The 70,590-nt window shown below is 47.3% G+C and overlaps 1 protein-coding gene across 3 annotated transcripts; it reads right to left on the bottom strand.

The window, feature by feature from the left end:
• Window positions 1-15,669: 15,669 nt before the first annotated feature.
• On the bottom strand, window positions 15,670-64,244 carry PDE9A (phosphodiesterase 9A). 3 transcript variants are annotated; one of them, XM_027895312.1, is made up of 18 exons: window positions 64,176-64,244; window positions 51,340-51,410; window positions 49,632-49,709; window positions 48,727-48,770; window positions 41,445-41,499; window positions 40,531-40,601; window positions 36,259-36,343; window positions 31,845-31,926; window positions 29,703-29,777; window positions 26,583-26,669; window positions 23,382-23,486; window positions 22,324-22,406; window positions 21,260-21,416; window positions 20,007-20,120; window positions 19,277-19,381; window positions 17,591-17,719; window positions 17,290-17,385; window positions 15,670-15,912 (listed from the first exon to the last, which is right to left on the bottom strand). In XM_027895312.1, exons 1-18 carry the CDS (start codon window positions 64,242-64,244, stop codon window positions 15,862-15,864), a joined length of 1,557 nt encoding a protein of 518 aa, XP_027751113.1. In that variant the 3' UTR covers window positions 15,670-15,861. The 3 variants fall into 3 exon arrangements, with proteins under 3 accessions (XP_027751113.1, XP_027751920.1, XP_027752732.1); XM_027896119.1 differs by lacking the exons at window positions 48,727-48,770; window positions 49,632-49,709; window positions 51,340-51,410; window positions 64,176-64,244 and adding an exon at window positions 43,151-43,608 and having other exon boundaries at window positions 15,862-15,912; XM_027896931.1 differs by lacking the exons at window positions 40,531-40,601; window positions 48,727-48,770; window positions 49,632-49,709; window positions 51,340-51,410; window positions 64,176-64,244 and adding an exon at window positions 43,151-43,608 and having other exon boundaries at window positions 15,862-15,912.
• Between the last annotated feature and the right edge of the window lie 6,346 nt (window positions 64,245-70,590).

The following is a 70,590-nucleotide window of genomic DNA, read 5'->3' as shown; positions in this document are numbered from 1 at the left end:
GTGTCAAGAGCGGTGTTGTCTGTTCTGGTTAAAAGTCACAATTCTGGCAGAAACTGCCCTGGCAAGAGTAAAATGTGAAGTAGTTTCTGTTACAAGCAGTTACATAAGAATGCATGTCCACAAAGATTATGGTCTAGTGTAGCAATTCATCTCCTCTGTCCAATATCCACATACCAGCGATCTGAAGCATCTAGTTTGGGAATCTCAAAAGCAATTGAGTGCTCTGGATAATGCTGGTAGTTTGCTTAAATCCCGTGCTGATGAGGAGCTAGGATTAAAAACCTTGTAATTCCAGGATGGTATGGGGTGAAAACCCTCTGGATTGTATCGGGAACAGTAAATACAGGGGGTACAACACTGGTGTAGAGTATTTTTCTTGGCCCTCAAGAAGGAATGAGAAATTGCCCTCTGAAGTGCTTGATACTGGATAGGAATGGTGGCTTGGAGACTGAAACCCCTGCTGTAGGATAGTGGTTATAAAGTTAAAGCTTTATAGCTCTTTTATTTATCTATCTTATTTGAGAGCAGCTCTGGGGAAAGCAGCTGGGGAATCAATTAAGGAAACTTTGTGATTTTTTGGGAGAAGGGTTTGCTGTTGTGCAGGTTCAGTACAACCATACCAGAAATGGGCCAGTACTCACACTGTCTGTGAACCAGACAGGACAGGAGGAAACGGTTCTGACTGGATTTTTTGCTAGCAGTGAAAAAGGAATAAATTTTTACCCCTCGTGAAGCCTGCTGATGCGATGCCAACTGCAGCGTTTTCGAACGAATTTGAATCTGCAGCAGGAGTCTGTTCTGGATCACTTGTGCATGTCACCAAGTATGCTGTTTTGGGGGTGGTGGTGTGAGTTAAAGGCAGGGCTTTTTGGTGTCAACAAGCCATTATTTTAATCAAGTGTTCTGAGATCGTGTGGGCTAGTCCCAAGGATTGCTCTGATGCTCTGCCCGGAGCATGGGATAGATGCAGGAATCACAGAGTGGTTTGGGTTGGAAGGGACCCTAAAGATCATCCAGTTCAACCCCCTGGCTTGGGCAGGGAACTTCCCACTTTCCCAGGGCATGGGCACACTTCCAGGGATGCTGGAAGCTGTGAGCATGCAGGGCTGGCACAGCAAGTCACCTCTTCTCCGTGACATTCCTGCTCACCAGAGGTTTTTGCCCAATCCTGCCTTGTGTTTGATGCTGAGTGTTAGGAGTCCATGTGCATAAACAAAACCATTTACTCATAGAGAGGAAAATCTTCTGAGGACAACAGAGGTGACTGTTTTCAGTGGGTTGGTGACAGATCCTATGTGGGGTTTCTGCGTGAACATCAATATTGTTGCACTTCTGAGGGATCAGAGACTGACATGGCAGTTCCTATCCCTGAGTGATGTTTTTCCTCAGCCACTTTCTCAGCACAAGAGTAGACCTTGACAGTGATCCTTACCCTGCCTGCTGTCCTGGAAGGAACCCAAAATTTCTTCCAGTGCTTGAACTCGTGACAGGCCATGGTGTGTGGGAGTGACAGGAGATGTGATATCTGGCAGATGGTTCAGGCCTTTTTGGTCTTTTTTTCCCTGCAAGTTTTCCTTGCCTTTCCTATTTCGTTTCATGTCTCCTCTTCTGCACACAACAGGTCCTGAGCTTCAGTGGTGAGACCATCTGTGTGTCTGGGGATTGCTTTGAAAGGGGTCTGTGAAAAGTGATCAGAGAAAGGGAACTTGCTGGAAGGTCTAAATCCTTCTTTTAGATGTTTTCCAGTGTGCCTTGGTTGGAAAACACCCGCAAATCATTAAAAGGGAGTGAATACCACTGCTGCAGAGGGAGACAACACTCCTCTCCCTGGTATTTGAACTATTTCTTTCTTGTGGTTAAACCTGATGTCACTCACTTGTGTTTATTTTCTGAAGTTGAACCAGAGCCTGTATCTGTGCCTGGCAAAAAGGGGATGGGTCAAGGAGGGTGTAGTTTTATGGCAGAACTGGAAGCTCTCAGACCATTGCAGGGGATATTTGTAGGCTGTGGGAGTTCACCCCACAATGCACTGGAGCTTTTTGTGGTGGTTGTGCGACTCCCCTGCTTCTGTCCTGAGCACTGACAATCCAAGGAGCTTTTAAAAATGCAGGTAGGGAAAAAGCTGAGACAATAATGTGCTTCTTTGCCTCAGCATTTTAAACCAAAACATAGGCTTCCTACTCCCATTGCTGGGATTTCACCAAAACCCCCTTCAGGGACACATTGTTGGACAGAGTGTGACCTTTCATCTGTTGTAACAGAAAGGAATCCTAACCAAATGCAGCCCAGCAGTAATGCTTTAGAACATTCCTTATATTTTTAACAAAACTTTGAAAGCAAATTTATTGTATAAACAAAAAAAAAATCTGTAAACAAAAATGTTCCTTTCTTTGGAGAAAAAAAAAAAAAGTGAATACAATGTAGTTTCTTTTTCTTCGGGCTAATAAAAACTTGCTGCCAGTTTCAATATACTCCAAAATCTGCTTCAGCTTTCTTTGCTGAACTGTTTTGTATAAAGTGCTTTGTGTTTGACACAGCTCACAGCATCAGCAATGTAATTCTTTCAATACTGTATTTTTCCCCCCCTTTCCTTTACCATTAGTAGAGATAATTTACATAGGCAGGAGGTGGATGTTCTGATGTGCATGACCTGAACATCCAGGAGTGGCTGCCCCTCGTTTCCTAATCAATATTACAGCTTGAGTTTCAACAACTTTTGGTAAGTTTATTAGAGCCAGTGCCCATTGGTGTGGGAGTTAATTACTGCTGGTTGGTTGATTCAGCTCCTAATTCGAACAGCACGTTATAACCAATATTATTAACTCCAGAGAATCAGCACCAAGCAAATACAGGTGGAAGCAAATAGGACATGAGCACAGCCATGGAGCCACCCCCTGCTTCTGTTAACAGCAAAACTCGAGCTCTCAAAAGGTTTGTACACTTGTTCACCTGTCTCAGATCTATCACATTTACACCTTCAAGCAGCATATAGTACTTCTGCATGTTGCCCATGGGGATAATAAGAATTTAATAGTCCTATCTGGAATGGAAATTTTGATTTTTTGACTGTCAGACCTAGTCATATTATAAAAGTATATATATATAAATATATAAAGTATATATATAAGAAACCCCACCGCAGAGAGAAAAACCCCAACCATTCGTAGGACACCCAAACTGCTTTCTAACATAAAATAAGGAGATCCTCACCCTGTGTTGTATCTTGTCATCCTTTGGCTTTAACTTCACTTGTTTATGGGAGGAGAACAATACTGCACTCTTGACCTCTGTGGGAGAAGGGGACAACCTAAATCCTGCACAATGGCCAGGGAGCAGCACATGCTTCGTGTTAAAAGGCAAGTACAGTGTAAACAAGTTGCTGTTAATCCTCTCTGAAGTGGCTGCTGGAGGAAGGCAGTCATGAAACACAGTATTCAGTGTGAAAACACAATTAAAGCATCCATTTTGGCATCCCATCTGGGCAGGTTTTCAGGCGTGGAGCTTGATTTACCGCCTTTACAGCTGTGCTGCAACCCACCAGGGCTTTGTGCTTTTAAATAAGAACTGTGTTACTATGTTTTCTCATCAGCACGTTGTCAAGATGGCAGCATCCCACATAAATTCCGGTTAGTTTTCTGCAATGATGGCTGTCTTGGATTCCTCCACTGGATTTTCCCCTTTGTAGCTGCACTATTTCATGTAGCAGTCCTTCCTTTGCTTTCTAAAGGCAGGGTGTGACACACCAGTTACATTAAATTAAAAGTAACATTACTCATCTTTTTTCCCCTGTTTCCTCGCCTGTGGAAGGATTCATGTTGTTATCTATGCGCATTTAGGTTTGCCCAAAGCAATAACTCATCGTCTCGTCTAAGGCAAACAGCAGTCAGCAAGTAAACCAGCCATTAGAAAGTGAAAGCTTCATCTTCAAGGAAATAATGATGGTAATAATTAGTCACTGTCTTTAAGATTTGCACGTACTGCTTTCCTGGAATACTTTGCCAAGAAATTCTGTTTTGTAAACAAGGCAGAACCGTTTTGTGTCAGGCAGCTTCTAGGAAGAACAATGCAAATCAACCAGTACTACTCAGTTTTCCTGAAATCTCTGATCAGAGTCTTGTTTAGAGAGGAAAGCAGCTTCTATCTGCTTGTTTTCATGCAGAGACATAGGGACTTTGGTCATTATGTCATAAGATTGAATGTTAAGCCTTTTCCCTCCCTTGCCACTGCCTTTATTAAAAACAAACAAAAAAATCTCTCCAAAAGCAACCAAACAAAAACCCCACAAAAACCCCTTTATGCTCAGCATAAAGGTTTCAATTTTTTTTTTGTCAAAAGTAGTCATATCAAATCAGGTTCTATCCCTTCTTTACTCTCTGTGGTGCAGCCAGGAGGAAGTTGCAGCCACTCTTTGTTTTGATTTGGTTTTGTGACCCAGAACAGGCACAATCCAGACTAAAAAGAAAAAAAAAAGAGGAAAATCCTTTTGTTTCACCTTGGCAGCTGGAGAGTCCCCTGAACAGCCACAGCACTCAGCTGGTCAGGCACCAGCATGGAAAAGCTGCTGCTGCACTTTCATTTCCTCTAAAGAAAAAAAAAGCAGGGGGTATGGTTAGGAAGACACTGGAAATGGGTTGAATAAATCAAAAAGCAAGAGTTTTTTCACTCTATCTGCTTTTATTTATGCTTGCTGGGAAACCCAGCAGTGTTATCTAGACAGCAGAGGGGAAATCCATGTATGAATCAACACCAGCTGTAATTCTTAGGAGGTTCCCAGTTCAATTCTTGCCCTGTGGCCTCACGTGGGGCTTTGCTGGCACCACGTAGGCGATGCCCTGCCCTGCTCCTTGCCTGCCTGGTGCCACCCTGCCCTGGCACCCAGCTCTCCCCACAGAACTGGCAAGGTTTGGGGATGCAGTCTGTGCCTGGGCCTCTTGCTGCATCCCTTTCTGGGAAGACCTGGCGCAGGGAGAGTTTCTCTCCTCACCTGCCAGGTGTGGGAAGGAGGCTCGTGTGCCTGCTGAGGGCTGCAGGGCTGATCCATCGGGTTAGGTATTTGGATGAAATTCTTTACTGTGGGGGTGGTGAGGCACTGAAAGAGGTTGCCCAAAGAAGCTGAGGGTACCCCATCCCTGGAGGGATTCAAGGCCAGGCTGGAAGGGGCTCTGAGCAACCTGGGAGAGTGGAAGGTGTCCCTGCCCATGGCAGGGGGGTTGGAATGGCATGGTCTTTAAGGTCCCTTCCAACCCAAACCATTCTACGATCTCGACTCCTTTTGTAGTTCTCATCAAGAACCCAGCTCTTCTTACTGGCCTGAAGACAATTAACATGTGCAAAGCCTATTGCTATCAGCCCAGTGAAAAATAACATGTCTTTCAACAAAATTACCCATTTTTTTTTCATACAAATTACGTCAAAGTTGTAAGAGACGAAGAAAATGTTGGGGAATTTCACTCCCTGGTAAGCAGTGAGTAGCACTGCAAGTGTGGCTGACACTTTATTCCTGAGTAGGAGAAATCAGGGGTGAGAAGGTGCTTCACCACTCGGATGTTCAGTCCTTGCTGCCTCCCCGGGGAACGTGGTGGCAGCGAGAGGGCTGCCCACCCACTGCCCTTGCTGATCAGCTTCCCTCTGAAACAGCAGGTTTGTGGGAGTGAGCCTGGCAGGGGCAAACACAAGGAGCTGTGCTGGCAGGCTGGGGGAGCTGGCTGTGCCAGGCTACCACGAGGGCACAGGCAGGAGGAGCTGTGGCTGTGTCTCTAGCTCACTTCTGCCATATTTTTACAAGACTTTTTACGAGGGCACGTGGTGTTAGGGCAAGGGGTAGTGGGTTTGAAGTGAAAGAGGGTAGGGTTGGATTAGGTATTAGGAAGGAATTCTTCCCTGTGAGGGGTGGGGAGGCCCTGGCACAGGTTGCCCAGAGAAGCTGTGGCTGCCCCTGGATCCCTGGAAGTTTCCAAGGCCAGGTTGGTCAGGGCTTGAAGCAACCTGGTCTAGTGGAAGGTGTCCCTGCCCATGGCAGAGGGGTTTTTTAAATGATTTTTAAGGTCCCTTCCAACTCAAACTGTTCTATGATCTTTTCCTGCTCCTGAGCAGGAGGCAGGTGGGCAGATCGTGTCGCTAGGGCTGAGAGCTGATCCCACCCTGGGCACCTCCAAAGCGTGGGAGACTTTTGCAGAAGTAGATGCCAGGAAAGCCAACCTGCACCCAGGCTTTGCTGGCAGTGCCAGCCCGGGCTGGTCCACCCAGTTCACAGCACCTGGCTGTCAGAACCTGCACAGCCACTGCCCACACCCAGTTTACTCTGGGTGGGCTCCCTGTCGGGGCAGAACAAATTCCTCTCCGCACACAGTGTAACCCACAGACCCAGCCCAGTCTGCTCTGGCTGAGTGAGGTCCTTCAAGGCCTCAAACCAAAGGGAATTCAGTCCTAGTGAGCGCTGACTACTCATTTCTATCCCTGGCAGGAGGAAAGGCAGCTCTTCTGGGAATAGACGTGGCTGCACCACCACTACTTTACTCAGCCCTTACTCACATGGGAGGTGGCAAAGTGTGTGTGTGTGACCCTGCAGTGACATTTCTGCCCTACTCCCCAGGCAGCAGTCCCTGATTTCCAGCTCACATGCCCGTGGTGAGTCAAGTACAGCTCCATTTAAAGGAGGAGCCTTCCCTGGAAGGGTAGAGCCAGCCTGGTGTTGCCCCTTTGTGCTTTGCTTTGTGCCTGTGATTTTAATGAGTTCTTTGCACTTAGATAAGCTGAGCACGGTGTTCCCAGCTCGGCTCCTCCACGTGCAATAAAATGACATAATTCATGAGGAAGTCATATCTAAATTATCCTGATTGAAATTCATCAAATCAGCTGAGCATGTGTGCAAGGGTAGTGTGAGGCCCAGCAAGATCAAGGCATGGAAGGGAAAATCTGTCTGGATTTGAGTTTTCAGCCAAGCACCTCTGAGAAGCAAACAGAACACCTCGTAGAGCTACTTATCAGGCTTCTGTCTGGGTGTAAAGGAGCTGCATCAGCCCCTGCACACACTGCCATGAGTAGGATTGGTGCAATCAGCAAATCTTTCCTGAACTGCAGCAGAATACACATGTTCTGTGGCCATCTCTGCCACAAGCCAAGTAAGAAACTTCAGCTAAAAAAAAAAAAAAAAAAAAAAAATCCAAATGGGTTTGCACTGGCAACTTCATTTTGGAGAAATGTAATTAGTGTTTTACTGATTGGGTTCTGCATGCCTGTGACTTTCCTGGCTTCTCCCTCAGATCATCCTGGTGACCAGAAGTGGCACCGGCGCTGTGTTCACACAGAGGTTAATGAGTAGGACCTACAAGAGGAATGAGGGTGGGAGGAGGGGTTTGCTGTCCCTGCAGAATATTCAGCATCATCAGAGCTCTGCCATCATCTGCTGACCCATCCTAGGGTGTGCAGTGACCGCTTGAATTCATTTACGTCCCATTTCGGATTCTGTGCTCAACTCCTCGAGGCAGAAACTGTGCTTTGCTTAACATTTGCAGACTGCCCAGCAATTCGGGGCTACCATGGTATGGCATCTTCTTCCAGCAGAAAGTCAAATGTGGGATTAGCAGTAAAAAGAGCATTAATGACATTGCTCTAACTTCCCCTGGGAAGGGGAGACACCCATTTTCATTTTAATCTTTGCAGGTATCTGTTTCCTGGTGGAACGTGGCTGTCCCTGGACAAAGCTGGGTGAATTTTTAAACTGAGAGGCTTCCAGGGAAATGTCACAGTTTTCTGTACCCACGTGAGAGCCAATATAGAAGATTGGAGCTAGACTGAAGGAGCAGTGATTAGATTTGAAAGATACAGCCTGAGATTTGAGGGCAAGGTTGCAACTGAGCCAAACCTATTTGGGATGATTCGCGTCCTCACTAGGATTGTGATTACTGCAAAACTGCCAGCTGGTAAATCTCAACTTGGTATGGAGGGAGAGAATGCTGGAAAAAATGCATGGTAGTCTCAGTGCTGAGAGGGCAAGTGTTGGCTCCATCTTCAGCTGTTGTGGTTTTAGGGGCTTGCTTGTCTTTCTGGTGGTTGTGCCTGTGGGACCACTCAGAGCTGGGGGGCTGATGCACGTTGCTTATGGAATCATATTCCTGGCAGAGGCATTAGAAGTGATCAGTAGCTTTTGCAGACATGTGATAGTTACAAGGTTTATTGCCAGCACCATGTAATCACTGAGAATAGTGCTATTATCCTCCCCACCCTGCTAACTCCTTGAGGATAAAAAGAAAATCTAAAAATTTTGTGTAATTTTCCTCTTTGATCCTCCCTTGGCAATTCTTTAGCACAATGGCTGTGCAGCTGGGAGTGAGGAGACTGATGTGGGTGTCATGTGAGGGATTTCAGGGGGTTTTGCAAAAAGGATAATGAAACTGCCTTTTTGGTTCAAAGATGGAGAGTCCTTTCAAATGATTAGTCCCCTTCACCTGTGAAAAGACAGGCATCCTTGATATCCTTCCAGGATTTTTTTGAACAGTAAGTACCAGCATGAAAAGAAATGTCAGGCTCCATATGTGTCCCTGTTATTATGCTGCTTTTCCCTGCATAAGATTACATTTAGGTGGGCTAAAAAGGGGCTCTTAATGGAGTAGAGTAGCTAATACTACTCTGAAAAAAAAAAAAAAAAACAAACCAAGAAACTGGAGAAGATAAAACGTTTCAACTTTGGGCAATGTGGGAAGTGGATGGAGCTGACACAAGCTAATGAACCCATATTTTGGCAGGAGAGGGTATAATCATGCCTGATGCAAACACTGCAGCCCATCACAGAGCATGGGATGGTACATACCCTGCTAGGCCTGCGCAGCTGCTGCTCCTGCACCCGGGAACGTGTTAACCGGAATTTTGCCCAGTGAGCCCGGCATGCAAAATTTGTGTGCAAATGTAACTGCCAGACCTGCTTTGTGGATGCTGTGGTGCACCTTGAGAGACACCAGCAGCGTGGAGACATTTGACTCATGTCCAGGTGAACAGTGCTTCTTATTTTGATGCTTGGTAGGAGTGCCTGGAACTTTATTCATACTCAGCTCAGACCAGCAGAGTCCTCAGTTTTATTCTTACCTTCAGAGCACAGGTAAGGGGTGTCAGTGCCCTGTCTCCCTCTGCAGTGTCAGCTCCTACCTCTGCTGCCCTGGGAAGTACACCTTGCATGAGATCCTCAGCAGGGACTCCACTGCCCTTCCTGAGCCTATTACAGAATGGTTTGGGTTGGAAGGGACATTTTAAAGATCATTCCGTTCCAACCCTCCTGCCATGGGCAGGGACACCTCCCACTAGACCAGATTACTCAGAGCCCCATCAAACCTGGCCTTGAACACTTCCAGGGATGGGGCATCCACAGCTTCTCTGGGAAACCTGTTCCAGTGCCTCATCACCCTCACAGTAAAGAATTTCTTCATAATACCTAATCTAAACCTACTCTCTTCCAGTTTTAAGCCATTGCCCCTTGTCCTATCACTTTGTGCCTGGTCTTAGCAGCACTGGCAGAGCAGAAGTGCAGCCTCCAACCTTGGACCCCTTCCCACCTCTAGGAAGTCTGGAGGTGAAGCTGGACCCACAGGATGGGCATTTTGGGGCGCCAGGCTTGCTCTTCCTTTTGCTACAGCTGTCTCCCTGCTGCAGGAGCTAATCCATGGCTATGCTGACAGTCACCTGGCAGCAAGAGTACAGCAACAATTGGGATGATGCAGCAAGGGCAGCATGTCCACACACACCCAGGGCTAAATCAGGCACCTTTATCTCCTTGAATTACCTGTTTACAGAGAAGCTGATTTTCCAGGTAACTAGTTACAGACACCAGCCTGCAACTTCAGAAAGACTTGCACTGCATAAATGCACATTCAGAGGGCAAATTCTGATATAACCTGTGGTGGTGAAACTACCTTTTGCTGAGCTCTGAAGAAGGCAGGGCTCAAAAAAAAACCCCAGGCAAACTTTATCTGGGAAACAGGCTTTGATTTTGACCCCGCTGTATGGAGAGCAAATCCTTCCATGCAGCACAGGCCCAGGATTCAGTTCTTGTTTGAAAGAATGTCCCAGGGGTTGTTACTGACTTTTACAGTCTGCAAACACCATTCTCACTCTGCAAACTTTGAGTTCCTCTTGTAAGTCACGCCATCGAATCCCCCTCCATGTGTCTTTCAAGATGATTATTGTCTCCCTAGTTAATTGTTAACAGCTGGGATGAGAAAAGACCTTTGTCCTAGGGATAAATTCAGAGGTGTTATAAGGTTGTTGCACTGGAAATAATGGACTTAATCTCAGCTTTGAAAAAAGTGAACAGTCTGAGTCAGCCTGCACAGCTCATGTTTGAAAGAAAGAGCTGTACCATACTAACTGGTACAAGCTTTTAATATTAAACTGCTTGTAACCTTTTCAATTTCATTTTGTGCATTTTCGTTCAAAAGATGCCTGTTGAGCCTCAAATCTGTAGAACACATAAGTGAGGCCATATGAATGTCTATAACCCAGTGCAGCTCAAAACTTTGGGCGCCACTAGGTGTTTACAATTGTCTCCTTAATCAAAACAGTTAAATAAGTAAGTAAATAAATAAATAAATAAATAAAGATGTAGGCCTAGGAATGCCTTTTGTGAAGGTGCTGAGCACTGTGCAGCAGTAGGACAGCACCTGAGGCTTCCTGCATGGGTGGAAATGGCAGCCTGAAGCTCAGGCCAGTGAGTGAACCACCACAGAGGGTGAATAAATGAAACACCTGGTAGGATAAAATGAAAGGCTGTAAATACAGGGGAGGTTCCTGTACTTTTTTTGTCCACTACAAACCAGGATCTCCCTGGGTGCAGGCTGCCTTCCAGATGGACACAAAACTTGCTGCTGAAACTCTCTGGCAAAGCATGTCCAGCCTCCACCGGCTCAGGGTGATGCAGCCTTGGCTCATTGACCCTAAAATGAGTGGTGTGTCCTCTTCAAGAAAAGGATCTGGGACAAGTCACTGCTCCTGGAGATCTGCCCTTGGTAACACACACACACATAGCAGGCAGCATGGCCTGCACAGCTCCCCATCCCTCATCCATGTGTTTTCCACCCATCATCCTCCACAAGATCCGAGGGCAGCTGAGGAGGGATCCCAGCCATGGCCACGAGCGGCCAAGGTGTCCCCTGTGGGCTGAAGTCAAATGGGGCAGGTTGAAGGAAAAAAGTGGCAGGAAACACTTTCTGAGAGGGGTGTTACGGGTTTGTTTGTTTTAAGGATAATTCTGCCTGAAATTAATAATGGGGATTTTTCTTTTGAAGGGAAATCTCATTTCATTTAGCTGAGGCTTTTTCAGTAGAGAAGATAAAATTTCAAGCTTTCAAGATTGTACTGATTTTTTTTTCTTTTTTTTTTCTTTTTTTTTTTTTTAATGGGGAAATTTGTTTCTCAAAAAGGAAATCTTTCCGCTTTCCTAGAGAGGTGGTCGATTCCCCAAGCATATTGTTGTTTAAGATGCCCTTAAGGTCGATGCCCTTAACAACATGCTTTAACTTTTGGTCATCCCTGAAGTGGTAGCACGAGCACTGTGGGACAAATTGGCTTCCAGGGGTTAACCAGGGGAGCTGTTAAACTGGGCATGGCTTGGGCACACCAGTCTGAGGAGGGTTTATACATTTTTGTGTTGATTTTCTTGTTGCATTTTTCAGCCTGGAGCGTGTCCCAGCTGTCCTGGGCTGAGAACAAGCTCTCTTAGCATAAAAAGACACAGAGATGCTCCAAGTCCCTGTCAGTTTGGAGCTTTAGGGCAGAGGATCTGCTGGGTCTCTCAGCCAGGCAGTAACTCTGCTTCCACACAGTTTGGAAAACAGAGATATTTTTTTTTCCCCTCAGAGAGGTTATAGCAAATGCTGGCTGTGAGGAGACTGGTTTGCACCTTCCAAACCCTCCTGGTTCTAAGTTTGTCTTGCAACAGAGCCAAGAGTATTGCAAAAATGTGTACAGTTAGCTGTTTTATGTGTGTGCCTGTGCCTGAGTACACCTGTAACTCCTGATTATGAGCCAAAACACTCAGAAAGCTTTTTTTTTGTGCATGTGAGTTTGACTTCTCACCAGCAAACACATCAACTACAACACGATGTCTGACTTGATGATTACAGCTTCTTCATTTGTGAAGATGACTAATAAGTGGGTTTGGCCAGAAGTTTCTATTTTCTGATAATGGTAACTGTTGTTTTTCGCACCACAGGTGCTTTACAGATGCGGGTCTCTGAAAAGAGAGGCAAGCTGTGTTGGCTTGCTCTGGAGGGTATTTGAAGCCAGTATTTCATCAAGGTTTATTACAAAGACTTACTGGTTTCTTGCACTATCACAGCACACACACACAGACCAGGACTCCAATGCTCCAGTTTTCCAGAGTGCGAAGGACGCCTCTGCCTCAGCACTGCCCTGGAGAGCTGAGAGAAAGGGAAGATTGCCTGCTGCTCTGCCATGTTGCCTAGAAAACGATCATCCAGGCTGTTTTAAACACACTTCAGAAAGTCTTTTCTTCACTTTGCTGGTGCTGAACAAATCTTATTCACAAGGGAGAGGACTGCACATACAGAAGGGTGGCTCAGGAGGGCAGGGCCTGCCTGGTGTCCTTTGGACCACAGCCTGGATCTGGGATGTACCTGATTCCAAAACAATCTCTTGGAGATATATATATATGATAGTGTGGGAAACAGGTAAACTTTCTCAGGAAAACTGAACAGTGCTCCTCCTGATGGGCTCATACTCCCCACCAGCTCTCTGCTTCGCTCCCACATGGAGCAGATGCTGTTGTTGTTGCTGCTCAGAGGCAGCTCTGAGAGGAACAATTTCCATCTACAGATACTTCTGCGGCATCACAGAACCCGTGTATTAACACACACTAAATTTGCATTGCACATTGGCTGCTGGGGGGGAGGGGAGGGGTTTATTCACGATTTTAAAGGAGCTGTTTCCCTTCCCAAGATGTGCAGTTACGCTGTACCCTCAGTTTGATCTTGATTATCAAAGCCATGCTAAGAAATGAAGGGAGTCACAGGGCTGTGGGATCTCACAGTTTAAAAAAAAAAAAAAAAAAAAAAAGAAAAGAAAAAAATAAGAAAAAAAAGTAAAATCCCTTGTTTTCCAAGCTAATTAGTGTGAATCACAAGTCTAGGAGTAGCAGTGTAAGGCTGGGGTGCACATGCCACTGTCATGGTGCTGAGAGTTGCATCCAACAGGTCACAGAAGGTTCCTTGTAAGACACCTACTATAAACTGAAACAACGCTGGGATATAATATTCACTCTTATTCACTGCATTAGGGAGAGAAAAGGATTAAATCACACTTGAGACATCTGTCTGCCTGCCCCAGAAAACTTCATTTTCATGCTGAGTCTAATTTTAAAATGTCACCTTGAAAATGTGTGACATTTTAATGGGCTGATTGCCAAGATCCTCAAATCCTTTAATTTGCATATGAATCACAACGTTAAATATTATGGGAAAAGTATAAAACCCTAGAATTACGAGAGAATGCCTTGCATTACCCTTGGTTAAACATATGTTGGGAGGACTGTCTCCTAGAAATCTAATATTAACAAAGGCAAATGAGATTAAAAAATGCTGTGGTATTCCCATTTATACCATTAGCTGGTTGTGATTGCATGTGGGTTTTTCTTGCAGCTGCCTAATAGCAGCCTGGGTGTTGCCTGTTCTTTGAATAAGCCTCACAGCACATTGCAGCATCGGGAGGATGGGTTGCATTCCCTTCTCCCACATTTCTGACGCAGCTCCAAGAAAGCCAGCGGGATTTCATCAACACCCTCTGATCGTCTCTTCTCAAGTAAACAGTTTTCAGGTTGCTCCTAAAAATGATGGGGCCAAAACAGGCCCCAGGGGCCATAAATTCCCCAAAATCCATACACTTCATTTAGGGAAGGAGCCTGGACTGTGCAAGTACCTCCTGTATGGCAGGGTCCATGACGAGGCTGGTGGAAGTTAAGTGCATGGATAAATACTTGCTGGATTAGGGCTTGCGGTTAGAGAAAATCCTTCCAACTGAAACAAAACTTCCTATAAGGAACTTCTTGAGAAGTTTTAGTGAAGTTCCTACAGCAGGTTTTCTCATCTAATGTGAGTAGCTCAGTGCAGGACTTGGCACAGCCTAAGCAACTGTTTGTAGCTCCTGCACAGCTCATCTGCTCTGGGAGCTGATTTGTGACAGAAATCCGCTTGAATGGAGATGGTAAATTCAATTTACTTGTCAGAAGGAAGTGAAAAATTCCACGGCAGAACAATCTGGGTCACAATGTACTTTGGATTAAAAGATTTAGTAAAGAAAAAAGGGCCCAAACCGCATAATTCTGATTCAACTTTCAAGCACGAAAAGTCTGAGGTTAATCAAAACTAGGGTTTAGTTCATCCATTCATGAAGATATCTGTGTAAGTTGGAGCTCATCCTGTGCTTGGATCTTCCCATTTCCCTTGGGATCTGTTCAAACCCAGGGACCAGACCCTTTCCCGGTTTGCAGCAGAGAGCCCAAAACCACACAGAAAAAGCTGTTTAAAGGAGAAGGCACCAGCAGAGAGAACTGGCTGTGAGTCTCTGCTGGGTCTCTGGAAACTTGCAGGTAGGAACAGGGTAGAGAGACTAAAGTTTCACAGTTATTTGGATCTCCCTGAGAGGCTGAAGGGCTGCTGAAATAACACAGATTTTTGCAAAAGAAAAGAGACCAACCATGGGGAAACCCGTGGGGCACAGGTGACAGACACAGTGTTTCTGGCTGTTCACACAACTGCAACACCGGGCAGAGCTTGGCTCCCAAAAGCCATCAGTGGGACTGGAGCTCTTTTGGTGCCGCACTTGGGGTGCATCTGTACCTCAAAAATAATTCTAAAGCCTCTCCTCTGCAGGAGGACCATCCCTCCCCTCTCCTGTACAGCCCATTTCCTCGCATTCACTATGAAAGCATCTCTCTTTAGGAAACACAAACAGCTCTCATGTGCATGCATGTGCAAAAGAAAACAAGGACAACACCCACTTCTGTAGAAGAATATATTATTTAGCAGATCAGTTTAAAAGTAAAAAAAAAAACAAAAAACAAAAAACAAAAACCTGTACATCTTTGAAGGGGTTTTTTGCTGCTTTTTTTGCATCAACAAGGATAAAAAAGTGTTTGCACTGTGGTTTCAGCTTTGTGCTCCCTTCTTTGAAGGATCCCATGATGTCCAGCTGTATTAGGCCACAAAGCAAACTCACTAAGGGATCTTCTGATTTCTTATAGTTTAAAAAAAAAAAAAAAGAAAAAAAAGAAAATTGCATCCACTAATGCCGGGCTTCTGAATGTACTGTGAACACTATAAAATTCAGGGAATAATGCAGAGAAATGTGTCATTAGGGCCTGCTGGGCAAACAAAAATGTATGCCAGGACCCTTGTTAAGCTGTGCTGTAATTAGCATACTGCTGTACACGTAGAGAGAGTATCTTCACTAAAACAACTTCTTCTGGTGTTTTTTGGACGCCAGTGGAACACTTCCCAGAGAAGGCTCCTTAGCTAAGCCCTGATTTGTCTCTGCACGCTGTGGGTGACAGTCTGGCCACCAAAGAGGCAGCTCTGCTGGAGGTTTGAGCCGGTGCACTGTCCGCAGGGGGAATCCTGCTGGGAGGCTGTGCCGGGAATGTCGGAGCGCCGGGAATCCTCGGCGTCTGTGCAAGGAGACTGCGGGCTGTAGATGAGGTGCCGGGGCAGGCAGGACATCCATCCCTGCCACTTCTCCTCGTACACGGTCCCAGCTGGATTTCGACGCGGCCGCCCGCGCCTGTTTGGCCAACACAGCATTTCCCAAAACCAGAGCAACCCCGGGGCTTGTGTTTTTTTTTCTTCAAAGGCTTTTCTCGTCTCACTTTTCGGTGCTGCCGGTCATCAGACTTTCACCCTTCTGTTTCTGCAGCTGAAATGAAGAGCAAGGCAGGATTAGTGCCCCCTGACTCACGGGGTGCTGTGTTCCACCGCTGCCGTGAGTCACACGCCCGGCTCCCCACAAGGCATGTGCAACATTTCTTGGGAAGGAATAGCCGGCAGCTTGGAACATCACAGGCACTCTTTCATCCAAACAGCTCTTGGATGCATGTCCTGAGCACACTCGGTCTTTCTCATCATCTACTGCACTAGGCTCGCAGAGTATTAATTAAATCCTCTTGTTTCGGGGTATTTCTGAATTCAAGCAGCTCCTATTTTCCTAAGACCTTTTGTGCCAATACACTGCAATTAAAGCTCCATCAGTTTGTATAAAAATGCTGTTTTGACAGCTTCTGTAAAGCAGAAGTAAAGTCTCAGCTCGAATTGAAAGATGAATGAGACTCAGGCAGTCTGACAGTCGTATTTGAGTTCCTTCTCCCTCGTTTGAGAAATGCTCCTCTCTAAACTGTAGAATGCCTGAAAGACTTTGTTCTCCTTTGAAACTTAGTGCCCTCAAAGCATGTGCTCTTTGATTAACCAGCCTTAGTATCTGAGCTCCTGAGGGGCTTTTCTTCCAAAGCACTCAGGAGGAGGTGGGAGCTACTCCAGAAAGCTGCTATTCCACTCATGGATGATCAAGTGAATGAACCCTAATTTCCCACATAACAAACAATATCAGCACAGCTTGTGCTCCAGGGCACTTCCCAATTTATTTTAATGACAGAGTGGCTGATGGCATCCTGTCTACATAAATGTTTTCATGTGATAAAACCCCTACTCTGTGATGCCACTTGGGCAGGTTTTGTCGTAGACCTCCGCAGGGAAAAGTGGTCCTCCCCTGAGCCCATTTGTCAAAATGAGAGATGCCCTGTAAATGGAGGTCCCCCACTGAGCCATAAAATGGTTGTGTGTTTAATCCTCCTGGGTGCTGTGCATGACAGAGTAGTTCCTCATAAAATTTCAAGCACATCCTTGATGGCAGACACGTGACTGGAAGTTCCTTCCCAGAGAATAAAATCATGCACTGGGGGTGCAGTGCCTTGAACTGCCCAACCCCAGGACGTTTTGCTGCAGTCTAACCCAGCCTAACTCCTTCCCAGGGGCTGGCAGATCCCTCCAGGAGGAGGTGTTTGCTAAGCAGCTCCCTTCCCGTGGCCACACTTGCGTGGTACCTGATGGACTCTGCAAGGACATGTTCTCACTGTTTGTAGCACATACTCCTCCCCAGCCAGGTGTACTGGATGTGATTCTCATGATAATGATTATGCCATAAGCATTCTTGCTGTTTGGGAATTAAGCTGCTCTTTAATTACAATGTTGGGCATATTCAGTCACAATATTTACTGTATCAGAGATATTTAGAGTTTACCTCTTTTGTAGCATCATCTTTCTGTTTTAGTCCCTCATAGTGGTCCCTGGATTCCCACAGGGGCTGGAGCATCACCTCCTCCACTTCTGGGAATAGCTGGGTGAAAACAAGAGAAAGAACATCAACGTTTCCCTGTTGCATTCATGAACTTCCTACGTGCTTTCATCGTACACGCTAAAAATAGGGCGGAAGGCAGGATGTGAACAGTGCACCCCCGTTTCCCCGGCTCTGGGAACAACTGATGGAGCAAAAACTGGAGCTCTGCACTCCCCACTTCTGCTTCTGGCCCTGGGTGCCTCACCTTTGTTACTGTCTCAAACATGGGGATGAGGACGAACTTGAGGAAGCCGATCTGTGCCGTGGGCTTGGTCACTTTGTCGCGGTCCATGAACGGCGCCACTGGAAGACCCTCAGATTTTTCTCGGTCGCTCTGGAACGAATCACAAATTAAAAACGTAAATCTTGGCTGGGAGCCCATGAGGGGAATAAAGTCCTGCTGATCACAAGCTAAAGAGCAGTGGCCTTCAGACACAGATCATAGAGGTGTTTGAAGACAGCACAGAATAGCAGCGTGCTTCCCTCAGGCCTCCCTCAGTGTATCTGCTTTGTTGAGAGCAACATCTGAACAAAGACAAGTCTGCTCAGTTATTTCTGCTCAGCACTGGCATGAAAGTGTTCTCCTCCAGGCTTACAGGGCATCTAATTCCTTTTGCAAACACACTGGACTTGTGAGATAAAATATTTCAGAGCATCCAGAGAGGTGGTAAGGGCTCTTGCCGGTCTGAAAGAGGAGGAATAGGTCTGTCATTTCCTCATGATTCTCCAGAGACTGATTATTTTCAGCTATTCAACCAGAAATTACATCTCCTTCTTTACTACTACTAATTAGAACTAGTTCTGGCTAGTCAGGTCAATGGAGAGTAGTTCCACCGAGTGCGAAGGGCTTGCCAAGCTACCTACTTAACCACATAGCTCACTGTTTCTGTGTGGGTTCACGGGTAAGGAAGTTATGGACTGTGTGTGCAAAAAGGACATCCTGTAGCAGATTTTATCTCCCAGTTATTCGATCATTCAGCACATGGTGCCTTCGCTGGGTGGCCAAAACAGCAAGGCACAGAAATGCTGTAATTGTGAGTGAAAAACTGGGCACGCGGTGAGCCAGAAATGATTCTGATGCATCACCTTGTCTCTCGTGAGAGGCCCTCCTTGTCATGCACCCGATCAAAGTACAGACAAAACACCCAGGAAAGCTGTGGCATCTGCTCCCCAGGGCGCTGCAGCTGTGTGTGGGCTGGGATCCCAGCACAGCTCGGACACCCTGCTCAGGAACCCGTGTGCCAGAGGCAGCCGAGGGCTGCTCACCCAGGGATCCCTTCGTGAGACACCAGAAACTGTGTCCAGCCGGGAATCCAGTGGGCAGTGACGCTTGTGAAACTCAGAGTCTGACTTTGCACACCCCAGCAAGTCTTCTGCTTCCTCTTTAGGGGAATGTTCACACGCAGTGAAAATAAACTAGTCCCTCTGTGATATTGGATATAATTTACTTGACAGCTTTATCTTGCCGCTGCTCTTGTCCTTTTGGCTCAGAAGTAATATATTTGTCAAAAAGCCATGCGAGGCAGCTGCTTTACAGAGAACAAGCTTCAGCCTGCTGGCGTTAGGATTTCTGGGTTGCTTTTGTCTTTCTTCTGAAATTTGCAATCAATTGCATCCACTTGGTTTCTGAGCAGGTTCTATTTCTCTCTTCCTTCTATGACTTTCTCTAATAGAAGCCTTTCCATGGAATCATGGAATGGTTTGGGTTGTAAAGAACCTTAAGGATCATCTCGCTCTGACCCCTTGCCATGGGAAGGGACACCTTCCACTGGTCCGAGTTGTTCGGAGCTAGAGCTGGACTGGGCTGTCAGACAAAGGAGCATCTGTAGCTGAGGTTGGGCTTCAGGAAAAGCAAGAAAACTCTGCAATTGCATCTCTCCCTCATTCTTACCTGCATAAAATACTCCTCCAGTAAACAATCCACCCAGGGCTCCGCTACTTCCATCGGGCGGACTTCGTTGGAGATATCACAGCATTTTATCAGCACCATCTTCAGCTGGAAGAGGATAATACTTTAATACTGCAGTCTCAGTGCCAGCCCTTTTCCCCCTGTGCACAGCTTACAATGCAGTGGGAGGCAATGTTTTCAGCCAGAAAGGACAGTTTCAGGATTAAGTCAGAGGTCTTAAATGATCTGGGTTCTTCTCCCCTCTCTCAGCTACTCTGCGTAAATCGCTTTTCCCCCTTCTGTCTTGGTTTCCCTGCCTGTAGCCCTGGGATGTGTCACAGTGGGACATGCACTTATCTGCTGCCTGAAGAGATTTGGGCACAAATGACTATTAAGCTTTTTATGGAGCACTCAGAGGCAGCTGGGGAAAGATTTCCCTAGAAGTCAGAGACAACTGGATTGGGAAGTAAAGGAATCTAGAATGTGTGCTCTTGTGGATATTTTTTGCCCCACAGTAATGGACCTGATGGGACTCCAGTATTTCTAGAGCTTGAATAATCTCTTCTATATAGAGCTCTTCCAAATTGCAGTTATTTCTGGTGGGGCAGAGAATGTAGGAAGGATTCTTTTTTTGATATTATATATTGAATCTTGGTTTTTAAACCAACAAATATCAATCTAAAAGCTTTCACACTTATGCACAGAAAAATAACAATCCACAAAACCTCCTTACACAGGTCATGTGTTCTTCGTTTGAATAATCAAAATTTTCCATTTTTTCCTTGAAAGAGTCCAGTATTTCTGCGTGTCTTGCCATGTCTGTAGCCAGGATTAACGTAATTATCCCCTAACAAAGAAAACATGTTCACATATTAGCTCGACATTCTTTACAAAGTCTACTATTGCAGAGCTAAGCAGGGTCTTTCTTACACACAAAATGCCTCAGATACATTACATTGTTCATAATAAAAGGGGAAGTTTCTGACTTGGAACTGTCAAGGAAACTTGGAAGAGGGTTATAAAAAGTTCATGGTGTATGAAAATGATGGCTGGATTGATCTGTAACGCTGCTGTGATATTCCAGAGACACACTGAGGTTTTTCCTCTCTGACTGACTAATTGTAGAAAAGCAAACTGTACAGCAGGGTGTTAAAAGCCACATTCTGATTGCCCAGATCCACTTTTGGCTGCTTGGAAGGCACTGTGGGTTCTGCTGCTGACTCTTAGTGGCCCTAATAGGAGATGAAAACCCTTAGATGTGGATGCTGTCTGTGCTCATCCTCTTTGCATTATGGGCTTTGAAATCCTCAGATGCAGTCAGTGTGTCAGGAGCTCTGCATCCTCCTGCTAGGCAGAGTTCATGATGAGAAAACATGTGGTTAATTTAAAGCTGTGGGTTTTTGTACAGATTGATCCATTTGGGCCCCATGCCTGCTTCCCATGCCCTGGCAGAATCAGTAACTACAACCAGACCAGTGTCCAAGCCCTTGTATTGGTCTGCTTTTTCATTTGGTGTGTAAGGGTGGTGTCATGTGGAAATTAAGGCTGAATTTTGGCCCTTCAAGCCTCAATGGGAATTGTAGCATTGTTCACTGTCTCAGAGCTACCTGATGACTCCTAGTCCACCAGAGCCTCTTCCAGCAGTACAAATGCTCTGCTTTGCCCACTTTGAAGCCATTAATGAAATGTTCCCTTGAAGCATAAACTTCTGCCACAAGAGCTTAATCCTTCCCCAGCCCAGAGTTAATTGGCTCCTTGGATAATATAAATATATCCCCCCAGAATGTCATAGGCTTTAATAGTCAGCATGTACTCATTATTTCTCAGCCAGGCATCCCAGGGAGTAGCGCTGCTGCGGAAATTTTCCAAGAACCCCTCTTGGATCCTTCCAGCATGAGGGGCTTTCTCAGTCCTGCCCCGCAGCGAGAGCGATTCACTCGCGGGGAAGTCTGTGCCTGTTTGCACCTCCAGGGGCAGAATTCCTACCTGTCTTATCTGTTTGAACTGGTCCTGGTCGACATTGGAGAAGATGTTGTATTCTGGCTGGGAAATGATCTGGAAAGCCACGGCACAGTGGTGGTTCTCCAGCGGGGAGATGTCGTTGTAGCGCACGGCGAGCTCGGTCCGCGCATTTATCTGGTAGCTGATGTGGAAAGAAAGAGTGAGGGCTCCTGCAGACACCCACCAGCTGCTCTAAACCACGCTGCTTTCTCTTATTTACATCCTTTTCAATGCTTATTATAATTAGCTGCGGTTCGCTTTTTCGACTGTTGGTACTAAATCAGATTTTTAGAGAAAATAGATATTACTTTGATATCACCCCAGGCACTAATTCCCCTACAGGTTTGGGTTTTGGAGTTTGTTGGGTTTTTTTTTTCCTTCTTTAAATTTTACCAAGTCTCTGTAGTTTAAAATGATATAGGAAAAAAAACCACAACAAAACAAAAGGAACTGTCTGGGCTCCATTCAACCCCCACTAATATCAAATCGAGAGATTCCCACTGATCCCAGTCAGAACTGGCTTCTGCCTTTACTTAATGAATGGTTACAAATAAATTAGATTCTCCCTCTCTTTTTCACGCACACATATAAGCACAGAAAGGCGTCCGTGGGGCAACAACAGTAATTTCCTCACATGGCAATAAATAGAATAATATGAACTTCATCATTTATAACTATGAAATAATGTGTAAGTTAAATTCCCCTTTGCATTTTAGTGCCATTATTCCATTATAATAATTTATATCTCTCTTAACAACTGTGAAGTATTTTTTTTCACTTGTTTTCTCAGGAGTTGGGGGAAAGTGTTGGAAGAAATCCGAAAACTCATTTTCCTTACAGAGCCAAGGAGAGCTGGCAACCCCACCCCAGACCTGAGTTTGCTGCATGAAGCTCTGCCTTGGCCCACGTGTGAGGGAACAGCAGGGCCTTGGGGAAAGGACATGGCCAGCTCAGGCTGCGAGAAGGAAAGCCTGATCTGCCAAAAAATGCCAGCTGGTATTACCTTCCCAATAAATTTCAGGGGAAGAGAAAGCAAGGGACAGACTTACGTGTTGTTATAGCCTGGATGGTCCAAGTCATGGCATACTGCTGCAGTCATGAGAATCAAAATGTCAATTTGGGAAAATTTCTCCTGTGAAATGCAAAACATTAATGGAATATTATGATTCCTACTTCCCCTATCATCATAAATGAAAAGAAGTATAAAACCCCCTTTATTTACTCTTTGGAGAAATGCAAATCTGAGCGAAGAGAAGTATTTTTCCATAGATGAATTTAATTCAGCCAAGAAAGAGAATTCTGCCTTCCCTTCCAGTAAAAATGACTCAGATTTGCCTTTGTTGCATTAAATAACAGCAGCTCAGAGGAGGCAATTTTCTTGAGACTTGCTATTACAGCAGAGATCATATGAAAGCACTGAGATATTAGAACAGTCTCTCACAAGTCATTTGAGCACCCTGATTAGTTAAGGGAGGGCTGGGGGATGGCTCAGTTGCCATTGCATTCTGCATTAACTAAAGTCAGGAAAAAGAGTGAGAAAAATTAAATGTTGTGTTCCCACAGCTTTTCTGAACAGGATCAACTTCCATTAAGGAAAGATTTTCTTCATATTCCTACTGGCAAGAAAGTATATTTAACCCAGGATCTGAGCTGTTTAACTACGGAGAAGAAAGGGGGGAATAAAAGCAGTTTTGTACAGAAATTACATTAATATATGAACTCAGGTTACCCAGACAACGAAATTAATTGATGCCTATGGTTTTGGACAAAGTACAGGCCAAATGTGAATCCTGCATACAGTACATGCCAGGGATTATTTGCAGGAGCTCATCCTGGTGCCAGCACACATGTGGAGGATATTCTGTGTCCCAGATGAAGACCATGCCCACAGGCCATAATTCAGTAGGCTTTGGGATCTGATTCCTGGATGTTTCACGCTATCAGAGAGCCAAAAGAGCTTCTGTGTACAAACTGGGGATACCCAGGAGGCGAATTTAGCTTCCCAGCAGTCTCAGAAAGCTGCGTGGGTGCTTGGGGTCTGGCATGGGATGGCTGTGAGTGGGCCCCACGATGGGAATGGGCTGATGCTGTTGAGCTGGGGTCATACCTGGAGGCTGCAGAGCGAGATCATGCTGTACATCATCTGGGTCACGCAGAAGCAGTGCCGGAAATTGTGGAAGGGGTTGTTTCTGTAATTGTCGTGAATACACAGCTGCAGAGAGAGGGAATGAAGCAGTCAGGGACAGGAGAGCTGTTTCCCAGCGACCCTGGAATCACTGTATACCCCTAGAGGGGTCCTGTGGAGCCCAGTAGCCTTTTCTGCTAGGTCAGAGTGACAGCACACGGCACTCTGATAGTCTCTGCCTTCCTTGGGGGGGATGGTGAGAGATTTCTGTGTTTCGAGAATTTTTCCGCAGGTAAAGCTCGCAGCAAATTCTCTCTCATACCAGCCAGCAGTGGGTAAACCTCCCAGCACAGCTGTGAGTGCATCTCGGTTCTCAGACAGGACTCTGTGCTCCCGTGCTGAATTTGTATTTCAAACCGTGCGGTGGCTAAATGGCAACTTTGGGGGGCGTGAAGAACTCAGGACTCCCCATTCCCCTCTTTTGCTGAGTGCAAATTGCAGCTCGGAAATCCTGGAGGCTGAAATGTGGCTGTTGCTTCATCTGCAAACACTGAGGCGGCCCTTTGGGGACGTGTTGCTTGGCAAAGTGAAGATGTGAGTGCACTCGCTGTGGCACACCTACACCTGTGTGGATTTCCTAAGCCAGGCAGCACAGGAGAGGTTTAGCTGTTATGGGCTCACGAGGCTGGTTGTTGTGTGGTTTAACTTTCTGCAGATCCTGGCTCTGTGCCCTCATTCCCCAGGCAAGATAAAGCCTGTCTTTCCCTGTGTCCTCGCTACTGTCAGCCAGGCTGGCTGAGTGAAGCTGGCACAGCTGGGTTAGCACATGGCACGGTCACTATTCCAGTGCTCTGGATAGCCTTTGGTATCCTGTTCTGCACAAAAATGACAAGCACTGGCAGCACTGCTGGATCCTTCTGCTGAATCCTCTGTAGCCTGGACCCTAGAGAACCCTTATGCACGTGCTTCAGGTACTGAGCCTGAATTAATGTCATGGACAGAATTCCTGTCCCTTCTCCAGTTAATAGTGAATTTACTTCAGGAGTCCTCGTGCCCCACCACCATCAAACCCTTTAACCTGGGATCTGCCTTCCAGGAAGCCTCAAAGCTCTGGATAAGGCCAAGAGAACCGTGGGTTTTCACTGCTTATTTCATATTTGGGGGGCTTCATTGCAAATGCTGTTCGGGTTGCCCTGCAGCAAGGTTTTTAGGCATTTATTTCAAAATGAATAACTGATGGCAGAGGATGGTTGGCAGCCAGGCTCACAGGGGGTGGGCAGTATCTCACAGCCTCCATATGGACAGGCTGGCCATGCCCAGGCACTGTGCAATGTACACATCCAGCTCTGGAGCCCAGGGCATCCCAGGGGACTCCTGACTCAGAGCACTGAAGGGATGGAGTGCCTGGGTTGCATTAGTCATCCTTTCCTCCTCTTTCTGGCACATTTCTGTCGCCAGTGGATGTGGGAGCAAGAAAACAAGTGTAGGCACGAGGTGGCTTTTTCCCACCCACTTAAGTTCAGACTGATGCTGTTGCCTAAAATTAAGGCATCGATGCCCATAGTGTGCCTGGGGAAGTATCATAGTTGGGAGCAGAGTCCTTGGGGCTTTTTTAAATCATCTTTCTTTCTGCAAAGCTTGTGTTTAAGAAAGGAAACCTCACCCTGTCCTACCTTTGTTGAAAACATACAATAACCCCCCGCCTTGTTGTTCAGAAAGAAGCTGTCTTAAATGCTGGTGGTAACAAATTACTTGGAGACACAAGCTGAAGGGAGCTGCCTGCAGCAATGTGTGTGGGTGGCATGTTGATGTGTGTTGACATATCACCTTGTTTCCCATGTTTTCAGGCTGTGAGAGGAGGAGATTTTCTGTTTTATCTACTCTGTGCCAGCCTTGTTTGTATTTGGTTTCATCCCACCCCTTCTGTTCAGCTGCTTTCTAAGACCAACAGCTTTTCATTTGCCTTCCCTGGGGGGGACATTTCCCACTTCTTGATCTTTTTTTTTTTTTTTGTGTGTCTCCTGTGAGGTAGTCACACTATTTCTCTGAAAAGGTTTCACCAGGCATAAATGTCAGGTGAGCCTTATGCCTTCTGTGGTGACATTTTTCCCCTTTTTCCAGACCCTGCTCAGCCTTGTGCCTGGTTGGCTTTATCCTGCAGCGGGACACCAAGCAGTGAGAGCCACTGGTGCTTCCTGATCTTGCTGTGCTTCAACATATGATGAACCCAGTGCTTCCTTTGTGTTTTCTGGCCACCCTCTGAATTCGTGGAATTCCTCCAGGCCTTTCTAGGGGTCTGCATCCATCATGTAAAACAGTGGCCTCTGTTCTGTGCAAGCTCTTGGGGTAATTAGAAGAGATTAAAGAGATGTAGGTCTTTACTACAGGAGTGGTATGAAACCTCTATGTAATGAACTTCCCACCATGATGTTTTTAATTATTATCTCAATCAATTTGTCAGACAGAGAGATAAGTTTCAGTAGGTATAATTCTTCAGGCTATCTGAGGATACTTTTTAAACGGTGGATCAGTGGATCAAATGTTTCCTGTTCTACAGTTCTATAAGAACGTGATTTTTTTTTTTCCTAAGAAAACCAATATATTCTTCATCTCTTTCAGCAAATGATTTCTTATGCTCTTCCTTGGACTTGAAAATTTGCTGATTTTTAAATATTCCAATGTGTCTTCTTTAGACATCTCACTTTTGGTATGATCTCATCTTCATCACATCTTGCATCTCTGCAATACTCTTAACATTTAAGGCAGAAGCAAAGGAAGTTATTTAGCTTCTCAGCAATTCCTTTTCCTTCCTGGCCTGCTTTTTTACTCCCTGTGATTTAGTACATCTAATGATTATTGGCTTTTTTTGCCCATATCTGATGACACTTGTCTTGCCTCCATTTACAGGAGGTACCAAGAGCATTCAGCAGAAATTAGCTGCTGCCAGCAAATGAAAACTCAGCAAACAAATGCAAAACAATTAAAAAAAAAGAAAAAAAAGTAATCTGTGACCACAAGAATGCAAACATTTTTCTGAAGTATTTAAATGTTAACAATTTGTTGTATAGACTGACTGCTTTCAGTGGGATTACTCATGTGAGTCGAGGTAATTCCCTGGCTAGATGTCTCTCATTTATTGATTTCTGAATGTGAAAAATTGCATATGTAATTTGAAATACTTACCAACCACCTCTTTAACGTGATGGGATTGATGTTGAAGTCCTTTACCAGCCCGAGATCGTGGTACATGTGTTCCAAACAGCTCAGCATCTGCAGGCAGGGACAGACAGGTTATGGGTTTGATAAACACCCCTTTATGATCCACAGCAAAGTGAATTTCCTCCTTGCAAGCATCCAGTAATGGCAGAGCCCTCTTGTTAAGATGAAAGAAGGATGTTCAAAGATTTCATGATTAAAGACATTGCAAGAGGGGAGACAGAGAGAGGGTCTGAAAGCTTTTTGAAGCAGGCAAATTGCTGTTGACTTGGTAGCTTTTGTGCAGGGCTTTGAATCACACCAGCACTCTCCAGTAATGAAGCAATTCCCGCTCAGGAAAAAGCACTGACATTTTTCTAACTCATCTGGGATATGTTCTAACGCTCAGTGAAATCAGTGGGAGCTTTTCCACTGACTCCAAAGGCTTTGGCTGTGCAGAAATGGATCAAGCCTGAGATGGATAGAAAAATGACAGCAGAAAATAAGAGATCCTGAAAGAAACATTTATTCTAGGCATGTGTCAATACCATCTTTCTCTATGACTTCTTGTGAGTTCCTAATTCCACTATCTTAGCTCAGATCTCTCATTTAACACAAGATCTCCTGTTATAACCCTACGAAATTGCAGCAGTTTTGTGACTACCCCCTCATAGACTGTAACTAAGAATCCCAGTGGCTGAAATGCAAAGGCAGGCAGCTCTTTTGAGACAACATCTGCTCTGCAGGAGAAAAGGGGATGCAGGCAATTTAGCACCACCGTTCCCATTTAATCATTTAATCAAATACTATTGGAAAAAAAAAAAAGATATTGATAATCTCAAGTGTTTGGGCGTTCAACAGCAGCCACCAGTCAGAAATGAACAGGCTCCCAGGAATTTTATGTATCTGCATTCCCATTTCTAAAGGCTAAATCTGCAGGGCATGAAATGTAGCCATTGTATTAGAAAATGCAGTTCTTAGGCTGTAAAGCGAGCCAGGAGTTTCCAACATGATGAATACAACGTCACAAATACAGCCTTGGAGACATTTTTGGGTTAGTTTTCTGCCGTTTAGGCTCTTAAAAACTCACCGGAAAAAAATGATTTAACCTAATGAAACTTTATACTTATCCAGGGAATAAACATAATTCATGGGGTAACAAGTGGGCTGAGTCTGAGTCATCCAGGCAGGAAGAGACTTTCCTGCAAGACCTGAGGGACAGTGTCACGAGCTGAATTTTGCTCAGATCACATGGACAGCATTTTGCTGAAGATCCCCTTGTCCTTGTCCTGGGCCATGAGGTAGAATATATGTTTTGCAATAGTTTCATAAAAGACTTTCCAAGACAATAAACTTGATCCAGGAGGGCTGAATTGCCCTCAGAAATGCCTGTCTACCCCCCAGCTGTTGCCAAGGGAGCTTTGGGTGAGCGACAAGGTGACTCTCAGTCCCAAAGCTCTTGCCCCTGAACACATGAGAACCTCAGCTTTCATTTTTTAGCTTTCTTGATCGGCAGCAAAAGCTTGAATATGGGACTTCTTTAAGGCTTGAAAGTGAGAGAGCATTTGAGAAAGAGAACACAGGGTTTTGCTGCATAGCTCTGTTTACTGAGGTGCTGCAGAGCACATTATTCATTTGCTTACAGATGATTATGGTTTATGGCCTGCCTGTCCCACACATGGGCAAATGCTGATTGCTCAACAAGCATTGACAGAATTGAAATATTCTCTGTAAACACAAACCAGAGCTAAAAGGGTGAGATAAACCCCATATGGTGCTCAGCTCAGTAGAGCTTGTGTGGAGTCTTATTTTTGGGCAGAACTCCTCCTTGCAGGGCATGTCTAATCCCCACACCCTCATGTTAGCCTCCTTCATCCCTCCATATAGTGTTTCCTATAGTACTCTGAATGAGTTACTGTGCTAAAATACCAAACCCTCAGCACACAAGAATCCGTGGATAATGGGTTTTGTTTCTCCTTATTCTTTCTTAATAGTCAGAACAACGAGCCGACAGTGTTATGGTCCACCTGTGAGAGTGTAATGCCTTCGTGCTGCAAAGACCTGACAGGAATTTCAAAGCTGTGGGCAAGGCAGATGTATGGCCGTGGCACAGAGGAAAAGGGGCTGGAGAGGGAGCGGTGGCTGCAGAGCACCTCTGACCACACAAGGGAAGCTCTGCCAGCCTCTGCAAAATGGGAGATGGACCTAAAGCCACCAGAGCGTCCTTCTCTTGTTCTACCAGACATAGGAAAGATCTTGCAGGGAATATGATGTTCCTGTGGATGCAGTATGGGGTGTTTTCCCCTTGTCATGTTGGACTGCAGGTGCTGAGTCAGAGTGGCTCTTGCATGCACAACATCTGATTGAGAAGGTAATTAAGGAGATTGCTGCTGGGAGCGCTGCTGGCACTACCCAAGCCTTCCCTGGGGAAAAACCCAGCACTAAGTTTTTCCTGAGGGAGATTTGATCGTATTTGCTGAATCTGAATTTACATTGTATTATAAGCTGTCCCTTCTTAGTATCCTTCTCCCTCATGTGTCTGCAGAGGTTTACACAGAACCTCCTGCAGCACAAGTGGTGAACCGTGAATAATACCAGCAGCAGCAAGGAAAAGAAAGAAGAAAATGAAGCAAAAAGAAAACACTAATTGGCTGTGCAGACAGCTTTGCAACCTCTTCAGAACACCCTGCAGTGTGATTCACACCCCTTGGCTGAAGGGGTGTGAATCGATGCGTGAACCTCTGCCTGCTGCCTTATTGATTTGAGTGGAGTTACTGATGATGTGCTTAAGCACACACTTCGCTGGGGATTGATCTGTTCAGATAAAATGGTATGAGAGAACTCACGTGGCAGTAATGAGAGTGCACCAGTTGTGGGACATCACTAGGAAAGGACTTAATTAAAAATAAAGAGGAATCAGGAAATGATAATCAGTATAATCTACCTGCCATCTGTTAGGAAAAACTACTGTACATAGTTTGTGTGACATGAAAATAAAAGAAGTGTAGAGAATAAGGAGCAGAAAAGGGGGAAAGCACTGCAGACTGTCTCTCTTCCGGCCTTGCTGATTCTCAGAAAGTGCTAAGCCAGCTGACATGGCATCCCTACCTCATTGGGCTCCCACAGCCAGACGTCAAAGGTTGGTTTCCGAAGTGCTTCGATGGTCTCCTGGGACAGCATGTACTGCAGACAAAAAGGCACTTGGTGTAAGTAGGGGTGTCCCTGGCATGGGACCTGCTCTTGAAATGTCTCTGGGACTCAATGGGGTTCCATTTATGAGGGGTTTAGCCCACATTTCCCAAGGATCTCTCCGAGCTGATCTCTCCCTCTTCCCACCCGAACCTCCTCACCCTTCCCACCAGCTGCTCATGAACACACCAGGATGTCCATGCCTGATGGATGGAGACCCTTCTGGAGCAGAGAAGTGTGGGATTTGGGAAAAAAGAGAGGAGGAGAGCAGAGGTGTTATGGGCAGGGAAGTGAGTAAATCCAGCATTGTAATATAAAAGACACAGATCCATCTCTGTCTGCGCTGGTTCTGCTGCCTGCAGAGCACGTCTGGTTCTGCTGCCTGCATCCAGTTATGGCTGGATGGTGTGAAGTGTCTCTGCTTACAGTGTTAAATTAGCTGGTGGGTATGATATATTTATTTTCAGATGATTTATGCTCCCATTTTGAGTGTTTTTTCAAGAACGCCCACAATTTCAAATTGGTTGTCAGCCTGAAAGATTCAAGTGATTTTTTATCATTATGCTCAGAAGCTTAAAATAAAAATCAAGCTCATTCACCAGTTACAATTGCATACAAAATGAAAAAAAAAGGAACACGGAGGGTTAAAAGACATGGGCTCTACAATTCATCTTTCCAAGACTCTATTCATCAGAGTCTTTCTGGGACTCAAAAACCTTGTGGCTTTGATTGTCCCATTTACCATGGCTGTCTCTAGTTTGGGATTACTGCCCTGAGCAGATGAACGACGTTTTCTGAGCCAACAAACTTTTTTTGATACTTAATCCTGGGAGGAACAACACCAAAGATCACTCTTCCTTCTTGAGGAGGCAAGGAAATGATACAGAAATACAATACGGGTCTAGGAATGATACAGAAACACAAACTACCAGTTTACTCTGCAGACAATAGCGCAGCTCTTCATAGCACCTGTTGTTAGTTCAAGATCCTAATATCAGAACAGTACATCAAGGTTTGATCTGATATATATATATATACTTATCCAGGGGAAAAAAAATCTGGTTTAGAAATTATGTGTGTTGTGAAATGGTGTGTTAGTGTCAGGAGCACAAGCCCCTTGGGCAAAAGTTAATTAAAAGATATATAAGTCCCACGGTCTTTGCTCCAGAGACCTGGAGGTCACTTTTTGCCAGGCAGAGCAGAATAAACAGCAGAATTTACAGCTCGTTGCTCTGTAAGGCTCTGAAGGCAAATAATGCAAGGATTCATGTCCATGTCAAACATCTGCATCACACGAGGATTTCAGAGTGGCTGAGCCAGCTTTGATGTGTGCAAGCCCAGAGTTCAACTGTGATTTGCACACATTTGTGTGAGCTGGTGTTCTGTCAAGGTGTGAGCTGGGCACTGAGCAGACACAACCTGGCAGCCTTTAATAACTCCTGAGGGCAAAGGCTGCCAGGGCTAGGGCAGAAAATTCCTGTGCTCTTCGTGGTTTCAGCCTCATTCATCTCTTGTACTTGCCCTGAAGACATTTTTCTTCCAGTGTTACAGTTTTCTCTAGCAAATACACTAACTCATTTTCACAGGGACAATGAATCATTCCGGAGAGAATCCAAAGCCACATTTTCTCTTTGTTTCCCTAGGTGAAGCATCCCCGTAAATTACTTTTTAAATTAAAAAAATAATCCATTAGGAGAGAACGGGAAGCAGCAGTACTTTCAATTAGAGCACCACATTGTAGGGTATTTTGGATTGTTGCTATGAGCGTGGAGAATAAACAAATATAACCAGACAAAGGAGCGTTAAATGTTGACAAATGCAGAATGTTCATTAACATTTCAAACACTAATGAGCTTTCAAGTATTAAAGACTGCTGAGGATTGAACTTGAAGTCACCGCAGGCAACGGCAACTCTTTCCACTGGCTTGCAGGGCTTTTGGATCAGGCTTTGGATTTAGAATAACTGGGAGGTAATGGCTGGGGAGTCGTGCAGTGTAAAGCAGAGCTTGTCAGGATGGCAACCATGTAGCAGGATTTTTGGGGAAGAGCATTGAGTGGTACCTTTGGGTAGGATGGTACATCCCGCCGGGGAGCCGGTCTCTTGTTTTCATCCAAAAAGCTGTACTTGCAGGGACAGTTAGTCCTGAAATGAAATATTCATCTCTTAGCATGCTGGGAACAGAAACACAGTGCCTTGAAAAGTGCTGGAAGTACTCTAGTCTCTCAGTAGGCATCCCAGGGAATTACCCCACTCCCCAACCTCTCCCTTTCTAACGTGGTGCTGCTCAAATGCCCTAAAAGTGTGATCCTCCTTAGGATTTTCTCCCCTTGTGCAACTCTTCTGTTGTCCCTTCTCCATCTATTTGCATTCAAGGGAGGAGGATCTGTCTTCAGGCCTGTATCCATGGATACTCCATCACTCCTATTTAAACCAAGTAACTTTTCCTTTCAGTGCTGTCCGTGGCAGGCATCCTTCTCCAAGGCTGGCAGAGCCCTGCCAGGGACCACACTGGGTATGGACACTGGATCATCTGAGCTTATTTACTATTCTAGGCACCCACTGAGCCTTATTGCAACAGCAATGAGGCACAGACTCGGCAGACACGTCTGCTTGGCTCCCCAGTCCTGGAGGAAGGGAGTCGCTGCCAGAAATTACAGGTAATTAACACTTGCCCACTTATTAACACCAGCACCCACTGTCAGTTACCTGTTCTTCCTTCCTCTGCAGATTGAACAGCCAAGCTGAGCAGAGGACCAGGGGAGACCTCATCACTCTCTACAGCTCCCTGAAAGGAGGTTGTAGCCAAATGGGGGTTGGGCTCTTCTCCCAGGTAAGAGGAGGAAATGCCCTCAAGCTGCACCAGGGTGGTTCAGGTTGGGCATCAGGAAGGATTTGTTCACTGAAAGGGCTGTCAAGCATTGGAAGGGGCTGCCCAGGGAGCTGGTGGAGTCCCCATCCCTGGAGGTGTTCAAGGAATTACTGGATGTGGCACTCCATGCTCTGGTGTAGCTGACAAGGTGGTGATTGGTCAAAGGCTGGACTTGACGATCTTGGGGGTCTTTTCCAACCTAAATGATTTTGTGATTCTGTAACTGGTGGTGGGAGATGCCCAGCAGCCTTCCAGCCTTCCAGAACTTTGAGGTCCTGCACTGCAGTGGGAGAGCAGTTTCTTGCCTTACAGCCACAATACTTTAACACAGCATGTGTTTCCCAGGTATTTGTTCACTTGGGCTTTATTAAACCTCCTGTGAGGCCAATCTGCTTGCCTTTTGCATTTATAGACTTATGGAATGGTTTGGGTTGGAAAGAACCTTATAGATCATCTACTTCCAAATCCCCTGCCGTGGGCAAGGATGCCATTTACTAGATCAGGTTGCTCAGGGCCCCATCCAACCTGGCCTCAGACAGTTCCAGGGATCTATCCCTGTAGCTCTAACATTTGGATTATCCTTTCTCATTTTTCAAGCCTCCTGCCAAGGGAAGCAAAAAGAAACCCCCCAAAAGAAGCCAAGCAAAGCATTCTGCTAACTTTATTTGTCCCTTTTATGACCACTTCATACATTCTGTATTGCACCTCTTTTTAGTGCTCCTCTCCTCTGCTGGGAATTGGTCCAGGTGCCTTTTCTGCTCCTAACATTGATATATGCCACCATTTCTGGTGGCAGTGTCTGAATCCTGTGAAAGTTACGCCGTCTTACAGTTCATGGGGGTCAGCTGACTTCAACCAGCTGCCTTTTCCTGCCCTGTTTAAGGAGATTCTCAGTTGGTGAAAAGCTGTCTTAATCGTTTCTAAAGCTGTTTCCTCAAAACTCCACTCTGTGGGGTATTAGTCGGATAAAAATAGTGAAATTGGGGCATTCCTTGCCCTAATTGGAGCTGACTACCAGGGTTAGCTGAGGGTCAGCCAAATATCTCTAATTCCCAGCTGTAGTGAGATATTGAAGCCTTCATCCCAGCACACTGGGGAACACACCAGAGCCAGGATGCATCAGACCTTCACAAATGTAAAGCTGTATCTGCAAATGATCATGATTTTAAATGACACTATAATGCTATTAGCATCTGCCAGTGGTGAGTGCAAAAGGCAGACAAGCAGAAAGAAAGCAATTTGAGGGGATGCAAATGGGGCTGCTCTGCTCTTCTGAAGAGGGGAGAGATGCACAACTCGCTGTGCACGATGACTGTTACAAACCTGGCTGCTCAACCTTACTCTGTCATTTGGAAACAGCAAATATAAGAATAGGTAAACACACAAGAACACAGCTGTGTCCACTGTGATGTCATTGAAGGAATAGGTGCACTCACACATATTTATGTGCATTAATTAAATGTAGATGTGATCCCTAATTGCAACTGCAGCGCATTATCTAGCAAATGACACTGCACAGGGGATGACAAGTCTGAATAGGAGCAAATACATTTCCACTTGGCCTGGGATGCCTCTGTTCCCCCACTTTTCTCATTCCAAGGGGAGAGAGCTTGCTCAGCTGCTCTGATGTGAAGCATTCCTAGGCTGGGGTCACTTTAGGCTAGTGGCATGGCTCCTGTGGAATTATGGTAGCTTAGGAATAAGGAATCCTCGGCAGATGGGGTCCCTCTTAATGGCCAGCCACCAAGGAGCATCCTCTCCTCATCTTGTAGCAAAGAGGTGAATTGTAGCCACTGAACCTATCTACATCCTGCTGCTGCTGGAAGACCCAAGCCCTTAGGGTACAGATAACCATGGACAGGATTCTGGGCAAGGAGGAGAAGCCTCTGTGCATCTGGGAGGAGGAAGATCCAGCTCCAGGTAACCCAGAGGAGCTGTGACAGGCAGCTGCCATAACGATGTGACACAAAGTGATGCTGAGCAGAGCGCGAGTTGGGCTCCTGCTTCAGCGAAAGCAGCTGTGCAGTGTGAGCTCAGAGCAGGCCAGTGCGGGTGTCTGTGCCCAGAAATACCTGCTGGTGAGCTCCACACCCATTTTTACCACAGCTTTCCAGCCTCACACCCCAAGCTGGGCTCTGGCTTTTGTCATATCTCACTACGAGACCTCGGTGAAGATCACACCCCAGCTGGAGCCACCTGCACTGGGCACACCCCATTCCGTCTGTTCTTGTTAACAGATTGCTGTTTATACTACAGAACGTAGACTGCAAGGTGGCAAGACCTGCAGAAAGGAATGAGTCATGGCTGCTGAGACAGTCTCGTACTTCCTCAAGTGCGTGGCGGCAACCGCGCGAACGCAAAGTTGCCGTCGCTTCTGGTTCTGCTCTTAATTTTCTATCCACCCTGTGCATCACTGTGGTCCTAAGTGCAACTCTCCCAGCTCCCTACAACAGCTGAAGGTAAGACAGATGGACACACACCTTATTCTCCATCACTCCCAGCACAAATCAGCGCAGGAGTTTTGCGCCTGCTGCCAACCCGAGCTCTGAGTGCTCTACTGAGATTTCCTCACACACCTCAACAAGAGATGGTGCAAGCCACAGGGCAAGCTGCAGTCCACCCTACTGGTATAAACGTGGGGCAGACCTGAGGTTAATAATGTTACTCTGCATTTATGCTAATTTGACAGCTAAATTTGGCCTCGAGACTTAATGGGAATGTATTAACGTTGTGCCTCCTGACATATCCGGATAACGACATTTATAAAAGCGAGTGATTATAAAGTCTGAATTTTTTAGCAAATCTCACACTGCCCTCAGTAGGAAAGAGCTTTGATTAAAGGTCAGAGGACTTGACCCCAGATGAAGAAAATTAGAGAGGCTGTCAGGACAGCATATTTACATTTGCTGAGAAAAATCCTCTTCAGCCACATTTTGAGGAACATGGTATATCCCTCTTCAGCAACCTTCCTGGAAGTACTCTTAATCTCACAGTGATGATTTGTTTGTCCTAATGGGATATTTCAGTGACATGGGGGGGACACTTTCCAGCCAAGAATATGTACTGTACAAAAAGCAATTTTTTTTCTGCTGGTGTTTTAATTGCAGCTAAACCAAGCTTCACAATCACAGTAAGCCCTTGAATTAGAAAGTAAATTCCCAATTTATTGTTGAATTTGAAATGGATGATTTATAATAGCGTGAGGTCATAATTAGAAGAGCTGCTACATATTTATTTGGTCCTTTCCCAGGATATATTGGAGCTGATTCGAGTGTTAGCTGGTTCCCAACAAAACACTGCACTGTGCAGAAGTTCTTTTCCCAACCCCTCTCTCCCAGTAAATCTGGAGGAAGAATTCCCACTCTGTGCGGTGAAAAATAACTGTTGCAAGACCTTTCTCTCTATTCCCATGGCCCCAGCTAATTTAACTGATGAATGGCAATAGATCTTCAAAATGTTAAATTAAAGCCACCGTCCTTAATGGTTATCGGTTTCCTTGCTCTTTTACTTCTAAGCCCAGAAGGTAACTCAATTCTGTGGAAATGTTGCATTAGGGTTTGAAACCAGATCCTTATTTCTGTGGTCAGGTCGGAAGCAGAACTTACCTGCTGCTTCTTGCTGCCATTTCCTCCCTCATCTTTTTAATGTCGCGCTTGCATTTCTCAATCTCCACCACTTTCAGGCCTTCCACTGTCAACAAAGGAAAACAACAGGGGTGTTACCATGGCAGAAGTCGCAGGATCTCGTTTCAAAGAGCTTTTTAACAGTGGGGTTATCCAGTGAGCCAGCAAGCCCTTACAGACTGCCTCGGTTCTCACACATGCAGGTGCTGCCAGAGCGATATATCCTGGGAACCCACAGGAATTCTCTGCTGCCAGTTTAGTTAATAGCCACAGTATTTTAATTCACAGAATGGCTGCAGCGTCTCAGCTTTTCCAGGATTGTTAGCAGCAGTCGGCTGTTCCGCTGCCTTCACTTCTCTGCTGTAGAACACGAATCAAAGGAAATCCTGAGCAAAAAACCCCTCCCGCGATGGGGTGATAAGCGCAGGCAAACACGTCCCGGTAGGATTAGAATTCCCATTAAGATAAAAGGTTTTAATTTGAAAGTTCATGCGGAGCATTGAGGAGCTCTGGGCTGCATTGCCAGATAGGGAAAAAACAAAGTGAGAATGCAGAGGGGAGAGAAAAGCGTTGAAAAGTTTTGCTCTAAGGATTGATTTCTCTCTCTCTCTTTTTTTTTGTTTTGTTTTAGGTATTGAAAACCTGTCACTTTGTTTCGCCGATCAATTTTGTAATCAAAGGCTGTTCCTGCATGAGGCTCAGAAATCCTATATTTCCCTGCTGTATGTAATTGTGAGAGCCACAAGGCAAAAGGTTTGATTGGCTGTTTATGCAGCACACACTTTACTCCACATAGCCATGAGAACCCAACTCAGTGTGACTATGAGAATATTCTCTTTTTTTTTTCCCCCCCCCTCGTTGAGTATCATTGTGCTCAAGGACATAACACATTTATTAGGTATATGTCGTTCATCTGCACTCATTTTACAGCTCATTTGTTTGCTGGACTCACAGTTTGCATGGACAAGCTGTGGTTCAGGGAACTCCGGGGAAATGTGCAATCGGGACAATCAGTATTCAGTAACTTTCTTGGAAAATCACAGCCTGAATCACAGTTATCTGGAGAGCAGCATGTAAGCGATAAAAACCTGCCTCGAAGGGCACAACTCTGTAGATAAGCAGAGTTTTGTTTTTGTTTCGCCAGTAACAACAAAGATTGTTGGAACTGGGAGAGGGGAAAGAGATGTGTATGAACCAAGCCCAAAATATTAGGACAGGAAGGGGAAAGGGGTTTGATTTACACTTGTTTACAGGAATATTCTCTGTTTAAAAATCCCATTTGCAAAGTTCTTTTTTTTTTTTTTTTTTTTTTTTTTTTTTTTTTTTTTTTTTTTTTTTTTTTTTTTTTTTTTTTTTTTTTTTTTTTTTTTTTTTTTTTTTTTTTTTTTTTTTTTTTTTTTTTTTGTCTATCATCGTTACAAGCAATGTCTTTGGGTGATCACAATGTGATGATACAGGTAAATTGCTGTCCTGCTTATTAAGCTCTTCACTCTGGATTATCTGGCTGCTCTGTTTTGGGGTTCTTTGTTCAACTGCTGACGATCAGCTGCAGCTGACCCACAGGCCCCTTGCTGCTGTGTGCCACCTTGGTTAATTGATCCAGGGGAAATTCGTGGGTATCCCATTTGCCAAGCTGTCTAAATGGTGGCTGGTGCCTGTTTGAAGCAGTGGGAGCAAAGCAGAGTTATCAGAGTGGCAGGGAAGTGGGGCAGGCAACTGCAGGGGGGGGGAAAGTTCTGGTGCAAAATGGCAGCCCCGAGCATTTTTTTTCGTATTGCATCTCCTTGGTTTTCATCCCGAACCTCTCCAGGGGAGCAGAGAATTTACATAATTATTTTTCTTAAGGTAGATGTGAGATGCTTGCAAATTGCAAAGGGTTTTTTTTTTTTTGCCAGCCTCCTTATTCATGTGTGGGCTGCTGTGCAAACACTGGAGCAGAGCAAGTGAAGCCACGGGACAAAACATTCCCAGCGCTTCCAAGGGGAAGTGACAAGCTTTAGCTGGGATTTTAAAATCAGTTAAAGAATTTGGCTCCTTGAAAACACGTCTCTGACGTGGTCTCCAGACAGGAACGGGAAGGAAGCTGAGAACTTTCCATGTGAGGTGCAGATGTAGTGCTGTCATGAGCACTTATCCCCACACACACGTCCACCCCCCCCCCCCCCCCCCGGGAAGAAATCCTGGAGATCACATGTGGAAGTGGTGGAAAAGGGATCTCTGAAGGAGGCAGGAGTAAAGGAGGGCAAAATAAAAGCGCAGTTCTTTTCACATTTGGCTTGCAAATGATAAATGGCCTTGTCATGTGCACTGATTAAGGGGCCATTATATTACTCTGCAGCAAGAAATACCTTCTGAAAAGACCCTGTGCTGTCTAAATAAATCCTTGGGCTGAATCCAGCAATGAAACATGGCTCTTAAAAGCAACCTCTGGGAGCCCAGCTCGAGCAGGGAGGTTGGACACTCCCTTTCTCCCACAGTTTTGCTTTTCAAACATGACAGCCAGGGATTCTTCCAGAACGTTGCAGATTTAGCTCCGTTGCAAACTCTGGAAGTCCAATTTCGAGCAGATGGGTGCACTTGTAGACAGGCAACCCTGGGAGCTCCTTCCTTCCCACAGGTTGAGACTGCTGGAGCTGGGACTGGGAGTGCTCAGGGAGACTGGCAGCTGATTGATACATCAGATGTTAATTCCATCAGCAGAGAGAACCCTCGTTTGGGGACCAGGGAGTTCAGTTCACCTGCATGGCACAGCAGTTCAAGATAGGCTGTGTGCAAGTGCACAACTTTTTCCTGCTGGCAGTGTCATGAAGTCCTTCCTTATCTCCCTGCACTGCCTTGGGCTGCCAATGCTGAAGGGCAGCATGTGTGCCAGGGATCCCAGAGGATCACCAGGGGTCAAAAGCAGCCTTTTTTGGCTGGGATAGTTGCTTCCCTGCGCTGCCAAGGGGATAGAAATACCCTCAGGAATGTTTGCCTCATTTGCTCTAGTCCATGGCATTTAGCTCTGAGCACTGGAGCTGGTCAGAAGTTTCACTGAAAATGCAGAGTGACTGAGCTAATTCCACCCCCCTTCTTCTTTTGGATAAAAGAATAAATCAGTGGAGCCCTGGGAAAAACAGCAGCCAAGCAGACAGGAGGAATTCCTACTCAGGCTTTTTGCTGGGTTGTAGGCACACTGCAGGTTACCCCCTCCGTGGACATCCCACAGCTCCAGGAGCCTGAGGCTGGGCTGGCTGCAGGAAGAGGTCCCCCTGCAGCTGCTCTTCGAAGAAGGACATTTTTTCCTCTCCCTGCTGACAAAGGCATCAGTCTCTCTGAGCAGCTTCAGGGTCAAGGTACCTTCTGGTCAGGGGAAGTTTCAGGAAAATAACTTCTTCCATGAACCAGAAACTTTTTCCTTTTTTTTTTTTTTTTTCCCCAGCCAGCTCTAGTGGGAAAGTGCTTTCTGCAGCTGCAGTGCTGGGAAAGGCTCTGCCCTCTCCTGACTCCAGTGCTGTGCATCCTCAAGGATGTGGCCTTTGGAATCGAAATGGGTGACAGCGCCTTATTCATAACCCCTTCCCCGCCTCTCTGGGACCTGTGTTTCGCATAATATAGTGAAAACAACTCAGATGCTGCACAAGGGGTTAAAAAAACAACCAAAAAACCAGGATAGGAGCTCTTGGACCAGCTGCATTCAACGTGGTTATCGCACAGTAACAACACGGCTGTGTTACGGTGCAAGTATCCGACTGACAGGGGAGGAGGGCAGTGGTGTTCCCCCCTGGAATTACAGACCAATTGCCCCAGTGAGTGCTTTAAGCGGCCAAGGAGTGTGTGTGTAGAGGGATGGGGGGTCGCTGCTGGGTGCAGGGAGGTGACAGGAAGCTGGGTCAGGGGGGACATGGGAGGACAGAGCAGGGGGCTGGGATGTGGAAGATGGGGAGGTGGGCAATGGAGACATTCTGCCACGGGGACATGGGAACATGTCCCAAACATTTATTGGGCCCAAACATCAGCACAAGGCTCAGGAGCCCCTCAAAGGTGAGGATGGGAGGTGATTTGGGTGCTGGACACCAGCCATCCCACCCTGGCCTCACCGTGCCACCACAGGCTCCCACCATCCCCACGCCTCATCCCACGCCGGCCTGCAGACTTTTGGGCTCAAGGTCGGCCAAATGACGAGGGATTAGGAAAGCAGAGGGGGCTGTGATCATAGCAGGGGGGATTCTGAGGCACCGGTTCCCACTGCAATAGGAATAAAGGGACACTCACATTCAACCTTTTTCTCCAGCATTGCCAAGTGATTAGCTACTTCCGTTTTCAGCTCATTGATTTTAAAAACCCTGAAAAGAAAACCCTCATGTATTAATGTTATACATTTAGTGCTGCACCTACCCTAGGTACTAAAGGACTTTTGCCAGAAATGCCTGTATTCTTCTAGAGGATGGATCTGCCCAACTGTGACCGCCACAAGGAAAGGCAAATTTTCCACGGAAATGCTAACATTTGGGCAGAAAGTACACCCGGGTTTAATTTGTGGAAAAATTAACAGCAAATGATCTTTTTATGGCCCTGGGAATGCACTGTGGCTCTGCAACACTTCATCACCCCCTCTCTCAGCAGTGACTTGCCACTGTACCCCCCCAGGGAAGCAAAGTTAAATTGATAATGCTTGGTCTAACAGCAGCGTCTTGGTGTCTGCACACTCTGAATCCCTCCTCCTCTCCTCCTTTCGAGTTACACTGGTGATTTGCTGAGCTGTGGTGGGATTGATCTGCCTTATTGAAACCAGCTGGAATAAAATAAGCAGCTGTACAGACGTTGAGAAATCCTCTTGGAGGAGAGACGTTTTTGGGTGATAAAGGGGGAAATGAAACAAATCAGATGATTTGACTGTTCAGTGAAGAAGCATTTCTTTTGCTTCCTAAGAGAGAAGGAGCACAAGAAGAACATTTATATTTCCTACTTCATCTCCTTTTTAGATCAAAGATAATCACCAAAATCGCTTTTGGTTTAAGCTACTGTATTGCTGTCAGCAGGAAATAACATGTGTCCCAGACCTAAATTTGGCAGGCAGAGTGGGATTTGAAAGAGGTCTTAAATGCCCCTCTGCCTCCTGTGAAAATTTCACTTCAGGCTGATAAAGAAATAGCATTTTAAATTAATAATGATGTTCAACTTCTTACCTCGAGAACTGCTCTGCAATCTGTCCCAATAAATTCTGGAACAATTCTTCTTTCTCTGAAAAAAAAAAAAAGAAAAAACAGAGGGAGACATAAGAGAAAAACAGAGGAGAAAAGATGCCCTCAGCTCCCCTGCAATGTGATGTCCCCAGACCTCCAGCTCTGATGGTGATGCATTTAGCCAAAAAATGGCTCTGGTCCTTTGAACAGTGACAGGGTTTGGGAATGACTCCTTGTCTCACCTGCCTTCCTCTGCCTGCAGACTACAGTCAAGGTTTCTCTTTTTTGGGTCCCTGAGAGCTGGTTTTCTTTGAGGCAGCACTCTTTGGATGGGAGACACCATTCACGTTTCCTGGGTGGGACACCTGGAATCGCCATCGGTGTTTGAAAGGTCTGGCTCACAATTACTGCCCCTGCACCACCAGCACACTGTGACAGAGCGCCCATTAACAGGGCTACAGCTCATGAACACACACACACACACAAAATATCCAGATTGCCTTCTAGTTTTACAATGGGACGTTATTTTGGCGCAGATTCACAAGGATGATGCTTCTGTGCATAAACTTCAGGCAAGTGTGAGATGACAAAGCGACTGCCCTTTAAGAGGGAGGTCCACCCTTCCTGGTTTGTGGGATGGACGCAGCAGGGTAGAAGCTTCCCAGCGCCTTTCCCTTGAGAAGGTAACTGGGACAGAGCTGCCACAGGGATCCTGTCAGGATCTCACTGCTTCCTGAGCTACTGCAGCAGTGGCCACACTGGCAATGCTTGTGCCGGCAGATCCCCACCTCCCACTCCCAAATCCAGCTCTCAGGCTCTTCAGCCGGCTCAGGGGAAGCCCCAGCCTCTTTCCTAGACAATCACAGCACTGCAGTCACTCACACAGGGAAAAGCAAGCGAGCCCTTAAAACAGGACCCCAGATTTCGAGGGACAGTACACTTTAGGAAGGAAGACGTAAGATAGCGATGTTTTCCTGTCTTTCAGTGTGTCCACAACGTGTTCACACGGACAGGGGGAAGCATAAATCATAAAGCACCTTTGCTGGACTGTGAGCGGCTGTTTTGAGACTGCTCCCTCCTTCCCCCACCAGCTAAGGCAAACTGCACTGTCCTGCAGTCGTTCCTGTTCCTGTACTGGGGCTGTACTCTTAGTTTCTCGTGCCCAAGGAGAGGAAACGCTGAATGCACTCACATACAGCTCACAGATCACAGAACACCCATTTATACCCCACGTAGAATTACCCTGATGGCATTTCTGCAGCTACTTCATGCCCTTCCCTGAGGGAACACGATGCCTCGCGAGTGCAATCACCCAGGCAAAACACATCGGACAGAAATACAGCCCAGCATTTACAATGTATTTCTAAATAATAGCTCTTGTACCTGTTGAAAGGATTTGCAATTCCTCAGGTATTAGAGATGTCAGAAACACTTGTCAAGAGCATTCATACTGCTGGTCAAAACAATTTGGCTGTTACCCCTGTGTCTCTAAACTGGAGCAAGCAATCTGTGCTCTGCAAGTCTCAGATCTAATTCCTCCTTTTTTCTTTCTTTTTTTTTTTTTTTCCCCTCCCAGTGGAGTGGCTAGCAGAGCAAAGGAAGAGATTAGTTCTCTTCACAGAGACCCATTTTTCAGTTTTCCCACAAAACCCGAAAGCGCTAAAACAAAGCAAATGCCATGTCCTATTTAAGGCAGGAGAAAAACTTACCGAGTGCTGCACCTGGGATGGCACCCGAGTCAGACAGTGAAAATAAGCAGAGAAACCCGTGTCCTCTCACTCCGATGCTGCTCAGCCCTCTGACACTGGCTGTAGCGTGCCAGAGACTGACAAGTTCCTTACGAGCACAGTTCCAGTAAAAAAAACCCCAACAATCTTACTTTCACTCCCTCCCCCTGTCAAAACTCACTTGGAGTATTAGGAAATTCTCATCCAGGGAACAGTCAGCTGCAATCTGATGTTTATGGTTGTAATAAAAGACTTTCAAAACGAAGATGTATGTTTTTATAACCCTAGGGTGCAGTAAAGATATATGACTAAGAGTGGCAGTTCGTCTCATCTTAAAGAGACAAAGATCCATTTCTCTGCCCTGTTCCTTTCTGAGGGGAAGACCTCTGGTAACCCCTGTTTCTGAAGGAAATGAGACATTGTTCCAAGATCATGTAGTCTCGCTTGTCCCCTCCTTTGTAGAACAGGAGGGTTAGGTGTGTTTTTACTCCCTTTATTACTCTCTGTCTTCTTTTTTTTTTTTTTTTTATATATATATCTCTGGGCAGGGCTGATACCCCAGGTGCACACAGGTACCTTTTCCCCCAGCTTCTCCGCTTCTTTTGCTGTGATTCCCTCTGTGAAAGGGAAACCTTATTGCATGCAGCTTGGGCGCCTTGCTCAGGGTTTCCTGCTGCAGCACCCCAAAACCTTCAAGAGCAACTCTCTTCTCGCCTCACCACCCCCCCCCAACAAAAGCATTGCCGTGAACGCACAGCGTTTGCAAACGCAGGTGCTCATCAAGCCAGATTTCTGCAAGACGCACGGGATCGTCTTACAGCCGAGAAAAGAAAATCAGAAAGCCCCCCTCCAGAAGATGCTGCAATGGTGTAATTCTGGGCAGGGGATGGCCAGTTCAGGCTTCCCCAGGGCTTCCCGCGGCTCATTCCCGTGCTCGCTTTGGGGCACAGGGACTTGGGCTCCTTGCCCGTTGGCCTCTGCCAAGCTCAGCAGGGAGCTTGGCTGGGACATCACGGAGGAATGAGCCATTTTGCCTTGTCTCCAGCAGGTCTGGGAAGAAAGCAGGTGCGGGGGAATATGGCAGGAGCATTTTTTCCCGTGACTCCTGCTGTGGCTGGATCGCAGGGCTGGCAGAGAGCACACACCTTCCCTGCCGGGGCGGGGACCAGGGACACGCTGAGGCAGCTCAGGTTACCCTGCACTGACACAGATGGTTTATTACCCGCTGCCAAGTGCCCTCTGCTTTGCACCGCCCTGCTCAGCAGTGGCTCTTCCTCTGCCCTCTTACCAGCTGGGATCAAGGCCAGGGAGCCACCTCCGTCCTCCCACTCTCCCCATCTCCCCTTGCCATCCAGGCTGCCAGCAGGGATTCCATGGGGTTGTGGGGTTGGCCTGGTTTCCCTCCATCTTTTCTGCTGTGGCCAGGCAAGGCTGGGAGGACATGGGCATCTCCCTTTCCCTGCCAGTACCAGGCTGGTGAATGCCTGACACATTTCTCAGAAACGATTCTGCCTCTGGCTCGGGCTTCTGTCTGAATTTCGCTTTCTGTGGTTTGTTTGGATCAAGGCAGTCAGGGCAATTAAAAAAAACCCCTCAGGTGGACAAAAGCCCCAGGAAGGGGTGTGGGCTTCAAGCCCACGTCTGTGAATCACATGGAGCACCGAATTCTCTTGGCAGCCCGGGTTAAGTTGGGTTGCTGCACCCAAGTTCCCAATCAGGTGAGTAATCCTGAAGCAGCTGGCCCGGTCCCAATGCACGCATCCATGAGGGGGATGCATGCAAGGAGCAGCAGACAGGAGGAGGATTTTGCTCTCACAGTCTCTCTTTAGTCTTGCCTGAGCTGCAGGCGTGAATAAACGTCCAAAAGGAGAACAGAGATGTTCCAGAATAAGAAGATTTAGACACAGTGACAAGCTTCTGTCTCTTCATCAGCAGCGATCTGCACAAGATCTTGCGTATTTAATCATTCAGGGGGGAAAAGCAGTCCCTGCAGATCCCTGGTGCAGTCACTGGTGGGCTCAGTGGGGTGGGCAAGGCAGGGTTAACAACAGTTCAGACATGGGCCCTCTAGCAGGCAGCTACACACGTCTGGGTTGTGCTGCTTCTCCCACTGCAAGCCAATATTCCTGGGGAGAGACCCTCTGTGCAGGTCCTAGAGAGCATGCAAGCTGAAAAGGCAAATAACTGAGCAGTAAGTGAAGTGGGAGGTGAAGGCTCTGCCTACGGCCTCAGCCTGGCGAAGTGGCTCTGGGATCCTGTCACTGGGCTGCTGAGCACAGAGGGACAGCGGGGGAGCTCTCCCCACGTGCTGGCCTCCACCCCAGTCAGGCACTGCTCTCTTGGGTTTGCTCACCCATTTCCCCAGAGATGAGGAGATACTTGTGTGGAAGGATCCACCAGAACGAGCTGGAGACAGAGGTGCTGAGAGAACTTGGGACAGCTCAGCACATCTTGCGCTCTTTCAGGTCACATCCCTGGTGAGGTCTTTAATGACTTGGTCAGCCACCCGAGTGCTTTGCTGCCCACACTTTGGAGCAGCAGGAAAGTCCCTGTGCAGGTTTTCCTGCCCATTTAGGACTGCAGTGGATCGGACTCACTTGATCTGCCACAATAGCTCCTTTCTCTGCGCTATCAGAACACGACAGACTCCAATTTTATCTCTCAAGAGCGTGCTGCTAGTAGGATTTGTTCATTTAATTGCCATCTCCGTCAGTACTGCAGAGTGCCTGAACCCTGCTAATTAGAGTGACAACACAGCCATTTGGTTGTGAGTTTTGAGCCAGTTCCACCACGAGGACACAGACCAGAGCCCTTCTGCCGTCAGGAGGGAGAGGATGCCAGCTCAACGGGCTTGGGAGTTTTAACACCCCAGAGAGAAGGAAGGGTTTGGCACCGGGGGTGTGATGCTCTGCTTGGACGAGCCATGTGCCTTCTGGTCCAGGGCCACAGGAGGAGGGACAACACGTGATGCAACAGTCCCACAGGCTCAGAGCAGCTCAGCCTTTGCCTTTGCCTCGCAGACAGCTGACCCCTGATGCAGCAATTGCTGCTGCATCCAACCCTCACTGGAATCATAATTTTCTTGTTTCCAACCGTCTCCCATGACTGTGGCCAGGAAATGAAGAATGGTTTCTTAGCAGGACTCCAGTGGATATCTCCTCTGCTGGATGAAAGCCACTGCTTATATTTTCCTCCCAAAGGATCATATTTTCCAGTCCCACCTTTTACAGTCTTTGTTCTGCTGAAGTGTGTGTCGTTCTTCTCCAGCTGCCTGGGAGACTGATGAAAAGAGGTGCATTGCCTCCCACCGCCGTGAAAATTGGGGTGACCCCCTTTTTGGCATGTATTTGGATGAGCTGCTTTGGGAAGCAGAATCACACAGGCAGAGCTGTTTAAGAAGTGAAGACTAGAACAGAGCTGGGTTTTTTTTTCTTTTAATGAAGAGGAACGATTTCCCACTCTGTTTATTCTTCCTACTCTCAGCAAAATGTCAGGAATGCTTAAGATTAATGACAACCCATGTGAAAGAGAAACAGATACCAAGGAACATTAGTTCCATCACACTCAGTTCAACTTTCATCCCCTTTCCACAGCAGATTCTGTCTTATGCTTTGGCAACCTGTGTCCAGAATTTTTCTTGCCCTTTTCAGCTTAGATCTTTGGAAATCCCTGTTTTATAAAATGCAGAGAGGGAAGACAGATCCCTCTGACACAGTGAGCTATGTTCTGCACAAAGCAGAGCCATGTGCTGTCAGCTGGGGATGAAGAATGAGGGCCTTGGGAGAGTGAGAAAAGTTACATGCGGTCTTATAAAAATATAGGGTTAGCTTCGTGTTTGGGGAATAAAGAAAAAAAAAAAAGAAGATTTTCAAGAAATCCCTTCAATCAGCTTCCCAGCAGGTATAACACAGTAGCATTCCCTGGTAGAGCCATGCTGGCCCTATTTGCTGGTCTTTGTCTTGGGGCAAATGGCTACTGGTTACCCACACCAGCTGGCACACAGGGAACACGTGGCCCACCCCACCTTTTCTGATCTGATAATGCAAACAACTGCACTCCTGGACCAGAAGAGTGATGCTGTTCCAGCAGAGTTTGTCACAACAAGGAAACAGTTGAGGAGACAGCTTCTTTTCCCTTGGCAGCCATGTGTGTCCCTTGGCTTTGACTACCTCCTTCTGGCAAGGGCGGCAATCACTGACATGGGACCTGCACGTGGCTTGTCACAAATCTCACTGTGGCTCTTTCACAGCCTCTTTGTTCTTCTTGCTCTCCATCTGCCTTTGTTCTCTGCATGCACAGGCTCCCCGCTGTTGCCTCCCTGTCTCCCCCAAATCCTCCTACACTGCCTTGCTGTGCCCATTTCCCTACAGATGTTTCTGCCACCGTGGATGTCCCATGGAGTGGCTTTGGTTCCCTGTGCCTCCCCATCTAAAAGAAGGCAGCGCTGTGAGACATTTCCTTACATAATCCAGGAGCCTAAGCAAGAAGAAGAGGTGGGACTTGCAATTAGCGTAAGGGGGATGATGAGGTGGGACCAACAGAACTGCATCACCCCTGTCCCAGCAGACTCACCCGTTCCTGCAAACTACTTTTTCCAGCCCCAGGCTTTCTGTCTCACTCTTGTTCTTTCTGTGCACGCTGTGTTTCCAAGATAATCTTAACCTCTTGCCCTCTGCCTCTCCTATCTTCCCATTTTACTGCTCCAAACAGTGTCCTCAGCTGACATCTCTTACTCTCCTGCAGTCCCTGCCTCAGCAGCTATTCCCTGTCCCTCCACAGTGCACAGGCTCAGGCTCCTGCCCAGGCTGCACTGATGTGAGTGGCAGAAGATGCTGCAGCTGCACGGAGGAGCAAAACCACAAGCCAGATGCTTGATAAGAATTGCCCCAACCAAATGTCCTGCTGCAGTGTCTGAGAGCTACAGGCCTGAGCATGACACTGGCAGGCAAGGAGGAATGGCAAAAGCACCATTTCAGTCCTGCCTGTGGAGTACAACAGTGCTGTGGCTGAAGAATGTGTTCCAGATGTGTTCTTTCACCCAGGCGTTCTTTAATCTTGTCAGGTGTATTTAAATATTTATCACACTTAGAGCTACTGTGCCCACCGCAGAAATTATGTTCTCTCCTCACCCATTTGGAAATAACACGGGGTTCAAAGGTTGTGCTCAGCTTTCCAGCAGAGCTTTGATGAGAGATGAACAAGTTTCACAAAACACTGCAGGACAGGCTTTCACATATTGTCTGTGTTGCCTAAAAAAAAAACCCCACTGCTCCATGCAAGACTTTTCCAAGGGCATCAGGAGTGATGAGTCAGACCAGGGCCAGGCATGGGGAAAGTCCCCCGGACCTCAGCCATTCACCTCATCCTCAAATTCCTTGAAATCTAGGGGCATTTTTTAAGCTTCCCTCCAAAACACTGTGATCAAATGACCTTTATTCTGCTGTAGCCACAACCACGACATCGTCACCTTTCTTCCTTCCATCATAGCCACGTAATTTCCACGCCCAAATGTTCACAAATTCGGCTTTAGTAAACTAAGCACAAAAGGGTTGTTTTACCTGTGAGCTGCTCGGTGGCAACAGGGATCACTTTGTAAGGAGACCTGGAAGGGTCAAAGAGGGTTGATGTTAGCAGCACTCAAAATGCAGTTTGTATTTCGGCCACTTTCTCTGGACATACATCCCTCTGATTTGCTAGAGGCAGAGAGATCTTTCTTGTGCTGTATGACCATGCAGCGGACACGGCAAAAATGCCTCCTCTTTGGCAAGCCTTGACAGCTTGTGGGCCGAGATGGCGAGGAAATCTGGCAGGTCAGAAGGGAGCCCCAGTGGTGGGGATCATCTTTTTGCTCTGTGTTCTCACAGAATTCAGCCTGCGAATTCAGCTCCCTCCCAACTGCTGGGGCTCCACCACACGGTATCGGTGAGAGTAATGGCAGTGACAAACAATAATGAAACAAATAATGAAGGAGTAAAAACTGCCAGCAGTCAGTGTGAAACTGAAAGTGCCAGGCTGTACAAGCAACAGAAACCAAAGAAAAAGAAAGAGAAAGGGATTTTGGAGATGGGAAGGGCCAAAGCCAGCATGGGCTAAACCCATCAAAGGCTTGGACTTCGCTTTCCAAGTAACCCCCTGGTTGTGCCCTAGCAGAGCAATAAAGGGTGGGGGGAACAAAGGAGCTCAGAGCCCTGACAGCAAACAGGGAGGGATGGCAAAAGATGTTCCACATTTATTACTTGAAAGCAGTATTTTGGCCTCAAATACTCCTACTTTAAAAGCAAGTAAAACTCTTCAAAACCAGCAGGCATTAGTGTTGGGGGCCAGCACGCATTTCTTACTGTCATCCCTCTCCCTCCAGGGAGTTGCTCACCTCCCACTGCACATAAAAGGCATCTGCAGGTGACCACCCCCCTTCCCTTGGGCTTGTCCCAGGTTTTGTAGAGCAGGTGGCAGCAGGATTTACCTCTCTGTGTTCGCAGGCATCGTCGGATCGATGGACACCATGCAGTTGTCCGCCGTCAAAAGGGAGATGGTCGTGTTCCTGAAAAGCACGTTCCAAAGAGGATTGTTTGACCTAGAAATGCTGGCTGAAATCCTCTCCCTGGCCTGGAACTGTCTGGGATTCGTGTTATCTCAGTGCTAAAAGAGCCAAAGCACAGGACAGGGCAGGCTTGATGCTTCAACCACTTAAGTTACCAGAGATGTTTCTGGTAAAATGTAATGCATGATCATCTTTGATCTCAGAGCAGGCTTTGCTCCCTGAAAACTCATTTATTCTGTTGACTCACTGACTAACAATTTCTGTGAAAAAGCTGAGTTTTCTGATACATTGACTCAGCAGCTATGTATTGACTCACATTGTGCAAATGACTATTGGTGCCATGAACGCCTTCAAGTTATTTAGTTACTCTTTTACCAAAACAAACAAAACAAATGTCTTATTGAATATGGTGTCTTGATTGGGTTTTTTTTTTCAATACTGCGCTAAGTGTGATCTCATAGGCTCAGATGTAAACCTTGCAGGTTTACTTTGGCTCCAGGAGCCTGACTGAAAATGCACAGTCCTTTGGAAACCTTCTAGTGAAAAATAAAATGCCAAATATGCAGTGAACACCCTGATCATGAATAACTAAAACAGCTAAACAAAGATTCCTGGGTGATGGAGCAGAAATATTTGACATGATAGGCAAATGAGAGTTATTAACCTCTCTAATGTCAAATGGAAGGAAATAATCAGAATAATCAGCAAAGGGCATTAATTCTGTCCAGCAACTTATGCAAATTCTGAGTCAATACAGACAATTTTATCTTTAAATCCTCAGAGATGGAGTCATGCAATAAACCCGTGATTCTAGAGGTGACTAGGGGGCTTCCCTCCCCCTGTTCCACTGCCCTGGACAGGTGGTGCAGAAGGGGATGGATGCTACACTGTGCCACCCTCCACCACACGCCAGCCTCTCCCACTCCCACACAACCACATGTGATCCTGGATCCCTCTCAACACCAGGTCTCAGCTGGATGCTGCTCTCTAGCATGAAGGTAAGAGAAACAAACCCTACAGGAAATTACAGCAGGAGGGAGGGATACGTGGACTTTGCAGGACCACATAAATTAGGAAATAGTTGCCCTGGGCAATGTATATGGGGATATTTATGTTCAATAAAATGGTTCTGCTGGGGTACTTCGCCTTTGATTGTCCCATACCTGTGATTAGATTGCACTACATCTAAATAGAAAGCTTGTCACCTAGTGGCAATGATTCTCACTGGCCCCAAATTTTGCCCTGAAAAACAGGTTCTAAACATATGGCTGAATTTCACTCTATATGGATAAATATGTAGTGCTGAGGTATAACTGGCACAGGTGTCCACAGCCTCTGTGTACTTCGGGCTGAGCTTCTGCACTTGGTTTTATTATTTTAGATTACATCTCCTCTGTCCGACTCTGTTCCACTCTGTTCCTCAAGCACAGCCAGCACTGAAGTGGCCCAAAGCCCTGCCAGAGCTTCCACACTTTCCTGGATTGTCCCAGTTTCTTCTTGCAGTAGACTGGAAGGAGAGAGAAGCCTGAATAGCAGCTAAATAAATCATTTGGGGGCCTATCTTTAAATTGTTCCCAGTAGTAAAGAAGCAGAAGTGAAATGAATGTCACAAATGAGAAGTCAGACCTACCTCGGTAACCCTGTTGCAATGCAGCAGAGGTCCATGATGTCTTTGGAGTTGCAGTATTTACTAAAGATCACCTTCCAAACGGGACAGCAGCAGGGGGAAAAAGGAAGATGAAGAGAAAGAACGATTAGTTCCCAGTGAGATACGAGCTCTATTCAGGCGTGAACTCGGCTAATTTTAAGGCACGTTCCGTGATTTCAATTATCTGATTTGACTCGTGAGCTGGAATATTTCTCTACTCCTGTTTTAATACCTGTGTCTATTTCGATAAAGCAAGCAAGCCCTGGAGGCCTAATTGCTGTTCAGAAGTAGAGCAATAATGAACTGCTGAATGAATAATGAACAGTGAACTGAGAGCAAAAAGGTTTCTGATAACGCAGTACTGCTGGGGGTGATAACAACTGTAAATTTCAGGATGTAAGAGCCCAGATTTAGGAATAAAACAGCCTTGATTTGGGGAGGTCCTTGGATGTCAGAAAAGGGCACTGCTTTGGGCTACACCAGTACATACTAGCTGTATACTCAGCAGAGGGTTTTTACCCCCAGCCTGTGCCAGATTTCCCGCCGACTGTCAGGTTTTATTGTTCCCGCTGCTAGGTCGGAGCTCAGACCTGGAATTACAAAATTTGCCACTCTTACCTTCCCATCCCACAAACACCTCTTCATCCCCACCACCCTTCACAGGCAGCCCCTGTGCAGAGCAGACTGAGCAGTGCATCTAAGGAGCACAACATCCCCCTGATCCCATTGCAACACGGCCTTCAGTGACCCGTTCCAATGCCAACATTTTTTCCCAAGATTCCTGCATCCATCAGGACATCTAGGTGATGTTTCCTCCCTGTCTGAGAATCTCTTCTGCAGGTGGGGTGCAGAAAGCACCTTAATAATACCATTGTGGTGCTTCTCATCAGCCTCACTGCACCCACGTGCAATGTTTCAGCTCTGTAATCTGCAGGTTGTTTATGTTAAATGACTTGCCCAGTACTTTACCATGGCTAAGTGGCAGGCCAGAAATGTAACCCAGGAGTCCTAATTTGATTTCTCTTTGGATTCAGAGACAGCATTCTGCCTCTGAAAGAAAACTCTCAGGAATTCAACAGCAGCGCTCTGCACGAGGAGTCTCCTGTTCCAATAAATAAGTGGTTGTAGGATATCTGAGCTCCACTGACCAAGGTCCCTGAGGTTGCTTTCACTCCAAACTCTTGTGTCCCCTGTGGGTACACAGTGCACTATCAAATCTTTCAACACTCTAAACCAAAAGTCTTGTTCTCAGTGGAAGTATTGGGGGAAAAGTAGCCATCAGAAAGTACCACCAGTGGAAAAAGCAAGCATGGGTGGAATAAAAAGAAACTGCAGGCTTAACAATATAGGATTGAGTTTTAATGCTTCTGCCAGTGTTGGGTCTCTTCTTCTCAGAGAAAACTCACTGTGTGGGTGACTGTGGTGGAGGCTTTGAACTCGATGTGGAAATCAAGTGCCTCATTGTAGCTGGGTCCAGCTCACCTTCCCAGAGCCAGGAACAGCAGAGAGCACTGGGGATGGTCGGTCTGGGGCTGCTGGTGTTACTGGGATGGCTGCAGGGGCTTGCAGTGGGGCAGCAGTGGTGTGGAGAGGGGCAGTTTCCCTTTTACATCCCACAAGAAAAAAGAGTGACACAGTTCAGGGGTCAGGAACTGTTCAGGGTTCAGGATGCAGCAGCTCAAAAGGGACCTGTGGAGGCCTTATGGCAAAACTCAGGAGGAGCAAGACTGTGGTATTTTGCAGATGAGATCTGAGGCACAGGGAGATCAAGGTCAAAACTCTCCTCTCCTTGCAAGTGCCTTGCTGGAAATGAGATTTTCCACCCCCTGCAACCACCTGTAGCATCCCATATTCTCATGGTTTCTACTGCCAATCAACACAGATACGAGGGATGTGCATGCCCACAGATCAGCCTTGAGGCTGGTGACCCAGAAAATGAGGAATGTGTCACCTGGGATGACTTCTGGGAGAAGGCAGGGGCTGCAGGAAGGGGGGCTGCCCGAAGTGGGGGCTGTGGCCTCTCTCCCCGCATCGAGCAGGCCCTGTAAATTCAGCGAGGTGAGGATCATGCTGGAAAAATAACATGTCATCATCTAATTAAAGACTCTCCCAGAAGGTGTAGGTGCCAGGAGGTAATTGAGCCTGCAGCCTCGCTCCAGCAGCCTTGGCCTTCGAGTGCATTAATTCCTAGATTGTAGGAATATGCCTTCTCTGAGGTGCTTTTCGGACACCAGGGGAAATCCCTGACCTGGAGGGGTCACATGGCGAGGACCAAAACTCTGCCACTGGCAATGGGAAAGCCATGGGAAAGCCCACAGGATGCTCTGCCAGTGAGGGGCTACAAATGCCTGCTCAGAGCTTGGGGCATCACAAGCCTGAAGCACCGGGAGACCTGGGACAACGTGGTGGGATTTGGGCAGGCTGGTTAGTCCTGGAAATGCACTGACACTTCAGCAAAGCTTCAGCCCTCAGTTTTCACTGGTGTGAGGAGCCCTCCTACTCCTGAGTGAAGCACCAGGGGTTTTGTGCTAGAGAAGAGGATGGTAAAGGTCAGTTCCAGAGGTTGCCATGACCCATCCGTACGCTCACACCCACCTTCCCTGTTTTCTGACCCGGATGAGGTTACTCCAGGCAGAACCTCTATCAAACATGAAGGCACTTGATTGCTGAGGTAGATAGCAACTGCTGCTCGGGAAATGGGTGTGTTTTAAAAGTCTGTGTCAGCCAGTGATTGACCCTTGGTGATTAAACTTCAGCAGCAATCAAAGCAGTAAAACATTGCCAGTCGAGTTCAGATGGGGCTGAAATCCAGCTCTGGCAGAACACAGCATCCTGCCAGACTGAGAGCTGCTAAAACTGGCTGACAGAACACTGGAGAGAACAACAACTGGTACATGCAGTAACTGAGCAGACGATGTTAATTGCAGCTGAAAAGAAGGTAAAGGCTTGTGATGTGGCAGGAGTGCTATTTCAGGTGTTGAGGTTCCTTATCCTGGAAATCAATTATTATTGACCAGGACAGATAAGAGAAGATAAAACATTAAAGGTAAGAAAACTGGCCTGACCTGATGCATAGAAAGCAGTAGAAGATTTCAGGATGAGGATGAATTTTGATGTTTCCTTTTACTCCATGTAGTAGTGAAAGAGTGGGAAGCAAAACAAAGACTGATACCAGATCACGAGCTACCTCTGTACGTGATTTACAGCTCTCCATACTTGGCACTTTTACTGAAGTTTGCTACAAGTGGATTTGTGAATCACCCACTGCCTTTTGATACCCATCTCAGGATGGTTGTCCTCAGCTGCCTGCTTTTTTTTTAATCAAAAAGCACATGCCATTTAAAGTTTTCTTCTATTGCAGCCCGCTGAGCTTTTCTGACCGTCTCCCTTCTGTTCTAAAACACAGCAGCCAGCCTCAGATGTTTCCCAGCAATATGCAATTGTCCCTGTTATTGTCCACAGGTTCATGTTCCCAACAAAGTCGATGCCAGTTGTGCTGACGGAATACAATTGGGATGCATTTCAGAGAGATGGGAGGGCAGTACCGTGTACTATTGATGGCTCCAGCACAGTATAGGAATCCTATCTGCCTGGAGTCCATTATCATTGCAGGGACATCAGCAACATGAAGGCAACACAGGGACACTTGGCCACGCTTCAGCCATCTGGGACACGTGGTTTTTCCCCGTGACCTGCAGATGGCTGACCTGCAGCTTTGAGGACAGGCAGCCCTGGTGGCACAAGCTGCTGAGGAGAGCATCTCACCCAGTCCTGTGAAGATGTCCTTGCTCTGGAAGGTGTCCTAAAGCTGTTCCTGTTCAGCCTCTGGGTCTCTGTGATGACAGGTTTCCATTTGTGGGTCTGATCCAGACCCACAGTCAGCACTGAGGAACTTCATCTCCCTTCAGATCTGTGTCAGCTGTCTCTGACCCACAGTCAGGGTCTTGCTCAGGACCCTGCTCCTATGCTGGGCGAGAAGCCACTTGCTGAAATGTGTCTCATTCCCTGCATTAGTGCCTGGTGCTGGAAGGGATCCCTGCTTAGGACAGGACTGAGGCCAAAGACAGGAGACCACGGCAGTTTCTCCAGCTGTGGCAGTGAGCTAAGATCATGCATATGTAGAGTTTCCTATAAGGAAATTCCAGGTTTCCTCATAATACACATCAAAAAAGTGCTGGTTATCACAGCCCAAAAAAGCCAGGGCTGAACCTCCTGAGTCCCCTCCCAGGAAAAAGAGTGGACACAGACAATATTGCCTGGTGGTATGAGTCTGCTGCAAGACCAGTCAACACGAGACTCTCAGTTGCCAGTGTCATTTCTGAAAGCAGAAGCAGAGCCAAAATCATGTCTAAGCAGAGTGACAGCAGTGTTACATCGCCTGGGAAAGGGAAGCAGAGGCCTCTGCTTCAGCCTGCAGATTGATGACTAAATGCCATGAAGAAAATCAGCCACATATAAACCCTGTTAATTGCGTTTCCCTTGGATTTGTGCCAGGAGGAAAAGGATGTATTCCTCAAAAGTGATGCAGCATCTGCAAACAATTTGTTTCCCCTGTTTGAGAGTTGCCATGGTACCATATTTCTCTCCTTGTTACTGTTAGCAAAACTCCTGAGGTGGTTGGATGCCCCATCCCTGAAAACATTCGAGGCCAGGTTGGGGTGGGACTCTGAGGGACCTGATCTAGTTGGAGACGCCCCTGATCACGGCAGGGGGGTTGAACTAGATGACTTTTAAAGGACCCTTCCAACCCAAACCATCCTATGGTTCTACCACATGTAGAAAAAAAATCAGTAGGAAAACCAGTCCTCTCTGAATGTTTAACTTCTTTGTTTCAATAAGTCCCCATCAAGACCGAGGATCAGCCATTTGATTTAAGTGGGGAATGCTGTCTGTCTGCCTGGGAACGTAACGTGACGCAAATGGGGGCAAAGCAGAATGAATAATAACTGAGGCTTTTTGGAGTGGAAATAATATTTTGATGAAGCATGCAGTGACTGCAAAGTAGGACAGAGTGGCTCGATGGGGATGCCTGGTTCCTGGCCTGGAGTTCACTTCTGTGGGACTGGTTTCCTTCCTGGAGACAGCTCTGCATTTTTTGAAACGTTTTCTTCTGAAATAAGGAGCCATTTTCTCTTAATCCGTAGTATCCACCTCTGCTCTAGGAGGATTTAAAAACCTCTCTCAGGAAGAGTAGGGATTAAGAGCCTTGGTACTCTGGCTGGCTTTCCCACTCAAAGAGGCAGTTCAGATTAAGGACTGTGATGGAGATATTACTAAGGGACCACTGTACACATGATCTGCAGTTTACAACTAATCACATTGTATTTTGCTTTCAGATAGGATGGGTAAAAACACAGCTTACAAATCCAATTTCTGTTCTATATTTGATCCTCAGAACAGCTAATCCTCTCTGTAAACAGCAAACCCTGTCCTCAATGTTATCCTGTTCTGATCTCTTGTCAGTAATTGGGTTTTGTTCCAAGAATTTAACTCCTGTTTGATTTTTTTTTTTTTTTACCCCAGTAAAATTCCTAAATAAATAATGCAGAAACATTTTTGAAGCCAGAGTGCCCTCAGTTTCAAGTTCTAGTTGTTTTTGCTGGTTTCAGCCTGCCGTGTTCAAGACTTGAGAGCACTTGGGGATGTCTTCAATTCAGCTCAATGAGCAATGTTCAGAGTCAGGGACGAAACTGCAGGGTTGAAACCACCTAAATTATAATCTTTCACTAATGAGACTGGGGGATAGCGTGTCAGGAAAGATTCTGGTAAAAAAAAAAAGTTATGTATCTTGTGTGGACTGTGAAAATTGCTGCTGGTTCTGTAAGAGCAGCTTTCACGGAGGGTTTATGAACTGCGAAGGCAAAAGGCTGATGTGAAATTTTTCACTGTGATTTTTCCCTGTCTCTCCAGTGGTCTTTGTTCTCCATATCAAAGTGAAGCAGGATCCAGAAGTTTCAGATACCACTCTGTAAGAATCACGGGAAGGAATCAATACTTCCAGACATGTAGACAAATAGGTCTTCCCCAAAAAATATCGACAAATGACCTATCAGTTGTAGCCCCCAACATCCAGCAGAAGCCTTACCTAAAATCCCATATCTAAACATCTTCCAGGTTTCTCATTCTTTGAATTCAGATACAAACACAACATGAGCCCAACTGTACCCAAATTATCTGTCTCTCTTCTATATTTCTTGCACTAATTAACAGCTGATACTCAGAAAACCACTCATTTATCCGAGCTTCGAATGTTGGGCGGTATTAAAAATAGTCTGCCAGAATCACCATCTGTTTGATGCAGTGGCAGCTTCTCCAAGAGAAGATCAGAAAACCGATGCATGTGTGCATGTACATGTGTGGGGGAGAAAACATGAGAACCCTCAGCTGGGAGTGTGAGCAAAAATGGAAAGTCCCGCGGGCGCCTCAGACACCGCTTTCTGCCAGAGGATGAGAAACCGTGGTAGATGTTCTGCTCTCAGCAGATGGAGCTCTGTAATCCTGCTGATTCACGCTTAACCTTTGGGTAAGGACACGGCTCCGCAACGCTCATTCCAGCATGACCCCCAAGTGGGACGTTCTGGGGGGAAATTGTGTGACGTAACTTTAACCGTCCACAAGCACAGCAGCTCGTGTGTGTCTCTCTGCTGGACTCCCTCTCTTGCCAGCAGAGAAAGAGGATGACTTTCAAACCGTAAATTAGCCCACATGTCCCCAAAACCCACTTTTAGGATAGGATGTATCATCCCCTGGGGACACCACCGGCCTCCCCAGTGATTACAGGGCACCCTGCGTGACTAGTTTGGAGCAGTCAGCACCAACTTTGAGATGGTTGTGGCTGATGCATAACTGGGGTGAATCCAGTCAGTTTCCTAATTATATACATCACCCTAAAATAAGAAACAGGAGTTGCCAGACAGAGCTGACGTACCAGGATCCCGAGGCATGTGGTAAGTCATAATTCCTTCCCTGTAACATCCTTGAACAGAGAGATATGGGAAAAGAGGCTCTTCTCTTTCTAGGAAAGGAAAATTGTCTACGATACGCTCATATATGTGTGACCCCAGGACAATTTTGGACACCCACTGAGAGGGGCAGCATGGCAGAGGTTGGCTCTTTCACTACGAGCAGTGAAGGATCTCATTACTTTTTGGAGTCATTTGGGCTCATAGAAGAAGGGAGGCAACATTTCACAGAGACTTATCCAACCTCCTGACTATACTAAGGGTCATATTCCTAATATTGAGAACTAATAACTAATGGCAGGATATAACCAGGAACCAGCAAGGCTGGTGGTGAGGGGCCAAGCTGAAAGTTTCTTATTTTCCGCAGCAGAAATAAAAATATTCCATAAAAGTATTTAAACCTCTGACAAATAACACAAATGCCTATAGTCTGTTCCTTCCTTAACATAAAAAGGGCACACATTTGCTGCTAATGGAATACTAAGTGCAATTAACCCTGCAGCACATGAACACATTAGGCTTGAAATGTTTTGTAAACTGGATAATAAGGACTCTTTGGCACCAAATGTTCTCACTAAATGTGAGTGAGGCTAGGCTGTTCCTTTCAAAACTGCTCTCATAATTAAAGTCTCACACTGCAATGTGCTTGATAAGGTAGGACTGTTAGAAGGCCAATGCTTGTTTCCAGAGTAAGGAGAAGCAGGTATGGAGACAGACCAGCAGCAGGCCAACTTTCAGTTGCAGAATTAAGTTCATGAGAAAGGTGAGAGACACAGAATGGTTTTGTCTTGTTTGTACTGAGCCAGAAGAGTTGTATATGAGGAGCATAAGTTGCTATGGTTGTCTTGTCCAAACTCATGGGTAGAGTCACCTACAAGTAAAGTGTTAAACTTCCCCTTTGCCTTGACCAGTGTGAACACAAACTGTAATAAATATGTTAGACTGAGCGTGACTTCAGAGAGATAAACAGAAGTAAAGAAACCTTTCTGGGTGATGGGTATGGAAGAACTATGGAGCTCCCCTGGAATTATGGAGCTGTGCTGGGATTACGTTTTGTTCCCCCAAATGCCCCCTCTGGGGAGGGAGGAGAGGGAGAAGTAGGAGAGTGAGAGGCCCCAAGGTTGACATTATCTTTCACTATTTTAAAAGAGTTGTGAGCCATTTTTACTCCTTAAAGTGTTTATGTGCTGTAATGTGTTGGAGTTTTAGGAGCCTGCTGTTCATTTCCTGCTCTTTTACAACAAGAACATCTAGCAGGCCCCTTGAATTCACCAGGGCCAGCTAAAACCAGAAAGCCAAGGTTAGCCAGACCAGTGGTCAGACTCAGTCTGTGCTACCTTGTACCCTCCAGCACCTACAGAGACCTTCCAGCGGTAAGAACATGGCCTTGATCACACAGAAGACATGTCTCACTCTGCTAAAGTAGGATTTGGGACCAACTTGTCACTGCCCGGGACAAACTTGTGAGAATCAGATGGACAGAGGAGAACCCAGAGGTGTGTCCATGTCCTGACTGCCCATGAACAGGAGCACCCCTCGGATGGCTGGCAGATGAAAGAGTGTTCCCCCAAATCATCAGTCCAAAAAGACAAGGGGTCCACGTGCTCGGAGAGTCATCAGGATGCAAAAATACTTCATCGCCTTGACGGGACCGCCACACCATTATTTTTCTTCTGCGTTTTGTTTTCCATCCCAATCCAGTTGGGCGTGTTAAAAATAGCGTGGGGAGCTTTGGAAAAATAGGTTGGGTTTGCTGGAGTCTGGGCATTTATACCAGAGATGCTGCTGCTCCAAGTCAGAGGAAGAGCTCACATGACAGGAACGATTCCTGCGCGCTGAGGTTTTGATGCAACGGCCACGGCGCCGAAACGCTGCCTGAGCCTCGTTCTGTTCCTTGAGTTCCAAGAGGAACAGTGGATGTGGATGGCTCAGCTCAGTAAGACACCCAGAAAGCCTGAACTCAATAAACTCCTTCAAGAAAGAAAAAGAAGGATATTTTTCTGTTAAACATCCAGAATGACTCAGGAAACCAGAAAAATGGCCCCAAAATCCTTCACTTGCTTTCCAAAGAAGCGGAAAATACCACAGGGTGATTTCATGGAATCCTTGACAAAGGCGGCGGTCCTTTTCTTTTTTTCCGGTTAGTTCAGGCTCTGTACCCCTCTGATTTTCCATGCTTGTTACAAATATGATGTTGATTAAGTCACTGGAAACAGAAATCCTCTTGAATTAAGCATTTTTCTCAGAGGAACTCCTTGCAACTCTGTAAGCAAAGCCACTACCCTGAGACATTTGAAAAGGAGAGCCAGGAAGCCACCCAGCTGAGAATGAGGCCACTGGCTGGTTCAGTTCTGCTACCATTTAAATCTCAAAGGTCAAGAGAAAACGTTCCCTGTAGTTTCTTCATGGAAAAGAAGATTGGGCACGAGCTGGGGAACGTTTTCTTAGTGGTGGATTTTTAATTCAAAACAGACTCAATGGGAATTTTTCTTAAAAAACGCAGCCAAAGGGTTAACAATAACACTATGAAGGGAAATAAGAGATCACCTCATCCTATATGAAATACAGCCATGGCTTCCCCTTGTCTTGCTGTCTTCTCCTTCACCTGGTAGCAGGCCAGGATTGGGACGTGGATGTGCTTCCCTGTGTGCTCAGCCCCAGGGGCACTTGTGTGTCCAGGCAGGCAGGTAATGAACTGCTGCCCGTCCCTGGAAGAGAGGATTCTTTAAAAATAAACAAACTGAGCGGCACTTGTTTCCCCCAGGTGTGCATCCCCTTATGCAAGTGCTGGATGGGAAATGCATTACACTGTAATTTCATTTTTCAATCAGCCCTGAGAACAAGTGACCTCTTTGAAGCCAGTTTGTGCAGAGCTGTAACACCACCAAGTCTTTGATCTTCCCTCTCCCACGGCCCTGGCACGGCCATCCCCTCCGCTTCCTACTGTATTTGGTTCCACTTCTCCCATGGGAGACCCCCATTCCCTAACCCTTGACCAGGACACAGCTACCAGCTGCTCGAAGCCACCCTTTTGGGGATCTCGAGCCCAAGTGCCTGTGGGGGTGCCACAGGTGGTGTCAGCTGGGCTGGGGTGGGTCACCTCAGGTCCCTCCCAGTGCAGAGCCCCTGGTGCCCCAGCATGGGGAGATGTTCAGTCAACTCTGCCCCCTGGACAGCCCAACCCTGTGGTCAGCCTTGGTGAAGGCCATTTTTGGTCATGTCTCTGAAAGGCCAGTTTACCAAACTGTGACAAACAACCGGGAGCCTTTGAGGGCACAGGAAGGATGGGGACAAGGGGAGAGGGTGGGAGCTGAGGAAATTGTGGAGGTAAGGGCTGGGATTCCGCAGCAAGATGTAGGAGTGATGCACAGCAGCACTGGGACGAAATTCCATCTCCTCCCAGCTTCCCACCGTCCTCCCGCAGGAGGCTACTGGACTCCCGGGTGTTCATGGCACTGGCCTTGCAGACACGGACCTCAGCTCTTCCTCTGGGACCTGCTGGCCTTGGTGTGGTCCTGCTCCCAACCCCTGCTGATGGTGCCTCCTGGCACTCCTAACTCCTGGGAAGGGTTTCAAAGCCAGCAAACTCTTCTTTCGTAATCTCTGCGTCCCTCTGCCCTCCCTGCCGTGCCCCTGTGGACCTGCCAGCACACAAACCTACTTAGCTTAATTCCCCACTCCCCATTCCCCACTTCCAGAGTGCTCCTCTGCAACGCTCAGGTCCCCGGGGGAGGCACCGCGTGGCTCTTCTGAGCCGGGTTTGTCCCTTCATTTACCCCCGTGCCGAGGTGAAACAGCTCCTCCCAAAGTCAGCAGCACATCCCCGCGGCCGCGCCGATAGAAACTCAGGATGAGGCCGCGGGAACACAACGCTGCAATTACAACGTGAGTAATTGCCACCACAGTAATAATTGCCGTGGTAGGACGCCCAGCCCTATTGCGCGACTGTGATGCCCAGCAGGCCAGTTGCAAGCTGGAGCTGAGCCCTTTCAAGCTCAACAAGTGCTGTTATAATGAAGCTCATACCTCCGTTACTGGTTGACAAGGAGCTTAGCATTGATTTAATGAGTTCCCTTTAGAAGCCTCCAATGCTGCATTCCTTGGAAGATTAAGGGCTGTCGCTTTTTTTTTTTTTTTTTTCTCCCCCCTTCAGCTTCTTTCTAATGATGTTGTTACTGAGGAGGCAGGAGAATCTGAGATATGCCCTGCTTACCGCTGGGTGAACCCCATTTGCACAGCACTTTTACTTCAGGAGTCCTTCCAAACACTGCACAGATGGAATTTTACATCTGACAAAAAGAAACAGATAACGTTTATCGAGCTTAAACCCCCTTAATACCGCCCGAGTTTGCATTTGCCTGCTCATGTGACTGTGCCTCTTCTGTGTTTTTAGTATCAAAAAGTACTCTCCAGAGGCTGCTTTGAGAAATGCTGCCTTTTTTTTTTTTTTTTAAACCAGGGTAGACGACAATATGCTTTAGTGATATCTGCTGCAACACTCACCACCCTTTCAAAATGTGGAAACATTTTGTGGAAACTGAACCGTACAGGTATCAGGGAGCTCCATACAACCCTTTCTTCGGGGGGGGGCTTTCAGGCAACCAATTCATTAAAGCCCTGGCGAAAGAGAATCGGTGCCTTCAGCTCAGCAGAGCCGGCACCGCCGAGCCCGCGGAGGCAGAAGACGACAGATGAAGAGGAACAGCCTTCTCTGGGGAATCTGGCACAGATTTGGATTCTCCAAGGTCTGGTTCCCGAGGACGCGACTTTGGCGGTCGCGGTAGGTCTCCAGGGCAGTGACTGTAGGACACGGAGGCGTGCGCGGTGGGATGGGACTGTGAGTATCAGCTATTTAAGCTCACTTCTGCGGTCACTCACATAGCAAAAGGGGAAGGAAGAGAAAGGGCATCTTTGCTGTTTCCTTTTTAAAGGAGAAACTAAGGGCGAGGATGGATGAAACGAAAATTTAGAGCAGGAAGACGAGAGATTTGCATTTTTTTTTCAAAGTCAGAGTTTACTCGCTCTGGGAGCCTCGCAGCAGCTCTCTGCTACAGAAAAGGCACTTGATTTGTGGCCAAAGCATTGCTGACCAAATTTAAAAAAAAAAAAAAAAAGGAAGAAAAGACTCCCACAGAGGCGGCGGATTGTTTCTCTTTAAAAGCAGCGGGCTGACAGCCCGGCAGCGTGCGAGCTCTCGCTTTATAACCAGAACACATTTTCTCCCGCAGTTCCCCCTGCGCTGTGAACCGTGGTTAACCAAACAAGGCAGGCGAATGGCAGGGAAAGTTTTAATTAACGTTTTATCGGCGTTTCAGGAGCAACCCGGCGGAGGCGGCGGGGACCCCGCAGCCCCCCGGAGATGCGGCGGCACCACCACCGGGCACCGCCTGCCCCTTCGGCGCGGCCCTGAGAGAATGCCCGTCGCCAAAACCCTCCGGGAAGGCAGTCTCCAAAGGAACCGGTGCTTTCCCGGCTCCCACTGCCTGCGGGGAAAGCCTGGCCGCGGGCAAAACTTTGTAAACACGTCGCGACGCGGCTCCGGGAGAGGAAGCGGGGATGCGAAACCCAGGAATCCCAACGCCGGCAGGGAGAGCTGGCAGCGAGTTAGTGCTGGCAGCGCCCAGCCCTCCCCTGCTACCAGCCTCCCCTTCCCCTTTAAATAAACATCCGTGTACAAAGCAGAAGGCATTCGAGATTCCCCCCCCCCCCTTTTCCCCTTAAAGAGGGATTTGGAGCCCGCACCGGCTCTCGATGCAAACGCGCGTCTGAGTCGCGGCACAGAAACGGGTCGTGCAGCGATCACAGCCCCGCAGCCGCCGTCCGGAGACCCCACTTCGTGAAAAACAGCAAAAGTACCTTTTGAATTCTTCCATCAATATCCAAATAAATACACTTGGGCCGGTAAGTTGAGGAGGCAGATCCCATCTTGCTACTGTAGGGCTTTTCACTGGACTTGTTTCCAGTGTCAAGCGGAGCAGAAAATCAGGTTTATCCTACCAAGCCGAGCCACCGCTGCCTGGCAGTTTGGTGTCCCCGCTCTTCTGTATCCCACTGTACTCTCATTCTGGGAAGGTCCCTCCTCTAACATGCATGCATTTTGCTGTGCCTCTGTCTCCTCTCTGCCACCTCCTTTTAGTTTTGCTTCCCTACAAATCCAGCTGCTTCGGACAGGGAAAGACACAGGCTCCAGATGCTCTCTGCGAGTCCCCGCTCCATTCCCATAGCAACAACCCCTCCTGGCTTTAGGGCTGAGAGCTGCTGGGCATCGGCACTGTGGCTCTGACCCTGGGACTGACCAGCTCCTGTTATGCATAAGACCATGTGGGATTTATCCCTCGGGGTGAGAGCGGGGGGGGGATGGCTGAGGAGGGGGAAAAAGCCTCCCGCATCAGGGTGGGGAGAGACGTAATTTGATTTTGTGGTGAAATAGGAACATAATTATTAATTAGTGCCTCTCCTGGTGAGCTGCCCGCACCCTGCAAAGCAGTGTGATAGGCTCCCACCTGGAAGTGCCCTGTGCTGGAAGTGCTTTCAGACACACGCAGCAGCTGGGGCTCCGACCGTCTCAGCCCAAACCCAGCAGCTCCATTCCCACATCCCTCCTGTCATCACTACAAGCAGAGAAAGAAACAGCAGCAGCTTTTCTTTTTCTTTTTTTTTTTTTTTTTTTTTTCCCCGTAAGCTCAGCAGCATGAAGAAAGTGTAAAGCCCATGCTCTCGCCCACCGCCATCCGAGCCACCCCCGGAGAGAAGGAATTTGTTATTTTAAGGGAATGTGAAGTATCCTGGCAAAGGCATCTCCTGGGAGAAGGCGCAGCCGAGAAGCGGGAGGGAGCACAGCATCCGACGGTGTGTTCTCGGAGCGGATGCCGGGATGCCATCTGCTGTGCTGCCCTGCAGAGCCTGGGGGAGCCGGAGCGGCGGCAGCGGCGGGTGATGCTCGGTCACGGACGCGAGAGAGGTTTGGAGGCAGCGGCTCCTCCGCCCTCGCAGCGGGAGAGGCGCCCGATGTTCTGCACGGCTGGGAGCAGCGCTAGCTCGCTGCGTTTTCTGATGGAGGGGCTGCAAGGACATTTCCCGGCCAGCTCCCTCTGTGCTGCAGGCTGGGAGAGCCGGGCGTGGGGCAGTGGGGTCGGCGCTGCCCACCCTGCCCAGCCCTAGGCCTTGCTGTAGCTGGAGTGAGACACTCCTGACCCACAGGCTCAGGCACCAGGAGCAGCCTCAGCTGCCCTGGAATACGCAGGGCTCTGTCCCTGTGTGAAAGGGATTCCTGAGGGCTGGAGGGCTGAGCGGGTCCCAGAGCCCGTTTGGGAGTCAAAGCCGGACTGGCTTTTCAGACTGAAGCCAGCAGAGCTCCTAAAGCCCCCAGAGCCAGCGGCAAGGTGACACCTTCGGGAAGTGCAAGACTTTGCTTCACATCCTTCCTCTGCCAGCTTGGAGCTGGTGCTGGAAGTCTTCCAGGAGAGATCCTTTGCCCCTGGGCTGTGTTACAGGCTATCCCATAGAATATTCCAAGCTGGAAGGGACCCATATGCATCATCCAAGTCCCACTCCTGACCCTGCACATCACACCACAAGCTGTCCTGGAGGTTACCCTCTAGGCGATTTTGCAGCCTATCCCACAAACTACCCTGTAAACTGGATAATCCTGGAGGTTAATCCCTTAGATTATTCCACAGGCTATCCCCATGGCTATTCTGACATGGGGCACAGCTTCTCCCACTGCAACAGCCCTTCCACACCAACCCCGCTGCTTCTGTGCATCAGTCATGACTTTGGTGAGCCCATACCCTCATACCCTGCTCTGCCTTAATCCTGTTTTACCTGAATGACTTGGTTGACCTTGCCAAGCAGCAGACACCTGAGGGAGATAGCCAGGATGACAAAAACGCAGCCATTTAGAAAGAGGCATCCAGAGCACTCACAGTGGGAGATGCAAGTGGGGCATTTGGCCTTGTAGAGGGGGGGAGCTGAGATCTCCTCCCCCTGAGGACCCACTCCTGGAGGGGTCAGACAAGGTCACTTGAAGGATTTGACCACATAAATTGAAGGATTTGACCACACATCACTGAGACATCTAATGATCAGCCTCACACTGCTGAGCATCTATCTTTTGATTTCCATCTCAAAAAGCAACCCGCTTCTCCAGCCAGCAAAAAAAAAAAAAAAAAAAAAGACAGGCTCTGAAATCCAGGTGATGATCCTGGTCCTGCCTCTCCATCCTTCTTGTCCTATCTACTCTTCCTGTGTATTTAAAATAGTGTTCCTTAAGCTCCAGCACACACTCCCCTCCCCTTAATTACATTAGTACTTGTTGGAAAAATTGCTTTGCTGTGAAACTGCTGACTATTGCACTTTTCAAGAACATTTTATGTAGAAGTCAATCTACAAAAGCTGAGCTCCCAGAAGTTACAACAAAAGCCTGATGCAATTGAAGGCACAGTTGGAAGTCCATGCCTGAAAGACAGTATTCATCACAGAGGATGTGCAGTTCCCTGAGATAACTGCCTGACTTTCGTTGGTTTAACCTCCCCAAATCTCCTTATTTCGTTATACACCGTGCAAAACGGGGCAAAAACGATTGGGAAGCGTTGTCCTATCTTATCAAATCCTTCAGCAGTTCATCAGCTGGGCCAAACACAGTGCCAGACAAGGATTTTCCAGCATTTGCCTTGCAGGAATGTTTAGCCCAGCTCAGGGCAGCACTAGGCTGTTTTACCCCCCGCCCCGACCACGGGCGGCACATCAAGGGTTGCACAGCTCTGCTTTGCCTTCCCTGCTAAGCTGTTTACCGAGGCCAACACACACCCCTGTATACGCTCAAACCTTGAAAGTAGGCGTGCCTTTTGGAGAGCTGTGGGGCTCCAGCCTTTGGCCCAGCGACCTGGCAGTGTCCCAGCCAGATGTCGCTCCCAAGGAGTGAAAAAGGCGCCTCTGTCTCCCTGTCCTGGCGTCTGCTCCAAGTCCGTGGTTCAGAGGCAGCTTTATTAGAGTTTCCAGGGTGTAACCAGAGGATGTTCAGACTACACATGGATTGCCATCAGACTCGCTGCTGTCGAGGCACAACGCACCCACGCTGGCTTTGTGCGGGTTGAGATCTCCCCGTGCTGCAAACCCCGCTCAAAGGGAGAGGGAAAAGCTTTAGGGATGGAAAGGGCTGCCCAAGTCACTCTCCATGTGGGTCTGGGGTGGGATGGCACCATTCCTGTCCCCTCCCATCCCTGCCTGCAGCTGCAACGATGCAGAAGAGACAAGAGGTAATGAGCCATCGAGGACAAGGTGGGGCAGCAACACAGACTGCCAGCCCTCATTGTCCCTCCAAGGATCTGTCCTCACCAGACATGTCTCAGGGTAGCAACACCCTTATGCAATGGTCTCCCTGAATCTTTCCTTTCCACAAAGCATTCCCATCAATCCCAGTCACCTATTTACAGCCATGGGATGGGGTTTCCCAGGCTTGCTTCTCCAGTCCTCGCCCAGCCTCTCTAATACCTGGTTTTCCTGCAGCACTCAAGAAATTAGGTTCCCCTTGCAGCCTGCTGTGAGCACATCCAAACCTGGGAAGTGCAGGGCAGTGATCTTCAAAGGGACTGAGATGGGGAAAAACAAAGCAAGATAATTTAAACCTTTCAGTGGAAGATCTCCTGTTCAGTTTCTCTCAGAGAAACACATTTCCACATGTCATCACTCAACACTCTTCTCTCAGTCCCTGCTGTGCTCTGACTCTCCTTGCCCTCTGAGATGAAGTGAGGCATTTGGGTGTCCTTTCTGCCCCTGCCCTGGGAGGCTGCAGGGCTGGACACAGCACCAAGCAGCTCACCCCACCTAGAAGGGCAGGGAGAGAAAACCAAAGCACGTAAAGTACCTGGGTGCCCTTGGAGGGGGCTGATTAGGGTCTAAGGTTGTGTTTGGAAATGCCTCCTGGGCCACTGTGACTGGCAAGGTGCAGCCTGGTCCCAGGAGGTGACGGGCAGCTGGAGTGTGACTCAAGCCAGGTATTTTAAGGACAATGATATATTTTCAACAAAGACTGCTTAGAATTAAAAACAGAGAATTTTTAAAAATTAACCTCTTTCCTTACCTACCCCATATCTCAGCCTTCCAGGTGCTACCTCTGCCCACTAATCCCTTCTCTTGCAGGTCCCCTCCTTCAGCTGCAGGTTTGTCCACCTCCACGTTCCCACAGGGCCTTGTCCTACTGCTTTACCTCCCTCAGACCTTCCAAAACACTGGTTTGCCCTTGGAGCTGGGAAGATTTCCCCTTCACTCCCACAGCTCCCCTTCCTCTCCCTATTTTGCTCAGTCTTCTCTCCCTCCTTTGACCATCTTCGGTGTTTCGCCATTTTTCCTTCTGGATGTTTCTCCCCCACAAACCTGAAGTCCTGCAGACTTTATGCAGGAATTAACTGCCCTTGGAGTTTTCTCCGTTGACAGCTTAAGGTTTGCCGTGGCAGTGTGAGCTCCTCCATGCAGAGCACGGCGGACCTTTCCAGCCCAGCTCTCACTCCTTTCCATAAGCCTACGGAAAGAATATTCCTTCCTGTACACGGAAATTTTAGCTCACTTCTTCGCACACTTTCTTTCATACACGGCCAGGTTTCCACAGGACCAGTCCTGGAAATGATCACATTGAATGCTAATTAGAGAATGAGTGATTATTAATCTCGAGACCTCTGTGTGATTTGTCCATGTGGACCTTTACATCATTTGCCCCCGGGAGCCCCGTGTTTGGCCCTTCACCAAGCAGCACCTCAGCCCTCCACCTCGCTCTTGGCTCCTCCAGCCCCATTCCTGGGACTTGTTGCTCTCCCCAGCCCCATTCCCAGTCCACACGGCACAGCTGCAATCACCTGGTTTCCATGGCAACCCCCCGGGAACGCGGGTCAGAAGGGAGCTGTGACATCTTCTGGCGCGGCCGGTGCGGGCACCAGGGTGCAGGTACGGAGCTCTGTGGGCGGGAGACGTCGTGTTACTCACTCGGGAGCCAGCTCCGCTCTCTAATCCAGCATCATTGGCCACCTCAGTGATAATGCTGCCTTTATTCTGTTCACAGTTGTTGTTAAAATTCCGGTCCCAGCAGCTCTCTCACGTCTCAGCCCCCAGACGTGCCAGTTAATAGGCTTAAATCTTGGAAAAGTGCAGCAAACCCCGTTGACTCACAAAAACCTGTCCACGTGTGTGCAGCGCTGGCTTGGAGAAGAAGAGCAGATTCAAGACACGGGCAATCCTTTATTTCACTGTATGACAGCCCGTGTCCAACACAGCATCTGGCATTTCTCGACTTTGTTGAGGAAAAAAAAACCTTCTTCCTCCTGCTCCGTGTTAGAAACTTTATTAATAAACCTGTTTTCTAAAGCACTTACAATACCTGGCAGGTCCCAGGTTGATTTCCTGAAGGTCTCCCAGCGGTGCAAGCCCCACCGCCTTTCCCTGCTGGGTGCAGAAGCAGCTCAGCCTCCACAAGTGTTTCCTTTCACTGCAGCACCAGGTCCTTGGCAGGGCCCTTGTCCTGATTTCACTAAGAGCACTTTCCATCACCTCCCGGGTGACCCCCTTCTCCCCCCACCCCAGGAGCAAGCAGGACCTCGGGAATCTCCATGCTCCATGCCATCGTGTGGTGCGCTGCCAGCTGCCTTCGGCGAGCTTTGACTGCCCTCTCTTTCATCGCCGCCTCTCTGCTTGATTTTCAGCCTTCCTTCCCTCTCTGCTTTCCATTTTTCTACCTCTTCCCTTTGTTTCTCACTCCACTCCCACCTCCCCAGTCCAGCCGTCTGCTCCTAGGCTTTCATTTAAGGTTTGAAGAGAGCCAAGAGTACCTTGTGCCTCTCAGTCTCGCCCCAGGCACTGATGCAGGATGTGGAGCGTGCAGGGCAAAGCACTCACCCACGCACACACGCGGGCCCTAACTAGCTGCTAACGACCCTTCTGCATCCACGGAATGGAGCTTCTGGGAAAGCCCAGCTGGGAGAGCTGCGTTTTCATAAGGTTATGGAAGAAATTAGGAGACCCAACTGGAACTTTCAAGAGCTGAGGGGGGGAAGAAAAAATAAATGAAATTAAGTGTGCCTGGAGTTGCTGCCCGATAAAAGAACACAAACCAACAGAGTGCCAGTTTATGCGGTGCTTTAATTCAGGGCCCGGGGTCCCTGTGGACTCGTGTCCAAAGACAAGTACCCAAAGACCCACATTTCGAACGCAACTTTTATACTATTTTTCCAAGCGAGGTTACATGATAGGTTTTACATTTTAAAAGAAGACATAGCGGTTAAAC

Source organism: Empidonax traillii, unplaced genomic scaffold (assembly GCF_003031625.1).
Source record: "Empidonax traillii isolate 1590-97213 ecotype Southwest subspecies unplaced genomic scaffold, ASM303162v1 scaffold1:size7828297, whole genome shotgun sequence".
Lineage (NCBI taxonomy): Eukaryota > Metazoa > Chordata > Aves > Passeriformes > Tyrannidae > Empidonax > Empidonax traillii.
The sequence above is the reverse complement of the archived record's forward strand: the minus strand, read 5'-3'. Positions and strand labels throughout refer to the sequence as shown.

Bases quoted from the DNA above. Each gene is read 5' to 3' on its own strand.
- PDE9A (XM_027895312.1), bottom strand. From the start codon at position 64,244: ATGGGATCTGCCTCCTCAACTTACCGGCCCAAGTGTATTTATTTGGAT. The intron at 17,386-17,590 runs GTGAGGCACCCA...GTTTTCACCCAG, and splicing joins TGTTTGAGACAGTAACAAAG to CTATTCCCAGAAGTGGAGGA. The intron at 15,913-17,289 runs GTAAACTCTAAA...TCTTCATTTCAG, and splicing joins AAGATGATGCTACAAAAGAG to CTGCAGAAACAGAAGGGTGA.